Source organism: Aedes aegypti, unplaced genomic scaffold, assembly GCF_002204515.2.
Source record: "Aedes aegypti strain LVP_AGWG unplaced genomic scaffold, AaegL5.0 Primary Assembly AGWG_AaegL5_hic_scaff_1958_PBJ_arrow, whole genome shotgun sequence".
NCBI classification, from domain to species: Eukaryota; Metazoa; Arthropoda; class Insecta; order Diptera; family Culicidae; genus Aedes; species Aedes aegypti.
The window spans coordinates 27178-89693 of record NW_018735442.1 but is presented as its reverse complement, the minus strand read 5'-3'; the positions used below and the strand labels follow the sequence as shown (position 1 = coordinate 89693).

General features: G+C 35.3%; 1 protein-coding gene across 1 annotated transcript; it reads left to right on the top strand.

The window, feature by feature from the left end:
• Nucleotides 1-5031: 5031 nt before the first annotated feature.
• LOC110680880 lies at nucleotides 5032-48524 on the top strand. Its single transcript, XM_021856671.1, has 2 exons — nucleotides 5032-5879; nucleotides 48278-48524. Exons 1-2 carry the CDS (start codon nucleotides 5629-5631, stop codon nucleotides 48489-48491), a joined length of 465 nt encoding a protein of 154 aa, XP_021712363.1. The 5' UTR covers nucleotides 5032-5628; the 3' UTR covers nucleotides 48492-48524.
• The last annotated feature ends 13992 nt before the right edge of the window (nucleotides 48525-62516 follow it).

The window sequence follows — 62516 nt, the reverse complement described above, 5'->3', positions numbered from 1 at the left end:
CCTTACTTGATAGTTTAGTAGAGTATTTCACAGCACTGCAAAAGTTGAAAGTTTCCCAGTTTAAAGCGCATTTCATACATCAACATCTTAAACAACATTTTTGCGAGTAATACCAGCCGGGGCCTTCCTTAGCCGAGTGGTTAGAGTCCGCGGGTACAAAGCAGATATTATAGCAGATATTGAATGCTGGTTGTAGAACAACAAAATGGATTATCGCGTCAACATGGTATTGACAAATTTTCAAAGCAAGGGGACATTCAAATATTACGTCCATTAATTTTAGGTCTATCTAATTCCTTTCTTTGCTCACTATCACACCAAGCCCTTAGTGCATGCACTGTCACACTTTCGTACACCTCCACTCCCCTAAATGATTGACGTAATTTTTTAACGTTCCCCAAAAATTATACTGTTTCTTTAACTTTGTTATAGGAGATTTAAAACATTAAATGTGATTCCCAATCAAATACGGACGTATAAAAAATAAAAGGTTATAACCCAAGCTATGAGTTTCTGTTACATAGTTTTTGTACGATACATCATTTTAATGATTCGTATGTAATCACTCATTTATGTTATAATACAATATTATGCACTTTTGTGGTCATTAGAACCAGATACAGGCACTAAGCTTGATCAAAATACTGAAAATGAAAATTGGTAGTCCACAACGAACATCGACCGGGTAAGTGCCGGCACCAGCACAATTGTGCTGGTCCCACTTTGTCCCTTCGGAAATCTTTGCTATGTGAATCAATTCTCATTCGGTCTTCACCATTTCAAAGAATGACTCTTTCACTCTCGATTCGTACCTGTGCATACCTAACAAAAACGAATAGTTGAAAAGTTGCGATAGATAAAACTTTTTCAATTCTTACGGTGTTTGTTTACATTTTGTTTACCTCGAGCTGGTGTTTTCTAAACACGGTGTAAACAAAAGATTTTGTGCCTAATTACAAGTATCAATGATAATTCATTAATCGAAATCAAAAAAGTTTAGTAAAACAATGATTTATTGGCTAAAAGAATCATTCAATGTCATGGGTGCCGAACAGCACAATTGTGCTGGTTCGTCCCGAAAGGGATATATTAGAAGATAAGAAAAGAGCTAGGTTTTCAGCCAATAATTCTAACATACTAATGACGTTTTCGATTATTCCCGACGGTGCACCACGCGAGTGTAACAGTTGACACCGGAAAATAAAACGGTTTCGGTGCAATAATTTGACAGCGGCTTCAATCAAAACAACAATTTTGTCATTTTGCATGTCAACAGATAGAAGAGCTGTTTATGTTATTCATGATGACACAGGAAACAGGATTCGGACACAGATTCGTTTGGGTTTTTATAGTTTGTTAGCGGTGTTTATATCACTGGCTGCAAACGTTACTATGCCTAAAAGTATGGAACAACATTTTTCTTCCAATGACAAACACTGTGATCATTTTATCTCATTTCGAACACCTTGATTCAAATTCCGAATAATAATAATAAAAATCATCAAATACAGATTTAGAAAATTTGAAACATTCACGTCCTTGATACTTGAATTTTGACTATGCATTTGAATTGTGTGATATTGCCGCCGCTAAATGTGGATTCAAAATGAGCTCCGCAGCTTCTACAAAATTCATACTTCCGCAATGTTTCGAACTCACGATGCAAAATACGGCGATCTTTTATCGTATAACACTTAATATTTTCGAAAAGTGAATCAGCTTTTTTAATAACGAAAAGACAGCATCAATGAAATGCAATCGATTATTGCATTGAAACCCTAATGAAAAATCATCGTCGGTTTCTCGTAAACCGATTGTTTCTTTTTTAAACATATGGAACCAGACATTTAGTAATCATTATATTTTGTTGGCATCCGCGTTTTTCAGTAAAATTTTCTCTTCTGCTGTAATCCAAACATCTGAGTGAAGAGTTCCTTTTTATGACATTAGCTATAAAAGTTCCCCTTACATACTGATAGAACATACTCAGACCAAAGACACATTAAAGACTTCCATGCCCCTTGCAGTTGCCCAAAATTTTATGGCTCATAAGGTAATCTAGAATGCCGTGAAAAGTGTACTGCGATCTGTCAAACTTGGGTACCTTTTGCACTACCGAGGGACCAAATGCAGTACTAGAAGTGGTACCCAATTGAAGCCCGAGTGGGACGGACCTGCTCAGACGTCGTAGTATTCCCAATTATACTTTGGGAAGGTGTTCCGGTATTCGCCATGTTCCAGTTATTCGCCACCCGGATTATATACCGTTTTACGACATACATGATTGCCAATTGTATAGTGCTCGCTAAATTGCTTTAAGGTGATACGGAAACATTCTTAGAACCCGCAAAATTTTCTCAGAAAATAATAGAAAATAAAACATTTTCCTTAAAATGTTTGCTCCTTTGCGCCATGGTGTTCCTGATAAGAAATCAACGTAGGTGGCGAATTCAAGAACTGAAATTAAAATCGTGGCGAATACTGGGGCAAACGGTCCAGTATTCGCCACCCCCATTTTCAATACAAAAACAAAGTTTCTGATTAGTTTTAATATTTTCCCTGCTGAGTATGGATTGAAAGCTTTCGTTTGATGTATTGACAGTAACCAGTATGTATAAACAATGTTTTTCATTAGGGTGGCCAAAACTGGTACACCTCCCCTATATGATCTTTATTTTTTGTAGTTTTGTTCATTTCTGAAAGCTAAGAACATTTCTTCTTTTACTGAATAAAAAGATTCAATTCTAAAATAAATTCATTTCATCCGCGCAGAAATGTCCAAAAATGAAGAATCTTGTTTATTCGTAATCGAAAACAACAAAACCTACCAAAATAATCAAAACAAGAACGACACTGACAGCAAAAAACCATACATGTATTGGTAAAAAAGAGTTCATTACCTGCTACACGCGATTCGATCAGGGTGTAGGATTTTCTACACCGGTGGTGATCAAGTATAAAAAGTGCAGAATAAAAGAACGGTTTGGGTGCAAGTTTTGCTACACCGGTGGGAAAACGGTGCAGGCGGTGCAAATAAAGAAAAACGACATAAGATTCGTTGGACTTTGACCTTTAATTTTGCTGATATTAATTGCTTTGAAGAACAGCCTCTTCCGAAAGGGTAATTTATTATGAAACGGATAGCCATAATACGCGCAAAATTACGATGTGGTTAAGTTTCTGTTTTGGACGCTGCTACCCACTTCCTTCACTCATAATTTCAAAATTTAAGTCTACGGGAATTAGGATCTCCCGAGAGATTTTGTTTTATTTGATCGATTTTCAACGCGAACGGCTGTCAGATCCTCTAGGCTAGTGCACTTGAAAATTCAAAGTTTGGCTTCATTTGATAATCACCTTAAGCACATATCTTTTAATAATATAAAAGTACTTTTTTGCTGAAATTTAAGCTGGGTATTATTTTGATGATAATTAAGGTGAAAGTGCATCGAAGCCAAACCTCGAATTTTCAAGAGCACAAATCTAGGGAACTTGACAACCATTTGAGCTGAAAATTTAATTCATTGATCACCACCAGCGAGTTAGCTCAAACGGTTGTCTAGTTCTTTAGATTTGTGATTTGAAAATTAGAGTTTTGGCTTCGATGCATCTTCACCCTAACAAAAAAAAAAAAAAAATGAAGCTAATCGTAGTTTTCCAAAAGATGTACAGTTTCGTTTTTTTTTAAGTTAACAAACTTAACATTGCACCTGCTAAATATTCATGTCACATGATTCGAAACGTGATGTTTTTAACTGATGTTTATTTATAATTCCTTCAAAAAGTTGTCAATACTTTTATCATGAAATTCAGCTTTCAGGTTTTAGTAAGATCCATTTCTCGATTTGATACCCTGAAAATATCACAAACTGTAATGTTTTATCCAATTCCGAAAACCTACCGAATGACTTTGAAAGTTTCAGTATTGAACTCATGGTGGGTTGCGATAAATACGCTTGACGGCTAGGTAGGTCGTGCATCCAAATACTTCGGGACACTACGCTCCAGATGTTTTATCAAATTTTTCATATTTTTAAGTTTTGCCTAAAAATTTTCAAGACCTACTATGAGTGTTTTTAGCGTAGTGTTTGTTTTGAGAAACGTGTATTTTTTTTGTCTCTTAAAACCTATAACAAATCGGTTTTTGCCCCAAAATGTTTGAATTCATTCATTCATTTTCACAAGTTTTTTGTAGTTAAAAAATAAACACAATCGTTAAAAAGTAAGAAATTCATATTTTTCATTGTAACATAACTTTTTGTATATTTTTTTTCTCAGGGACACTCTGATCCTCATGATTTTTTTTTCTTTTCCTCCTCATTATCCTTAATACAATATACGAATTTAAAAAAGGGTCCATTTGCAAAAATACATTTTTACCGGAATTTCAATTCACTATGAAATCAAAAAGTTTCGATGTGAACTGAGAATGCTGCCAACAGCTTTTAAATGATAGTTTTCAGTTTTTTTTTCTTGAAAATATTAGTTTTTTCTTCCCTATTTTTAAGATATTTGCGGCGACACATGTATTGTTATCTACTGTATCGGAGTTTTGAGTCGCTTATTTATACTAACTAAATACTTATTTGAAATTAATATAATTGATGCTTATGGATAAACCACTGATAGTTAAACATTTTTTAAGGAAACGAATGTCCCCAAATATCATGACAAAGCTATCTATCAGTCATTAAATGAGGTCCGTTGACCTAAAAGAGCCTAAAATATGTAGTTCCGGAAGTCTTCGGTCTGATGCGTTTACGGTTTTTTCATTGACTTCAGATGAAAAAACGAATCAGAATAGAATATCTGAAGACTATCATTTTGATGGAATGATAGGCCCATCAACAGTCTGGGACCTCATTTGTTCGAATAGTGGTAGGTAGCAAATACCAAATCGATTTGTCGGTTACCGCTGTTATCCACAATCGCCCCATTGGATAGATGTGCCCAACGTAATCTAATTTAATTTTTAGTTGCAGAATCACTAATCACTTCCTATTTACTTCTCTTCCCAACACATTATTAGGCATCTCGCAGCATTGGGCGAATGAGGCAGAAACAGTAATCGACTTGCAGTGGAAAATGCGATAGCATCAGAGCGTGTAAGCATATCTCGGAGCACTACTGCTAGTCGGAAGCCGAAAAAAACTCTCCTGGCTTAGAGCATAGGTGCGCTGGCGTTGATCCATGTTATTCGAGACTTGAATAGCTGATATTGCTGAGAGGCGTGTGCCAATGAAGAAAGAAGCAAAAGCCAAATTAGAGTGAAATTGCTCCGAGCAAAACAAACGTTGAAAAACTTCCCGCATTCAATTGGAAATAATGTGATCATTCTGTACCTGACAGGAGGCCTCGTAAATGCTGGCGGAAGACCCCAGAATAATTTGTAGATCATAAATTTGAAGTGATTCAATAGTGAACAAGACAATAAAAGACGTAATTGGTTACGAGAACTGCAAAAAAGCAAGTGATGAACCAAACAAGAGCTGTGAGAGATATTTTTGAGAAATGCTTCATGCTGTATCAAACTAGAAAGTCCATGTTCTGCGCAACGTGAGCCTTTGGAATAGAATAAATTAATTGGAAATTCTGTTGGCTGGGCAAACGGTTGGTGATCAATTCAAGATGGGAAATGCGATAAGCAGTGCAAATGAATCGACGCTGCCTCGTAGGCAAGCACAGTACTATAATGATTGTAACGGAAAACGGTGCTGTTACGAGAATGGGGCAACCAATACGGGCTCTAGGAGCAGCCGTCAAAACCAACAACAGCAACAACAACAGAATCCTGAAAACTCACGAATGCTTTTTCTATTGTACTTAATCCATCGCACCTGGAACGTCGTGGTTGACAGTGTTGATCAAAAAGGCAAAAAGTAAGTATCATTTTTATACCACTGGTATTCCTGAGAATTATTTGCAGTATAGAGCCGACTTTGCCAACCCTTCCATAGGTTTCAAACTGGAAATTTCTTACGACTGTCTTCAATAAGTTTAATAAGGAAAACGGTAACATCCGCTGTTAATTTCAAAGCGTCTAGGTCCAGTTCCCGGCACTTTCAGCATCTTTTCGTAATGGTAGTTCCCTTGACTTCCCTGGGATTCTATGAACCAATTGTCGTGCCAGCTACACGCTATACAAATGCGAAAATGGCAATTGTGGCATAGAAAGCTTTCAGTTCATAACTTTTTGCTATCTTTATTTACAAGATTTTTAGCTTTGGACTAGTTCGTATCGGAACCACCGGCTTTATTTTCCTTCCGAAGTTAGTCGTCACTATAACCATTTTAGGTCATAAGTGACTATATCGGGGATGGGATTCGACTCCAAGTGCTCCACGTGAGAGTTCTAACCACTGACACCAGATCTGTCCCTATCAATTAATAACTGTGGAAATGAACTTATCATATTTAGCTAAGGAGCAGACTCTGTCCCAGTGGGGACGTGATTCCAAGACGAAGAAGAATTATCTCGGAGAAAGTCTACTTTTTGTGACATTGTGACAGTTTGGGTTGGGATGCCTATGCTTAAGATAGGGGAAAATCCATGATTTTTCAACGACTTTTGATCGATTATATCTTCACGAAACAGCATTTTTTGGTTGAATAGTTGTACCGTCAAGCTACCATTCACCGTGCACTTGAGAAAAATCTGGACTTTAAGAAAAAAATGTATGACTTTTTCCAAATAATTTAAAGCGTACTACGATACCACTACGAAGCGTACATTTATACCATAATTCAAGGAAAAATCTAAAACTAGTGATTCATAACAAAAAATCACTCAAAACATATGCTTACAATATAATGTTAAGGTCACCTCGTACCGTTCTATGTCACCATTTACCGTGCACACTAGTGCACCATTCACCGTGCGTATAGTTATCGTCATGATTTATTTTTGTATCTTGAAGAAACGTTATTGGTGGGAACAATTATGTCGCTAGTAGTGTGCGCACTCATTTTTAAGAGTATTCAAATCATTATCTATCTATCTATATAAATAAAATTGGAATGGTGTTTGTATGTCACGAAATGGCTTATGAACGGGTCAACAAGATTGAATAATTCTTTCTCAATTTGTTCGTCAAGGGTTCCGACGTGCTTGTGTGTATGAAAATCGCAGGATATTCTCCGGGAAAGTTGGAAAAACGAGCGCGAACGAAAACAGTTATTCTGTATGGGACGATGAATAGCGTTTCAACAGCCTACTGATGGCAAGACGAATTTTGCCGGGACCACTAGTTTACATTAAATACCATGGAAAGGTTTTAAAAATATTGTTTAAATAATTAATTTTTCATTAAAATCGGTTATAGTGGCGTTTTGGGCTGTATTGTCCAAAACCATTCCATATTACGCTCAAAACTGAATAGGCAAAGTAGTTAAATCTACGACATAACAATTACCCAATCTAAACCCTATTACGCATTAATTTCATGCCTTTTACAATAATGCACGGTAATGGGAACCATACATATTGAGAAGGGTCCATTTACCGTGTATTTGGGTTTCGAAATGGAACACAATAAAAAAATAATTTCATAAAATCTCATTGCTCATACAATTGAAATACATCTAGCTTTGTAGTATCCACAGCAATAAACTTGTTGAAATTATGGAAAATTTGATACTCTAACGTTAAACCGAAAAATGTGAATTTTTTGCGTTTCTACTAGGAGTGTTAAGAAATCTCATTATTAAACAAATTCACATGAATTTTGACTACATAAACTAAGTTTTTCAAAAAGTATTGTGACAAGAAACTACTTCATTTAATCTGTTCTGTATTATTTTGCTAACAAAACAATAATTTGTATAATTTTTATTATATATTCTGTAGGAATCCGTATATGTGCACGGTGAATGGAGGCCGCACGGTGACTGGTGACTTAACGGTACAAACAATGTTGTTAATAGACTATTTTTTTCCGAAATCAGTTTGGTATTTTTTAAACAGTACAGTGTCCGTTCGATTTTGACACGTTTTGTTTTTGGCATGGTTTTGAATCTGGCACGTTTTGATTTTGACAACTTTACCATTCGATTTTGACACGGTTCGATGTTGGCAACAGAACCTGGTGTAGTGGTTAGAACCCACTCCTCTCACACCGAGGGCCTGGGATCGGTGATAGTGACTTATGACGTAAAGTTTATAGTGAAGACTTCTTCGGAAGGGAAGTAAAGTCGTTGGTCCGAGATGAACTAGCATAGGGCTTAAAATCTCGTTATTGAAGAAAAAAAAAGTTCGATTTTGGCAACAAGGAAATTCAAATACCGTTAATCCGGGGTAACATTGAACGGTAGGACCCTTCTCGTTAAAATTCTAATCATCATTCATTGATGCGGAACATTTTCAAAACATAAATGGTGCCTCTCTTTCCTACATGCATGAGATAATAAAAAATTAGGTTTTTGTGAAAATTGCGTTTAGTTCATACCTAAATTTGTCAAACTTTTTCAATCAATGATTTTTATCATTATGCATGGCACTTCTGAAGATTCATGTCTCACATGAGTTCTGCAAGTGGTATGAGCAAGAAAAATGCAATTTTTACTAAAAAATGGCTTTGCCAAATATGATTCCGTTGTGGAATCTTTAATAAGTCTATTCAATTAAGCAACATCCTATAACTACTATGAGGAATGCTGAATTTCCATAGGAAACTGCCTACCTTTAGGCGTATTCTACGGTTTAAAGTGTTTTTGGTTTTTAAAATAACTCAATAAGTAAATGACTTGAAAGGGTTTGGTCTTCATATTTGGCTTCAAAGACTATTGAATTTAAGTAAGTAAAGTAATTTTCAGTACTATTGAACATTGTTTACATGGGTGATCCAATGCTACCCCATATCAGGTAAATAAAAAAAATATTTGAAACATTTATTTAAACATGCTTGATTTGTTTGTAAATAAAAACACAGTATAATAGTAACGAGCGGTGGGTGCCAATACTTGTTTTTAAAATATATAACTTGCAACCTTTAGCATTTTAAAATGAAAAAAAAAAAAATAGGAAATACCCTTAAAAGTGATCAGTGTTACCGGTAATTTCGGGTGAAATTGATCATTTTTCCCCGTTTTTCACGTCAGTTTCCTATGATGTTGTCATTTATTCGTTAATTTTCATAAGGTTTCATTGATAAATATTAGTGCTCTATAAATAAGAAATAAAATCGAGCGATGTGTGATCAATTTCACCCGAATTCACGGTTACCCCGGATTACGGTACGAAAATGTGTATCATGGGTCAGTCACCAATCCTGTTAATCTCAAGGTGTATGTGGGTCGTTTTGAGGCTTATCATGTTGAAAATAGGTAAATTTAATTCGTTGTCAATATTACGATGATGAAAGTTGTTATAAAAACAACCGTTCGCTTTTGGCACGGTTTGATATAGGCAACTTTAATATTTTGGCATGTTTTACTATTGAAATAGTCTGTTGGCTATTGGATTGATCAGACGAGTATTAAATCATATTCTAGTAACTACTGCGTAGCATTCATCTGATTTGATTTGTCCAAAGCTCTTTGGAAATCAATGAAGCTCTTGAGCTGTTACACTGTTCGACAAAATACAATTTTTGGATGGATCAGGGACGCGTCGATATGGGTCTTGAAGTGCAAGAAAAGTGTAAAAAGTAGGCCATTGTCAAATGAGTTGCAGCACCCTTGGATTATTTTTTTGACAAAATGTGAAAACATTGCATTTTAATCACAAAAAGTATATAATGCAAAATAATAATATATTTTTAAATTCAATTATTCTACCATTGAATTTGTCAAATCAATATTTTTTAGTACTGGATGCTTTCAGGGAATATTGGCATCAGTTGTTTATATGAATTTGGAATGTTAGCTATCAATAAACAAATATTTGAGGATGTGCACCATATGAATAATACTTTTTTTTTCTATTTTACGCATCTGCTTCATTATATAATAGTTATTATAGATTTAAAAAGACGCTTGATTCTTTGCTCCACTAGAAAAATCAATTATCAATATAAACCCAGTAACATTTTTCTAGATAATCATACGATAGTTGTTGTGTCTGTTATGTTTATATGGGCTGGTTGGTCTTAAAAACTCTCAGCAGTAATACAAAATTTCTATAGGTAAGTGGGGTAAGTGGTCTTACATGAGCTAGTTGGTTCATCAGGAGAGGTTGGCGAAGTCTGTAAATATGTGATAATATTGGTATTTGCGATTTCTAAATATTTTTATAGGTACTCATCAAGAATAGATTACCTATCGTGAGATCAATTTTTTTATCAGAATATCCGTAGAAAAATTACAGACTCACGTAAAATAGCAAAAATTAATACAGTAATCAACATTTTTACATTTTTTTGCGAAACCATTTGACAGACGCTCAGGCTGGTATGAGCCCTTTTTATTCAGTTTGTGCACAATGCTAATCATTTGTGAAAACTAGTTTAGTGGTAACATGCCTGCTTCTTACTTGTAAGATAAAACAATTTCTGGTAAACCATTTCCGTTTTTTTGATTCTACATTTCACATGTTTTTGGCAATTTTAATCAAACTTTCAGTTTTGAGATTTAGGTGAAATTTCACACAAAAATGCTTTATAATCTAAATGAATAAAATACTTGTTTGTCGATGTCTTCCTGTTTAAAAAAAGAAAACAAACATTATGTGAAGTTTCGCAAAATTGTTTGTCATAAATTTATTATTAAATTGTTCTTTCACTTAATCGAATAGCATTTTACTTGTATAGAGGATTGGGAATAAGGGTTCATAAATGGGCACGTTTGGCCCATTTGGGAAACGAGTTTAAAATTAACCCTAATGATCGAATTCTTTATGTTTCCAATATGCTTACAATAAACTCATTGAACAAGAAACTAACGCTCCATATGAAAGCTAATATATAATATTTTTCAAATTAGTGTCCAAGTGATCCGTGTTTGTACGTTGTCTCTTGGTGATTTTCCTAAATGAGAAGACGTATTTTTTATAATATGAGTAAAATTCATACAAAGATCTGATTTGAATATTTATTGAATTGATTCAGTTCTTCAAGGCTCAAAGATGTATGGCTAAATTATTCAAGGCAAAAAATAGCAATACTTGACGGGTTTAAGAATCTTCTTTGAAAGAGGTATAAACTGACGATAACCTATCCAATCTCCGAAGCGTGTTAGATAAGCAAAAAAATTTTTACTTCACCTGTATAAAAAAGAACCTTTTTGGGCCATACTGCAAGGATTTGTAAGATAAACGGACCACCAATAGACTATAGACATATGATACAGACACAATTTTCTCCGTGGTCGTATACTTTTGGTACAGAGCACAGAATACTTTTCCAAATATGTATGTATATATGTATATAGTGTATACGAAACAAGCATCACTAAATACGCTATAAAAAAAGTTTACGTAATGTGTAAATGATTTCCACTAGAACCATATTGATGTTTCAGATCATTAACATTTATTTAGCATTTTTGGGGACCTTTCCACATTAAGGTGAAGATGAATCGAAGCCAAACCGTAAATTTTCAAGATCACAAATCTGGAGGACCAAATATCCGTTTAAGCTGAAAATTTAATCGATTGATCACTAGCTGGTAACCTATCGATTAAATTTTTAACTCATACGGGTGTTCGGTTCTCCAGATTCGTGCTTTTGAAAATTTAAAGTTTGGCTTCGATTCATCTTCACCTTTAACCCTTTTTTATTGTTGTTAAACAGGAGTGCAATACACACAACGTAAATTTTCATGTTTTACAGCTTAGTTGGATTAGAATTGAAGAATATGCTAGTCGAGCATAATATTGAACCTAAGATAACTAGGATCTAACGAGGCAGATAATCGAAATAGATAATTAATTTTATTCATATGGAGCACATCTCTACAACGTTCTTTATTAATATATAAAACTGATGCTTATATTCTCTTAAATAATTGCACTTTTCCCTGCAGTTATCCTACGGTAAAAAATATTGGTTTGACAAATTCAATGGGTGTATAATTGAATTTGAAAATATAATGATATTTTGCAAAATATATTTTTGTGATTAAAAATGCAAAATTTCCAAATTTTGCCTAAAAATAATCCAAGGGTGCTGCAAATAATTTGAAAACATTATCTTTCTAAACTTTTCTTGCACTTCAAGACCCATACAGACGCGGCTCTGATCCATCCAAAAATTTTATTTTGTCGAACAGTGTTATGTTATTTGCATCCTTTGGGATGCACATAAAAAAAGCTAGCCGAATGACGTTAAATTATGTCGAACTTTATATACGTTAGTGTCTGATTCTGGAAATGTCGATCACAGTTCTATCTTTTTCGTGTCCTTTAACATGTAAAATTTTTAGGGGCCCAGATAGCCGTAGCGGTAAACGCACAGCTATTCAACTTGGCCATGCTGAGGGTCGTGGGTTGGAATCCCGCTGGTCAAGGATCTTTTCGTAAAGGAAATTTTCTCGATTCCCAGGGCAAAGAGTATCTTCGTACCTGCCACACGATGTACACATGTAAAAATGGTCAATCGGCAAAGAAAGCTCTCAGTTAATAACTGTGGAAGTGGTCATAAGAACACTAATCTGAGAAGCAGGCTTTGTCCCGTTTGGGACGTAACGCCAGAAAGAAGAACATGTTAAAGTAAATTTTTTGTTCAATATGTCTTCATGGACACGTTTTTTGTGTTCTTTTTTTAATTTTATATTAGTATCATTCTGAACATAACATTCATTTCTTGTAAATCTAGGTGTTCTGTGTTAGACAACACTATCATCCTTATTTGGTACAACACAATTAAGCTTTTACTAACATTTTGTTAACAACTTATTACATTTCATTTGCCGTAGCAGTGTGAGTATTTGGGCAGTTCAAAATTCAAAAAGTTCGATAGTCCCTCCTCCAAATTTTTCTTTACGTTAATAACGATAAAAATAGTGTTTTGTGAAATTTTCAGCTGTTTAGGTGCAGATTTTAAGGGCGTTCAAAGACGATTTAGGTTTATATGGAAATTACTATGGAGAAATTTAGACAAATTTTCCGAACCCGCTAGTACTGAAATGTATGTACAAACTTATTGATACATAGTAAATACTCAATTTTCAAACGTTAATAGAAGAAGAAATAAATTGTTTTTGGACTAATTTTGTATGGGATTTTTGCAGAAGTTTGTAGGGCTAAATTTGCATATGGAGCTTATTAATACCAAACAAATTCATGGATATCTTTTCTCCCATTCGTTATATTGAAATGCTCTCTTCACCAACTTCTTTTATTGGGCTTTGAACAATGAATTTTCACTTTGCGATGATAAGTTTGAATTTACATTACAGTATTAACGTGTTTGGAACATTTCTCGAAATTTCTCATAGTAATTTCCATTTAAACCTAAACCGTCTTTAGGCCACCTTGAAATTACCATCGAAAAAGCTCAAAATTTTACAGAACACTTGTAAAAAAGTAAGGACGATATGGGAGGAGGGATTATCAAACTTTTTTGAATTTTAAACTGCCCTAGTGAGTATTTGCATTACTTACAACGATTCACAGATAAATACATTATTCATGTAGATTTTTTTTACCAATAAGGCGATATGAGCACTTTTTGTTGGCTGTGAAATTACTTTTAACGATTTAAAAGTTGAATAATTTATCTCAGTTTACATGGAAGTTATTAGTATCTACGAACAGTACGTGCATAAAGTTAAACTATATAAAACATTTTAACAGTCAAACATCTTTCCTTTTTGGAATGATAAAATTAAAAGCGCCTTTTGGTGCAATATAAGCAGATTTTTTCAAAACATCAACTATTTCTTTTTCTAAGAGTTTCGAACGTTTCCGTATAATATGTCTATTACTTTATTACTTTGGCAGCTTTCAGCTGGTATGCTGCTGACGATTATTTTTTTTTGTATTTATGCGGTTTTAAAAGGGTGCTCATCCTACTCCATTAGCCAAACTGCCATAATTGCCACAAGTTACAGAGACATTTACATCTTCTCGCCATTAGATTCGTTTGGTTATTATTTCAACTGAGTTTGAACTCATGAGCTTCTACTTATTTATAAAAAAACGTGGTTACTCAAAATCGACGTTAAAAACACTTCAATGAAAAAATAACGTGAACAAGCAGCATTGAATCAACAATAACGACGTAAAAAAATCCTCGTAAAAAACCGCGCAAGTCAAATTTGAATACTATTGATGAAGTATGTGCTCGTGATAGTTCAAGGATGTAAAGAAATAATTTAAATTCTGTTTACGCTCAGAAAAGTTCAAACATAGATAATGTTTATCCATTGAAAGTTGTAAAATTGAGCACATGCTATTTTTAACAGCATATTTCAGTATACAATACAATAGAATGATTGAATCAGCCAAATACTATTAGAAAAGTAGGTTTACAATCTGCAAATCGAAAAAATGTCTGCTCAAAAACGTAGCCTCTCCAAATTTACTTGTCTCATTATTATTGGCATTAAAGCTTATCAAAAGCATTTATCAAAAGTATTCTTTAAAACATTAATATTCCTTTCGACTTCTGCCTTTAAAGTGAATATTTACAGCCGTGATATAAGGTAGCATTTTTATCCGAGATTTCGCTTTTTTTCTCCTTAAAAGGCTATTCATTCAATTTATGCACTTTCAGCAATGGTTACTTTTCAAACCAGGCTAGACAAATGTTGCCGTCAAATAGAAAAAGTCGACTATGAAACTAAAAGAATCTCGTCATCCTCCTCAATCCTCAACGGCGTCATTACGAACAAATAAGCCTCCTTCGGTATAGTCGAATCTTCGTTCGGGATCTCTGAGCCGACTAAAAAAATGAATCGTGTCTTCGAAAGACAGTCTTTTTTGTAAAAATGAAACAAAATACGTCTCTGGAATCGAAAAAACGATCATTGAAACCACACCTCAACTTTTCAAGAGCACAAGACTTGAGAACCAAACAGCGCTTTACGTTGAAAATTTATCCCATTGCTCACCACCAGCAAGCAAGCAATTTTATTGATTTTCAACGCGAACAGTTGTCAGATTCTCCAGTCTTGTGCACTTGAAAATTCTAAGTTTGGCTTCGTTTTATAATCACCTTAACTCAACGCGCCCTATCAACAGAGCTATTGCAGTATCATGAGGGGGTTTCAATTGCAAATACAAGCAATGCTTGTGATGGCTATCGGCTTCTTCTTGTGAGAGATGGGACCAAATGGAACAAAGGAAAAAATATTCGTTGACGGTTTTGGATCGAAGTTAGTCGTGCATTATTTCGTCAATGCGAGACTTAGTCCTGCCAGACTTATTATACTGGATGACGATGTTTTTTGTGAATCTGCTGATTGCCAGCCCTGTTTTAAACTTAAACAGAAGAGATAGATATTTGTACCTATAGCAATCATAAGAACAATCTGTCCCATGCAATTTACAGTGCTGTTTTGAATAACAGCAGCGTATGTTGATTTTCACAAAATGCTTAACTTTGACATGATATAGTTTTGTTCCGCATCAAGTATTTCAACTGATTTTGTTTTTCACAGAACTACGAATATGTTTTGTAAATTTCAATTTTGTAATTGCAAAGTTTAAAATTTTTGTAAACACATATAACTGTTTTAAATTTCTAATTTGTTCTTCTACAAATATTTTACGAAATTTTTTGGGTTGGACACCTAGGTAATGGTAGTGGTTGAACAAATAGTAAGTGATATAAAATTTAAGAGCTTAATGTCAAGCGGAAGATTCAATCTTTAAAACTGTTATCATTCCGAACCTAGTATGTGATTTTTCGGCTGGGGCTTAGAAAAATTGAAATGTTGTGGTATTAAAATCGAACATATATGTACATCTGTGGATATTTAGATTGCTTGAATGTTGAAAGGGAACAAAACTAGAGCCTAAGTTGAGCATTTTGTATGAAAATCGACAAGCGCTGCAATTACTCAGTACAGCACTGCCACTTTGGAACTCATTCGTAGCATGTTTTTTTGTTTTATTTTTTCGGTCAAACGGCATTCGACCTAATGACATTCGGCCAGATGACCCGGAACCGATGCAGTCACATGTTAGGAGGTCCTTTTAAAACAAGTTAGAAAAAAGGCCTCTACTGCTCAAGCTCTCAACTAAGCGCATGATCTCAACTCGTAAAAATAGATCGTTATGAGTACTAAAACCGTAGACAGCTGTACTATTTCTTAAAACATACGAGATATTCGACTACATCACTGAACAGATGATATCTCATTAGTACTGGGTCTCCTATGATGCCCCCATGTGTCTGAATGAAGACCTGACTGTATTTATATTTATTTTCCCGCCCCAAAGACAACGTCCCGTCAGGATTGTTTTATACTTATGATCTGCTGCCCCATTCCGTTACACCGAAAGCAACCCAGCAAATGGTGATTGCCATTTTCACTTTTATCGACCAAGCATCAGCGATGGCCTTAACCAGGGCCGTTTGAATTTGAAATCATGCATGGATGCAAAATGCTGTTCCGTCCGTTGCTGCTGAAAGAGCACACAATCATTTCTCCTCATTTAAACGGCGTGGAATAGGAGGGAATCCAAACCAGTTGTCGTTGGAAAACGCTTCAAGTTGCAAAACAGGAATTGATCCATGCGTCTGTCGCTTTGCAGAAAACTTATTTTCATTTCCTTTTCTTTGGAAACGAACTAGAAAACGATTGAACTGGTAGCTATACCTTCAAGTAGTGGTTCACCATCGTCGGTTAGGAGGATGGAGATTACTTATCATATGTGACAACATAAAGCAGCTTTCTGTGGTGAGTTTGTGTGAAGAAAAGCAATGCAATAAGGCCTGTTTTCACTTTCTTGGTCGTGTCTTGGCCTGCAATTGGTCATTTATTCATAACTTGTGGAAATTTCCTGGTATATAGGCAACCTAGGAGGAAATTGATGGTTTCCATTATCTAGCACGAGTCATAGCCATCCCATATGTTCAACGGGTGAAGTAACTACATCAGTGGAGGTTAATAACAATAACTAACTTTAGTATGATGCAAACAATTTTTCTTAGGTTGTGCATCAAACTTGTGATCTACAATACAATAAATGCTTTTTTCGTTATATATTTTGGGACATCGCAAGCTCACATAATTTTGCTTTTAATTGAACCTCAAACAAATCCGTTAGACCGTGAGATTTCAAAATAGCATTAAGTTCAATGCTTTGGATAACCGGATTGCATGATCGAGTAAAGATCGCCAAAAGGAAAATAATCGACAAGCTCAAGATGTGCGTGTGGATTGTCCAAGAACATTTCGTGTAAACACGCGATAACATAACCATCTGACGTCAGGGCGAGCTATAGGGTGAAGATAATGAATGGTTATGAACATATAATTAAATTAGTCACAGGTAGTTGTATCAACAATATATCGAAAAAAGTAGGTCAAAGAAAAATTTACTAGGTTGCAGTTGCAAAACTAATCGTTAAGTTGATCAGATCGAATTAGATCAACATTTTTGCTTATAATTTAAGCGTGGTAGCATAATATCGTACAAAGATAGAAGTTGCCTGTGTTGGTAGCAAAGCACATAGCTTTGAGCCAACCCTTCTCCAGTAGAGAAGCTAGGTAGAATACAGGACGCTTCGATGCTTACTGACTTTAAAATGGCTTGCTCAATTTTCACCACCTAATATAATTTCAATGTTGTCGCTCCCTTGCGACGCCTATCCACCTATTCATTTCAATCATTTGAAAAAAAAATCTTCTATAGATTCCCTTTACCTTTGAGTCGCATGATCGCTATAGCCATAACAAAAATAATATAAACAATCACGGTCGATACCTTCTCCTAAAGATAGAAAGGACAAAAAATCTAAAACAAAAGGTTGAATGGACAAAGGACAAAATGTTAAAAATGAAAAGGGAAAAAGTCAATGTCTAAAAAAGAGATTTTTGAATGATGCAAATCATTAAGACCTTTTCACCAGGCTCAAGCGTGAATCAATACTATGCGAATGAGTCGAACTAAGTCTGTTTTCAATCGCTGAAAACTAAAACAATGCGCTTTGAGAGAAATGTATAGAAGTTGAAAATTAACAAATGACCATATGTGTGAACAACACAACCGAAACGAAAAATTGTTGCCTAACTTCCTGGCCTTGAATAGCTAGATGTTGTAGTGTTGGTCACTTCAAACACTAGACAGGCAAAAATTTGACGTCTCGACCTGTTAACTATATTGTTTTCAATATTTCTCTCGTCGCTCGCTTGCGATTCTATCCATCTTTTCGTTTCATTACTTTCGTTACTCTGTTTAACTTTGAGTGTCAGTATCGTGGTCACCGAAAAAAGCCAATAAATTTTCATAATATTAAAGTCATGTGGTGATTGAACCAGATGAAAAAATAAAAAAATGAAAATTGTATGGTGCGAATGGTCGTAGAGCAGCCACATTAATTGAAACATTGAGAAACGTTGTTCCGGCCCCTAGACGACTACGATGTTGACAATATTTTTGTCATTTTTTTTCTGCAATACAGCGGGGATTCTCTGGTTGGAACACGACTGCCTTCCATCTAGCGAATCCGACCCGTTAGATGGAACGACTGACAGCTGGTGAAAATGCTCCACACTAACGCATCTGGAGAGCAAATCGTCACGAAACGCACATATACATACGCCTTTGGATTGCATTTAATCTGAACACTTTTTAATCTGTACTCCGCTAATTTGCACATCGTTCAGATTAAAAATGGTTCAAACGTCATTTAGCTCATGGAACGGAGTGAAGTGAGTTGGAACGCTGTGGAACGAAACGCAGAATCAAAGCAAAACAGCGAAAGCGATAACCAGAAACACGTTTCTAGGGTGACTAGATGTTCAAATTAAAAATGAACTCCGATGGTTTGCATGAGGTACCGTTCAAATTAGCGGGGGTACACTGTATATATGAAGACTTCAATACGACAGTACTCAGACGTCAAAGTCAGTTTGACATTTTCTGGTGACATTTGAGGTGCTTTTTAGTTGGAATATTTTCCAACCAGCGAACATCCAACAATCCCCCAACGAGTGAATACCCACTGTATTTGGAATTTAACAGGGACATGATCAGAATCAAAATCAGCATGAGTTACCAGATGGCTACAAAAATTATTATTATTATCTTTATTATCGAGACTTTCAGCCTGTGGCTGGTTCGTATCCATCATTGTGTGGATACAAAGGTTAATACAGTCGGTTAAAACCAAATCAATCGTAGAAGGGTTGCTAGGATAGGGAAAATAAGAAGGGCTATCAGGGTATTGAATTGAGAAATATTGTGAAGAGCAGTCGTTAAATAACATTCCTAAAATTAAATTCAAATAAAATTGAATTCCCCAATGACAAAGAAATTTGACTTATTGCGAGTCAATTTCCGCAAGTCATTTTAAAGCAAATTAATGGTTACTGCCCAGTGCATTGAAAAGGCAAAAAGGCAGCTTTGAAAGTACTTTTACCAAGCTGCATTTCAACAGAAACACCCAAAGTTTCAAAAACATTGGTTTCAAATGACGAAAAGAGTTTTTTTTATATATGGGGCTGTCCATTAACCACGTGGTCACTTTTTCGGGATTTTTAGATCCCCCCTCTCCCTCGTGGCCATTTGTCCACACAACAATTTTAAAATTCGTATGGAGCGTGGTCATAAGTTCCCATGTCACACTGACATCGAGCATAAGTCTTACTTTTTCTAAAGCTTTAATATTATTTAGATCATTTTTGTTAAAGTATACTAAATAATATTCCTGAGAAAGCCCTTTCCGAAGAATGCCAGGTTGGGTTCACTTTTTCATAATAATTGCTGGACCCCGTGGCAGGTGAGAATCCGGGGTAAGTAGGGCGTTACGTCATAGCTCACTAAGGAAATGTTTTTTATGGGAGTATTCTTCTAGAAAGTAGATGATACAATGACAAGGAATGTATAAAGTACAAAACAAAAAAATATGTTTATTTCCATATGCTCCATGTAACAGTTATCAATTCATCGCCATTTCCAATTGTGACACGTTTCACGCCTTGGGTCACATAAAATAATGAATCAAATTACCATCAGTAAGCTACAATTATAAGTATTGTCATAAGCTGCTAACGATGAACCGGTACTTTATTTTCATTTCATATGAAATTTTCGATGGTCTAACTTACCCCAAAATTTCTTTATACCCGGGGTAAGTGGGACTTATCAAAACAAAATCCAGAATCAAAAATTTTTATTACACGTTTCAAACATTTTCCTAGAGGGTAGCACTAAAAATTCAAACAAATGTTTTTTTTTATCAAAAAAGATCAATCTCAATTTACGGAATTGCTTAGGAGGGAGAAAAAATCTGGACTTCTCCTATATTTTTTATGTCATTTTATTTTTGAAATATATACGAATTCTAAATTGGGCAAAGCCTTAGATTAAATTTGAAATGCATCATGAGAACGATTACTTTTCTATTTTAATTTTACATTATTTGTTATGTCTACCAAAAGTAGTTACGTAAAACAGTTCAAACCCATTAAGTGGTTTTCTGCCACAGAATATATTTATAATTTCTCGATTATTGAAATTATTTTTAGTTATATTTTAGATTTTTTGTAACTTTTTGATTAATAACTTATAAATGATATATTTTGAACACTTTTTATTCCTCTTTACGCTTTTAGTGAGGAATTTTCAGTTAATTTTAAGTGCGATGTGACGTACTATTAAAAAAAAAATATATGTGTCCAACTTGCCCCATTTAGCGAGGAAACTGCGTCTACTGGCTCATTCTAAATCTTTCTTCTGAGGTTTTCACAATTTCTAAATTATTCGATTAATTTCATGCATACACCAGCAAATTTGTTGCCAAAATGTGATTGTGTTGTTGGATTTGAAAAATATTGGCATTTGAAAATTATATTGAACGATGAATTTTAGGCTGACAAAATCGGGAACCTGACAAAATCGGGTCATTTTATGTTTGCTCATGTTTATCAACATTTGACGTGTGAATATTGATTTGAGGGCCACGTTACGAACAAATAAACTTTTAAGGGGGAGGGGGGGGGAGGGTTTAAGTCTTCTAGAATAAGTTTTTAAAAGGACCTATCAATTAAACAATTTTTATGTTTTGGAAGTTTACAACTCAAATAAGGTATATTTTTAGTGCTCGTTTTGGTAAGAAAAAAAAAACAGGTAAAAATTTTAAGTTCGTACGTGAACGCTAAGTGGACCCCCAACGACCCTAAAGGTATCAGGTGTAGATGACCCCCGTGCGCCAAATCGAGATCGCTGCTCTAGTGCATGCAACATGAGTACGAAAAGCCACTAGTAACAAATTGATAATCAGCATAGAATTTTAAGTAAAACAATATTTTATTCTGAGGATATCTTCATAACACTGCACGCTGACATAAAATTCATAATCACAAAGGGGTCATTCAAATAACGCAATAACACAACAGGGGAGGGAGGGGGTCATCTGTACTGTTACTTTCCATACAAAAATAAATAAATTTTCCATACAAAAGCTGTTACGTGGGGGAGGGAAGGGGTCTAAAAATTGGCAAATTTTGTGTTACGTAATATTTCAATCATCCCAAAGAAAACAAACTTTTATGCTGATTATCAACGCGCGCAGGACAATTTGTTACTGGTGGCTTTTCGTACTTATGCTGCGTGCACTAGAGCACATAGCTCGATTTTGCGCACGGGGTCTTCTACGCCTAATACCTTCAGGGCCGTTGGGGGACCACTTAGCGTTCACGTACGAACTTAATATTGTGCTCTGCAAGATAAATCCACGTAATGCGATTATCTGAAAATGTCAATATACCGTCGCAGTGATAATGAAAATCGCCAAATGTTTCAGATTTAGTAAATTTGAAACATTTGCGTCCTTGAAGAATGAAAAAATCCAAGCCTACTTGAATTTTGACCTTGCGATTGAATTGCGCGCATATCTTCTTCGCGTTACCGCCGCCGCTGGATGTGGATTTAAAATGAGCGCCGCAATATTTTTACATGATTTTTTTCTTACCAAAACGAGCACTTTACAATGACGAACTTATAACATTTCGCATTTGCGAAAAATAAGGGACGGCCTAATAGTGAGTCTACATAAGATTATACATAAAGACGAGTTTCACAAAATCGTCAAAGCTCCATATGCCTTTTTTAATGTCTTTTTGACTCATATTTTGAACAGGCTAACAGGCTAACTTTGTACCCGTTAGAACGTAACACCAGAAAGAAGAAGGTGAATAATTAGTAGTCAAATGTATGATTTCCTTACGAAGTCATTTGAATTGATTTTACTGGTATCGAGAAGTCGATACTATCTTTTAAGACAACACAATTGAGCCACAACTGATTCCCATTCCCGCAAAATTCGGCATATTTTAGTGAAATATTTCAACGAAATCTCAATACAAAGTCAAGTATTGAGAATATGAGTATGTTCCGAATTAGAGACAGAACGGTATTTGATCTAACATTTTCTTATGTATGACATTTTTTTTCCAATCTCTAACCGTTCTCTAATCATTGCGTTTTTCAGAGCAACATTTTCCTTTTAAAAGCCCCATTTCGGTGTTCAAATTCATATTAGCCAGCATCCTTTTATAACGTTATACTAAAATTGGAAATTTTTGATTTTTGAGAAAATTAAAAAAAATCTTGATTGAGTCGTAACGCTTGAGCTTACCTTCTCCCTCTTCGAGCGTTACGTAATTTGAGGACGGCGCCTCAATCGTATGAAACTAAATAAAAGCTTAATCTTTATAATATCTAACCTGAGGGCCGTTCAAAAATTATATCACGCTCTTAAAGAGAAGAAAGTAAAAAGTGGCGAACCAAACAAAAATTTTGCAGTCTTCATATAAGAAGTTGAAGGAGGGTTTTGAAAAGCCTTATTTTGCGTGATAAATTGTATGGACGCTTCTTGGTGTCATATATAATCATACGGGTTAAGTTTAAATGTAAACACGATAAAACATGACAAACAATATAATATTCTAAATAGGCTGACAACATCGGATCAAAAAGCTGACAAAATTGGGGGTAGACAAAATCGGGGGCAGACAAATTTGGGGGCTGACAAAATCGGATCAGCACTGTATTTGTTTGAACTAACGTTTTTTTAGGTTCCACTTGCCCCGGAGTACCTTAATTAATTTATTCCATTTTTGATCTCTTCAGGTGACATACAGTCACTTGAGAGACTTTTCAAGACAACTTTGAACAAACTTTCAGTTTTGTTGTCATACGTAAAACAGTGTGCTTCTTCTCTTCAAGATGTTTGAGAAGAAGTTCGTGATCTTTAAGAGAACCAGTAAAACTGGACAGCACTATGGGCGGTTTCCATACAGACTGGCGGCCAAACATATTTTTTCTATCTCATGTCGTATTAATGAGTTTTGTGATACAATTTTGATGTTTCATTTTCAAAAACAAGTTTTCGAGACTATTTTTTGAATAGGACCTATAGCGAATTTATATGGTTTGTTACTAATGATGCATATAAGCCATTTATGCGATTATCGTTGTGCAAATTATCATAAATGTTAGAACTTACATAGTTATTATGATATGAAGGATTTAGCGGTATTCAGTTATTCTCTGAATTATTTTTTAGCTGTTTCAATAGAAAATGGTTAAAAATATTGAAAAAATTCAAAAAGCCCTAAATTAAAAAAGTGCAAATTTGTGCAGCTAAATTCTTTACAGTCGTTTAGTTTACATCTCAAAGTAACCTTGGAAATACATTTTAGCCTGGGACAACTTGGGACAAAAAAGTATGGGATGTGTAAAGTTTCAATATTTCTATATATATTTTTTCAGTGCACTCCCCGCATTCTTCCGACCTAAAGTACGAATTGTTATTTCATTTTATTTTTCAAAGATAGCTTTTTGAATAAGTTTTCGGACAGTGTACCCGAGCAAAGCCGGATATCTGGATGATATCAAATTGATAACAACATTTATTATCGCTGTTATCATTTTGATATTATGTTATCAATGATAACCCAATGATAACAGAATTTGTTATCGTTGTATCCGTGACAGACATTTTGATAACATACATATTTTCTATAACAATTTTATAAAGCGTGTGTTATTAAACAGAGTTGACTTTTCGTCATACAAAATTCTGTAAAATTATCTGGAGCGTAAGTTTAATCCAAAACACTCATCTCTCAAATTTTTATGACTCTCTGATTTATGACCATAAAATTCAAAATTATATAATGAGGTAAATTTAGTTATCAACTTGAACTCAATGATAACATAATTTACTATTACTTTGAATAACAATCAAATTTGAGTTCTCATTTTTGTTATGTTGGCTGTTAATTCAGCCAAGGTGATAACAAAATCAGTTATCAAATGATGATAACCATGTAACAAGATTTGTTATCATTTTGCTATTCATCTTAGCTCGGATATACATATCTGTATAAAATATTACGATTATGCAGTATATTGTATTCAATGTGCACCTTGTGTTTGCACTGAATTCTTCATTTTTCTCAAAACTCTAACTTTGACCTACTGTATCAATTAAAACATAAAAGATCGTGCCCAGATATTCCAGGAATAACTTAATAGAAGTGTTTACAATGGAATTATGCACAAGAAAAACCTATTAGCACAAGTCAAATTTTGATTTGAAAGGAAACCTTGATTCCCCTAATGCAGTTCTAGATCTCCTGCCTAAATCCCCTAAATTCGGTACAACTGACCACGATAGGCGGCACTCTTTATTTCTTCACTTGAATCAAAGAACCTGGGCCAGAGGCTGCTTTCTTAATTCTTTCTGTAACCCAAATTTACCTGTATTCGGACGAGCCGGCGCCGTTATTGCTTAGAACAAGGACTGAGAATTCCTTTACTTACATACACACTGAGGGTGGTGCAACTAATTCTAAGTAGCATCCTTGTGCAAGTATAGTTGCTCTTGTAATAACATAGAACCAACAGTGGGCAGTCAATCACGCTCTTCAATCACATTGATTAACATATTAACAAGAATTTTGATATTCTTAGTTATAGTAAAAACATTGAACGTGCTAAATAAATATTCAATATTAGATCTATAATGGGTCCAAAACTTCAAGGTACTCTAGATTTCTCTAACTTACTGCGAAGATGCTTGAACACCGAGTGTCAGTTCGATGGACATATTTATTTGTAAATTATGTACATTAATATAACAATGCCATATAAGCTTTTATTTAAACTTCAAAGAAATAATGGTAAGTATACAAATCACTGTAACGTCTGATTTTCTCGAAGAAATGAATTCAAATTTACAGAAAAGATGCTTAAATATCATATGTATTAAATGCTCAATACAAAGCTGATGGTTATTTGGCTGGTTTACAAATCAAAAATAATATACCTTTGGGGAATATTCTGAAGCACGTGAAAATGCCTTCCAAAATAGCTCAAAACCTTCAAATCACTATAACTTTCGATTCCCTCGTTATAATATTTTCAAATTCACGCAGAAGATGCTTGAATACTATATCTTTCGAATGGTAGGTGCCAAATTCTTGGACATTTGTTTGCGTTGATAACGGTTTCTGGCACACCGTGATAGCATCACACAACACAATGGACTAGCATGCAACGCCAAATGACACAGTCGTAATGCATTCCATAAAAAATCACCCAGACTGAAGCGGGAATTGAATCCACACTTCTTTGATCGATGCGGCTAGTTACTTACACAACAATGAAGTCCAGATTTTGATTTATAATACCGTCGTTGGGGGTGACAATGGGTCAAAAAAGCATATGTGCAATTTAACTCGAATAAACTTCAGATTTGGCGTGTATGTACTTTGATGGTACATTAACAACAGTTCAAAAAATTAAAGAAAAATATTTATTCACAGCGGCACCAGAAGTGAATGAAAAATGACCCAATTTCACCCCATAGAGGGGGTGACATTGGGTCACTGTAATTGAAATAACTTGTTTTTGAGAATATGATTGCAAAACCATTCATAGCTGAAAAATATTGATGAAATACGATGCAAACAAGAAGAAAAGATATCTAAGATGTTTCACAAGTATGACAAACCCACTTAAAAGAACGATTATACCAAAAAATTGAAGAGCTATGAGAAAAAATATGTAAACCCAACATTTATTGTCAAGTTTACATAAATTTTCTTGTTTTTTTCCTCCAATTGTCTACAAAGTCTCATCCCCATTGCCATAAAGCCTATTTAGTTTCCCCAAAGGTGTACTGAAACAGTGATTATTTCAAACCTTCGCAAATAGTTAAATTTCGGTGCGACATTCCACGATCTATACATTTCAAGTAAATTTTGACGTCATAATCCCGGTATTTCAACGATCCAAATCATTTGTACTTCCGTGAGATGTTTCTATAATATAAAAACACTGATAAATAATTAAATTTAAAAAAAATCCATTTGATAAAATTTTACGATGTTGCTGCGTACGAAACACAGTTGCTGGTTTGAGAAGTTGTCAAAATGCGTTGAATTGTTATTTAATGCACGGCATACTCAAGTAGACTTGTTTGATGTTTCAGAGATGCTGCATTATGAAAGAATAAACACATCTTAATGAAAAAAGAGAACACTCGGCGCCGTAAAATGTCAAAAAAGTGGACTTGCAATTTCATTTACTATCGTTCTTGCTTGACCCATTCTCACCCCCATTTTTGATGTTTTAGACACCGTACCGAAAAAAAAATATTTTTTTGTGGAAAAATCAAATAATTCACGGAAAATACGTGTGAAGTGTGATGAAAAGACTTTCAACCTTCTACTTATATAACGATAGTGGTTAAAGTACATGCGTAATACTTCGCACAGGAGAAATTTAATGTTGTAAATTTTATCTAGTTTCAACATACAAGTTTATTGATATGGTAAACAAAAACTATTAGTTCTAAACATGTATATTGTGATGAACTCCGTGTAATAATATGTTCCCTAACATATGAATTATAAATTTTAGTAATATCACCGTTATTAGCTGAAATATTTCATAAACCATATTTTTCCGTTTTGACCCAATCTCACCCCCTAGACCCATTGTCACCCCCATCGACAGTATATCAACTTATGATAGACGCAAGATTTGGACAGTATTTTTTAAGGTAAAAGAAACGAAACGATATGTTTTATATGTGCGAAACATCTAGATAAACAAAATTGCCAGTTTCAAACGCATTTTCTACATCAATAATGTTGATAACAATTTCACGAGTAATATCAACATGGGTTGGCTACATCAATAGTATGCCATTTCAAAGACTCTGTAGTTCAGAAGCAAATAGTTTGTAAAGGTTTTCAGCTCCAGTTTCTCAACTTCATAAATATTACAGCAAATATTGAACCAGCATGCATTGTAGAACACTTAAATGGATTATCGCGTCAACATGATATTGAAAGATTATCCAAGCAAGGGGATTACGTCCATTGTTTTTAAGTCTATCTAAATCCTCCCTCTGCCTATTACATTACATGCTCTGTCACACTTTCGTACATCTCCACTCCCCTAAATGATTGGCGTATTTTATAAACGTATTCCAATTTTTTTTCTCACACTTTGCTATCGGAGCTTTAAAACATTAAATGTGATTCACAATATATTTCTAATATAAACGTATAAAAATAAAAGGTAATAACTAGAGGTAGATCAATCTCAGAGCTGACCTCCTGCAATACAGTGCAATACTTCAGTAAACATGTTTGACTAATGGACACGATATTATTCAACAAAAGTTATGCCAACGAAACCCGGAACAGGTGAACCAGTTGCGTAATATGGCCCTTGCAAATTGAAACAAATTTAGTTTGGATGATGTTTACTTTAAAAAATCGGTAGGAATAAACCTTTTCAGCATCTAATTGAAATGAAATCCTCGAAAACAAATATTTGGTTTTAAGGAACTAATTAGAATATAAAGTTCTGTATTTTGGTTAACGGCTATACTGCAGAAGGTCAACTAGTCTTATGTTTCTTTATGTCCGTATTTATTATTTTTATGTAGTAAAAGTCAGCTTTGTAAACACATTAATCATCAACATGGGCCATATAATAAATAACCTCTACCAGAGCAAATTTGTTAGCATGTGCATCTCAAACTTAAACGCGCTCGCCGGTCTAACGGAAAAGAAAGTATGTTCGATGAGATGTACAATGTACTTTGCATAAAGCAGCAATATATCAAACTTAGTGACGATTAACAAGGCCTTGCACTAGCAGAGGCAATTGAAACCTTGCACAATGAACTACTGGCTGCTGCGGAGCTTTGGTCGCCAACGAAGGCAGAAAAATAGCTTAGTCCTACCGTTGCAAGCACTCACCCTGACGCCATCGTTGGGTAGTTGCTACTAAAATGTTTTACATGCTCAATGTTCCGAACAAATAGATATCAGCGCAGTTGGGAAAGTTATACGATCCATCGGTATGTTTGCAATCCTTCAAACCGTATCGATTGGATGGATAAAAGAGATGATTGTTGAAGATTCCTAGCAAGGATAACTGCTGCCATAGGATATCGACCCGTTGTGTTGGGTCAATTTCACTCTCACTACATAGCGGCTTTAAAGATCATTTAAAATAATTTTAAGGGAATCGAGCTCGTTTTGAAATTTCAGTCGATGCTGAATGATTAAATGTTTCTGTTTTTTTTTTCAAGGCGGTAGTCGTTTCTGTTTTAAACTAGGGGAGCATCTGTGAATCAGCAAGGTTCCACATCAAGTGAAATAGCTATTTGATCCGCAGCGAACCAAGTTAACGTAACAATTATGGTGCAGTAGCATGGTAATTGAAATCGTGCCTTTGTATGCTGATATATGAGGTGCAAGTTGTTGATGCTCGTTCAGCAACCGGAGGCTAACATTGAAACGAAATGCATCACATACAGTATCGGACATATAAAATGCACCAAAGTCGTTTACCCATACTTTCTTTTCATTATTTTGTGACGAACTACAAATTATCTCAATTTTTTTTGTATCTATTGAAAGAGTTGTGTGTAAACTGATCATTCAAAAGTTACAGATAGCTTGAATGTTGACAAAAAATAAATGCATCAAGACAAAACGTGCACAGGCTCAACAAATCTGCGTCGAATCGACTTAGTGGCTCCAGTGCGTTTGTTTATTAAGTGATAAGGAACAAATGCATTGAAGACATCAAGATAATTCAACGCAAAGATTATCTGCTGGATCTTGATCTTTTTTCCATAATTCAACCTATCTGTAACTTTTGCATTAATAGTTCTCACATAACTCTTTTAATAGTGAGTATAAGCATGAGCATAGATGACCGTGCAATTCGTAGTAGCTATTGCGTGATTGACCAGAACAATCTAGGTTGCACAGATATTTAATGAACGAGGCTTGGGAGCTTACCATACTCACTGTGCACAAATCGAGAGCTCAAATTTTCAATAACGGCGCCGGCCACGTCATTACGGTCATCGGGGAGAGAAGGAATGTTAGTTTGACAACCATCCAGAAACCGAGTATACCTCTGCATCTCCACAGTTGTCATGGCAAGGATATTGGGTTAGTGGGATAAAATTAGGAACTTGAAGTCATCTATGGTGGGTAAAGCGATCCATGGTATATTCATGCCTAATCGAATTCGCGAAACAATTCGATAACAGCATTGTACGACAAACAAGTGTTTGTCGCACGCTCTCACAGGAGCAAGTGAAGCGATCAAAGGATCAAACACTACTTTTCACATAACTCTTTTACTGCCCATAAAAGCATAACATTTTCGAACCAATACCTTTTTTCTTCGCAATATGTATGGATTAATACATACTTTACTATGCATATAGAAATTTACATACTTTGTTTGTGAATGTTGCGTAAAATTATGAGCTTGGTGCAGTCCCATATCGAAAAATAAAGGCGTAACAGTCTCTATATGAACTTTCAACCCAGTTAGCAACTGCAAAACGTAAATTGTGTTCAAGTTTATATTTTTTGCTGATCAGTAAAAGCAAAATGAGTAATCTGTGCGGTGGTGCTTAATGAATAAAGCGTGCAGAAACATACTAGAGAATTATGAAAATTTGTATGAGAAAACAAACTTCAAACTTTGAGCGCTATTTTCTCAATGCTTACTTATTCTATATGGGACAGTTATGCCTTTATGGGCAGTTTAATAGTTATCAAAAATTGAGGTAATTTGTTTGTCAGAGAAAAAAATAAAATTTTTCGGTTGAGAAACGACGAAGATACAGCTAGGTATCTGAAATTGTGAATTTTGTATGGGAAAACAAATTGAAGAATTTTATATGTCCACTACTGTAAGTGATTTTGTTGAAGACTGATGATATATAAATTTGTTTATACATTTGTAACTCTGATTTGAGTTATCCGTCTAATGATGTTACTTGAATTCAGCAAGTTTCCATTATACGTATATTATACGTATTTTTGATCTCCATTGATTACATTTTTATTAGCAATCAATGAAAAATTTCGTAGAACATCCAATCCACAACCTTTATCCAGCAACATGAAGTTATGAAATTTGCAACAAAAAGCATGTCAGCGATTCCCCTATGATGCAAAGTAAACTCGAAGCAAACTTTCATTTTCATTCTGCTTCTCTTTCTGCATAAAAGAAAAAATGGATTGGTTTATCCACATTTTCAAAGCACCTCATGACGGTTGCAAAAACCGTTTTATCACCACCGGTCAGCAATATCTCCACCTTTCGCCTGTTTATGCTTGTAGCTACTGGCGGCTGTGATATAATTGCTATAGCTTGGTTTGCTGTGAAGCTTCTACTAGACGTTATTTATTGCCCTAGTTGTTCCATATACTATTCACAGGAAGAGACATGTTTATTTCTTTGCTGATATTTAATTATAAATCATTATGCTTTTGCTGTTTTGTAAAGAGTACAAGAGTGTAGGTCTTCACATAATGCAATTAAGAATTACCTTACTCAATATATAAATGTTCAATTTCATATCTTTCTTTTATAATCTTTATTAGTCGTTATAATTTTATTGGATATTGGGTCCAATATTTCAACTTTGGATATTCTATGAAATTAATTTGTTCTATACCAGAGTAGTAGCTTCCTTCAGAATTTTATTTCGAATCCTCTGTAGAGCCTTTTTCCTAGTATTACAACAGCTCATTCATATTAGTACAATGTTTTTGATTTTCTATAAATGAAAAGATACATACATTAGGAGTATTTCTAATGGTATAATAAATAGATGCAGACCATGGGGACCTTCCTTAGTCTTGTGGTAAAGTCCACGGCTAAAAAGCAAAGCTATGTTTAAGGTATCTGGATTCGATCCCCGATGGGTCTAGGTTCTTTTTGTAATTGAAATTTCCTTGACTTACCTTGTAGCTTGAAGTATCATTGTAGCTGGCACACGATATAAACACATTTGCGGTCTTAGCTAATTTACGATTTTTACGCAGAAACAATCATTATAGACAACCTCTACAGGGTGTTCGTAAATTATCCGAACAACAAAATATGGGAAAGATGATCTCACATTTTAAAACGATAAAAAATCAATGACCGCGTACCTTTATTAATACATCCATATGTTGACACAAAATAGAATTTCAAATAATTTAGAAATAATTGCTTTTTTCTGAAATAGGCAAATTTTAATTTTTCGGAGACGTTGTTGTAGCGGCCCTCAACGCTAGTCATTTTAGAGATTACAATCTGAAATAGATTATTCCAAATTTTCTATTACTGTTTGAAGTAATCTACTATCCCTTGGCTTCAAGTTAGGCTGGAATTAGAAAATAAATCAGTTCAAATCCTGTGAGTTCTGTGGACTTTTATCTTCCGTCTCTCTCTAAGACCTTTCAACACTTATGTCTTGATTTTACAAAAAATTGAAATCGGAAATGTGTGAAATTTACTGCTAAAGAACATAATAGGTCAATGTATTATACCATGCAACAATACTGAAATTGAGCCATGCCTTCAAAGTTTGTACGGATAATTTGCGGACACCCTGTACACCCCTTTTGCATGATGTATGTATCGTTCAAAAGTTTGGATTCATCTGAGCCGCACGCAAATCATTTTTGTCAATCTCTCTGCTATTTTTTACCGATTTCAATAGTTCATAGCTTTTTCAAATGCAAATAATGTTTTGTACATGATTGGTTTGAGATTTCACAGAATTTTTGTGTTTTAAGTAAGTTCAGGTGAACCCAAACTTTTGCACGATACACCATTTCGAAGGGTGAGCCCAAACTTTTGTACGATGACTTGAATAACTGCTTCATCGATTTTGAATAGTTTTCAGATTTTCCGCCAATACTTCGGAAGTGCTCATCAAAGAATACGAGATTACGAGTCTAATGACACATTGATTGAAAATTTTGGTCGATCCAATGCTGAGGAAATTGGTAATGTTTTTTCAGTGTGTTTTTTTGAAAAATGTCACACATTTAAGTAAAAATGTTGTACACAAAATTCAAGAAAAAAAAATTAGGAAAACACATACGAAGTTAAAAAAACTCATTGCCTTTCGCCATTGAGAGTTTCAATTGAACGTGTGATCCCAGTGATATAAACAAAACACTTTTTTATGTTTTTTATGGGGTGAACCCAAACTTTTGCACGGGAGTGTACTTCAAGAGTTTATATGCGAGACCCGTTCCGGTTGCCTAGCTACCAAAGTAAGTCAATAGAGCGATGATAGTGGCTGATTTGCTTTTAAGGAAGAATAGACTGTCCTGCGCTCCTGGAATCTATCAATGCGAGTGCTCACTCCAGGACGTTGCGTAACAATGCTATGTTGAGGTTGCCATTGCGACGAACTAACTATGGCCAAAACAGTGCTATGGTCGGTCTTCAACGCGTGTTCAATAGGGTTGCTGAAGGGTTTGATTTTCACCTGTCCCATCAAGTAATACGTCGTAATTATGTAGAAATTTTGTCCTGACTCTCTGTGTGAATATTTGTGACTTTCATTTGTTTTATTTTTTGACATTTTGTTGCCTTGTTTTTGTTATAGTTTCAACTTTGTATTTTACTGTATTTTTTAGTTTAAAACATCATTGGGGCTTACTGTCTGTTGGTGTATAAATAAATAAATAAATAAATAAATAAATAAGAGATTCTTCTTAATTTCTAATTATGATATCGTAAAGAATTTTTTTTGAGAAATAACTCCAAATATTTTTTTCTGGGACTCTGAAGGATTTTTTTCAGAGATTCCTAATGGAATACATCTAATAATTTTCTAAAAGTTTTTTAGGGATATCTTAAGAAAATTTTCTTAATATATATTACAGGTTTTCTTTATGGCAAGCCTGTCCAACCTTTTCGGATCATGGGCCAAATCTCAACTACAATATTGTGCGGCTACGCAAATTCATTGAATGCAGAACTCTGATGCAGAATTTTTGATTATTTCATACAAGAGTGTTATTTCTTTTGATGAAATTGAAAATAGATATTTGCTTCCGTGATAATCTTGCCGAAAATTGAGTGAGTATTGTGTGCATGTCATTGCACACATTGCATGACATTGTCAGAACCTCAGAAAGCATTTTAAAGAATTAAAATTTGGCGTAGGATTCTGTGAGAATTGTAATTAGGATTCTATCAGAACACCATCCTAGTTTTATTTTTGAATTCTGTTTTAAAATAGTTTTTTTTCCTTGTCGCAATTTCGTAATAAATCCACTAAGGATTGTGTAAGAATCCTCCCCAGGATAATGTCCAGAACTCATAGATAATCTTGGCTGGATTTCTGTAAATCCTACAGACGATTCAGTGGCAATCTTGCATAACATTTTGAGGGAATCCAGTCTAAATATACCCAGAAATGTATGAGAGAATCCAGTATAGCATTATACAAGGTATTAATCAACTTCTATATCTGCCAAATATGGGACCTGCCTTAGCCGAGTGGTTAGAGTTCGCGGATACAAAGCAAAGCCATGCTGAAGGTGTCTGGGTTCGATTCCCGGTTCTTTGACTTCCCTGGACATAGAGTATAATCGTACCTGCCACACGATATACGAATGCAAAAATGGCAGTGCGCATCGTACCTTCGTGCTGTGCGTACACGAATTCTCTCTGCTCTTGGAAGTTTTCTTAAAAACTACCTAAAGCAATAAAACAGTACTTTTCAGTGCTACACAAACAGTACTTTTCAGTGCTAAAATTAAAAACGGTACTTTTCAGTGCTACTTAAACAGTACTTTTCAGTACTATTTTTTCTACTATTGATCCCTTTACGATCCTTGTTTGGACCCGTGCCTTCGATTTTTCGTTGGACCCGTTGGCGAAAGCTAGCGGTGGTAATCCTTCTTGGACACCGTCTAGGGAAAAAACCTCTCGAAGGTCACGTCTTTCTCGATTATTAACTAAACATGGTATCAACAACTAACAAAAGGAAGGGTGAATCTCTGAATTCACTACTTCCTTCCAAAAAAGTGGGTTTTAAAACTGTCACTACACGTGGCAAGAATGGAAGAAAGGACGCTTCCCCGGAATGCGAAGTTTCTTCCAAGGGTGAAATGAATAATTGTATTGAAATGAGCAATCAGTTCGATGCTCTAGACAAATTTTCCGAACACCAAATCGAAGCAGCCTCTAGCCCAGGCTCTTTGATTCAAGTGAGGAAGCAAAGAGTGCCGCCTATCGTGGTCAGTTGTTCCGAATTTGGGGGATTTAGGCAGGAGATCTTGAACTCCATTAGGGGAATCAAGGTTTCCTTCCAAATCGCAAAGAAAGGAGACTGTCGCGTTTTGCCGGAAACTCTTAAAGATCGCGAACTTCTTCTCAGATATCTTGAAGAGAAGAAGCACAAATTTTTTACTTATGACGACAAAACTGAACGTTTGTTCAAAGTCGTCTTGAAAGGTCTCTCAAGTGACTATAAGTCACCTGAAGAGATCAAAAATGGAATAAATGATTTACTTGGATTTTCACCAGTCCAAGTAATCATTATGAAAAAGAGAACCCAATCTGGCATTGTTCGGAAAGGGCTTTCTCAAGAATATTATTTAGTTCACTTTAACAAAAAAGAACTAAATAATATTAAAGCTTTAGAAAAAGCTAAACTTATGTTCGATGTCCGTGTGACGTGGGAACATTTCCAGAAACCTGGAGGAAATTACCAGAACCCCACTCAGTGCCGTCGGTGCCAAAAGTGGGGTCATGGTACAAAAAATTGTCGCATGGATGCTAAATGCATGATTTGCGGAGGTTCTTCTCACGCTAAGGACGACTGTCCTGTGAAAGAAGATACCAGAAAATTTCAATGCGCCAATTGCAAGGGCCCTCACAAAGCTAACTTTTGGGAATGCATTTCACGCAAAAGAGTCGTTGAGGCTCGTGCCAAGCAGATGAAGGATAATATCCGTTACGATAACGGTCGTTTCCGGAATTTGCCTGGTAGAGTATCGAACAATGCTCATTTTTCAGTTAACGATCGCTTGATCATGAATCATACCCACCAGGAAGATCATAATCATGCTCATTCACAAACAAATTTTAATCCGTCGGGTAGCCGTTCGAATCTTTCAATTTCGAATGTATCTACCCACGGTAAATCCTTTGCCGATATCGTAGCAGGTAATTTGAACTCTTCCCCTGTTCGTTCCATGAGTACCCATTCTACTTGTTTCAAATCAAATGGAAAAAACCCTACCGCCACAGGTAACTCCTACCCCGCTTCTTCGTCTACCGAAAATTCCAATGGGAAATCATCAGATGATATGTCTGCCTCTGATTTTAATTTTCTAACTGAACAATTGAATCTAATGATTGATGCAATGTTCAAAGCCACCACTATGACTGAAGCAGTCCAAGTAGGTGTAAAATTTACAAATAAAATTGTTATTGGATTACGTTTTTCTAATGGATCCAAATAATAATTTAAATATTTTAAATTGGAATGCTCGTTCTCTGAATGGTAAAGAGGACGAGCTGTTTAATTTTCTTACAACTAATAAAGTGCATATAGCAGTTATTACCGAAACTTATTTAAAACCTGGATCCAAATTTAAAAAAGATCCTAACTTTTTTGTTTATCGTAATGATCGACTTGATGGGGCATGTGGGGGAGTTGCAATCATCATTCATAGGCGTATAAAACATCAACTGTTTTCGTCATTTGAAACTAAAGTTTTTGAAACTTTAGGTGTTTCTGTTGAAACACAGTTTGGTAAATATACTTTCATAGCTGCCTATTTGCCCTTTCAATGCTCTGGACAGCAAGTTAATTGGCTTCAAACTGACTTGCGAAAATTGACTCGCAATAAGTCAAAATTTTTTGTCATTGGTGACTTTAATGCCAAACATCGGTCATGGAATAATTCTCAAAGTAATTCCAACGGCAGAATTTTATTTGATGAGTGCTCTTCAGGATATTTCTCAATTCAATACCCTGATAGCCCTACATGTTTTTCCTCTTCTAGAAATCCATCTACGATTGACTTGGTCTTAACCGACTCTAGTCATCTTTGTAGCCAATTAGTTACTCATGCTGATTTTGATTCTGATCATGTCCCTGTTACATTTCAAATATCGCATGAAGCGATTCTCAATCCTATCAGCTCCACTTTCAATTATTTACGAGCCGACTGGAATATATATGAAACGTATGTTGACTCTAATCTTGATGTTAACATTTCTTTAGAAACTAAAATTGATATTGACAATGCTCTTGAAACTTTAACAAATTCCATTGTTGAAGCCAGGAACATTGCAATTCCAAAATGTGAAGTAAAATTTGAATCCGTGATTATAGACGATGATCTTAAACTCTTGATTCGTCTTAAAAACGTGAGGAGAAGGCAATTTCAACGCACTCGTGATCCTGCTATGAAAATTATATGGCAGGATTTGCAGAAAGAAATCAAGAAACGTTTTGCAGATTTAAGAAACAAAAATTTTGAAAATAAAATTTCTCAATTGGACCCCGGCTCTAAGCCCTTTTGGAAATTATCTAAAATCTTGAAAAAACCTCAGAAGCCTATACCGGCATTGAAAGAGGAAAACAAATTATTACTAACTAATTGCGAAAAAGCTCAAAAACTTGCTATGCAGTTTGAAAGTGCTCACAATTTTAATTTAGGACTTACTAGTCCAATTGAAAATGAAGTTACTCAGGAGTTCGAAAATATTCTCAATCAAGAGAACGTTTTCGAAAATGCCTGGGAGACTGATTTGGAAGAAGTGAGAACTATTATTAAAAAATTCAAAAATATGAAAGCTCCTGGCGATGATGGAATTTTCTACATCCTCATCAAGAAACTTCCAGAAAGTAGCTTATCATTTTTAGTTGATATATTTAACAAATGTTTTCAATTAGCATATTTTCCTGACAAATGGAAAAATGCTAAGGTTGTTCCAATTTTAAAACCAGACAAAAATCCTGCAGAAGCTTCTAGCTATCGTCCAATCAGTTTGCTTTCCTCCATCAGTAAACTTTTTGAAAAGGTTATTTTGAACAGAATGATGGCCCACATCAACGAGAATTCAATTTTTGCCAATGAACAGTTCGGATTCCGCCATGGACATTCGACCACTCATCAACTTTTACGTGTAACAAATTTGATCCGTTCCAACAAATCTGAAGGCTACTCTACTGGTCTTGCTCTTCTAGACATAGAAAAAGCATTCGACAGTGTTTGGCATGAAGGTTTGATTGTAAAATTGAAAAATTTTAATTTTCCAACATACATTGTTAGAATAATTCAAAGTTATCTGTCAAATCGTACACTTCAGGTTAATTATCAGAACTCCAGATCTGAAAGACTTCCTGTAAGAGCTGGTGTTCCCCAAGGCAGCATTTTGGGACCAATATTATACAATATTTTCACATCTGACTTACCTGAGTTACCTCAGGGATGTCAAAAATCTTTGTTTGCGGATGACACAGGCCTCTCCGCCAAAGGACGAAGCCTGCGTGTCATCTGTAGTCGATTGCAAAAAAGTTTGGATATTTTTTCTTCATACTTGCAAAAATGGAAGATTTCTCCTAATGCTTCCAAAACTCAACTAATAATATTCCCACATAAACCAAAAGCTCTTTATTTGAAACCTTCAAGTAGACATGTTGTCACGATGAGAGGAGTTCCAATAAATTGGTCAGATGAAGTTAAGTATCTAGGACTCATGCTAGATAAGAATTTAACTTTCAAAAATCACATTGAGGGCATTCAAGCCAAATGTAACAAATATGTAAAATGTCTCTATCCCCTTATAAATAGAAAATCAAAACTTTGTCTTAAGAACAAGCTTTTGATATTCAAACAAATTTTCAGGCCAGCCATGTTGTATGCTGTACCAATATGGACTAGCTGTTGTAATACCAGGAAGAAAGCTCTGCAGAGAATTCAAAATAAAATTTTGAAAATGATTCTGAGGCTTCCTCCCTGGTATAGTACCAATGAGTTACATAGGATATCCAATGTTGAAACATTGGAACAAATGTCAAATAAAATAATCAATAATTTCAGGCAAAAATCGTTACAATCTTCTATTGCCACGATTAATGCGTTATATGATTAGGTTAAGTTAGGTTAAGTATATTAAAAACTTTTTTTTTTCTCTTATAAGCAGGTGAAATCAACTCACCTGTAAAAAATCTGAACTGCTACGGCAAATGAAATGTAATATGTTGTTAACAAAATGTTAATAAAATCTTAGATTTGTTTTACCAAATTAGGATGATAGTGTTGTCTAATAACACAGAACACCTAGATATAAGAAATAATGAATGTAATGTTTGGAATGATACTAATAAAGAAATTAAAAAAAAAAAAAAAAAAAAAAAAAAAAAAAAAAAAAAAAAATGCAAAAATGGCAATTTGGCAAAGAAAGCTCTCAGTAAATAACTGTGGAGGTGCTCATAAGAACACTAAGCTGAGAAGCGGGCTCTGTTCCAGTGAGGACGTTAATGCCAAGAAGAAGAATCTGCCAAATTGTTATTATCATCTTCGTCATGAATAAAATTAATTCTCAGGGTTTTTGGAAGAATCCACCTCATGTGAGATTGAGTTTGGCCTTGAACAATATTTTTTCGAATTTGATATAAATTCAGTATTAGCATTAGCATTAAGCATTTCGCACAAATTCGTAGGTCCTAGACCATTGTATAAGGATTGCCTACTTTCCGTCTGTTACCAAAGTCAGAAATTTGATACTAACCTCTAACTCTTAGACAACATTGACGCATTCTCCAATATTAGAGAGCTGTCCTGGCCACGTCCTTGCGAAAGCTGGGGAATGGGAAATGATGGTTGATTTAACACTTACTTAAGAAATATGAAGAGAACTCTACGACATCTCATAGGTGTTACGGGATGTTGTGAAATGTTGATGGAAAGGGTAGTGCCATAGGATACGATCGTAGACACCAAATATCTTTTTCGAAACTCCTCTGCTATCCGTTGCTCCTCTAATAATGAACAATAGCGGGAGCCGTCACTTGGCACTGCCCATCAAAGTGCACGAACCGCAGACATAAAACTGCGGTTCATAACCTATCCCGAACCGAGCATCCACGAACCTTTCAATTTTTCAATTTTTAATCAACACGCTTAACACAAAGGAGATAAAAAAAACGTGTCGTGCGAAACGAATTCAATTGCTGGAGTCATCAAAGTGCACTTTCATGTAAAACGCTAGCAAATCATCTTCCGAAAAAAAAAACACTTTCATCACAGAACATTTGTACGTGGCATAGCACCATCCGCCGAATATAATTTTCACAAGCCGAATTGAAAAAAAACGCGGAGCGAGGTAAACGTGACACAAAATACAAAACGCAGCAGACCGCACGCACGGCTTCCTGCAATCACCGAATTTAATATAAATTCAGTTTTGTACATTTAATAGCTTATAAAAATTTTTGGAGTGATTTTTTAATGAAACGTCCAATCATCCAAGAAATCAAGCAAATTAAAAAAAATGATATGAAATATCTTTAACTTTTAAAATTTAATAATTTTATATTTTTATAATAAGTTTTGTAATGTTCATACATCAATTTGCTAAAGCAGCAATAAGGCCAGATATAAGAAAATTTTGAAAGCTCAAAATGATGTGGTGGGCCGTACGTTGGGCAGGCCTGCTTTATGGTATACTTTCCAGGATGCTTTCAGAGTTAACACCAATAGCTACCCCACGAATCAAGATTACTCTAAGATCACCGAAATTCCTACAAAGTTTTATATAAGATCTTATCTGTGTTTTTTTATGAAAACTCCCAACAACATTTCTTGGAAACTCCTAGGAGCATCTCTTTAAAACATTGAAAAGATTTCAATAGAAATGTATCCAAAAACTTCTACATAAATTTTCTTAAGAACTTCTGGGAAATTTTTCAGTAGTTTTTCCAGGAAGTACTCCAAGAATTTGAACATGATTTGTTCTAAGTTTATCTCCTATAGAAATTAATATAATCCAAGAATTAATGACTTGGACAATTAATTTGGATTCAGCAGATTTATTTTCTGGTAGTGTTGTGGTAAATAATAACTTCAACTGCGTTTATTTGGCTTTCTCAATCATGGAACAAAATTAAAACGGTATTTTTTTACTTTGACCGACGTTTCGGCTCATTTATTGGGCCTTTTTCAAGGGTTTAGCTTGAAAAAGACCCAATAAAAGAGCCAAATTGTCAGGAAAAGCAAAACATACCGGATTGATTTTTTTCCATGATTGAGAAAGTCAAATAAACGTAGTTCAAATATCAAACATCCCAGTTGAATTCATCAACAGTAAATAATAATTATAAAATAAACCCCGCTGGAAGCATTGAATGAAGTCCTGAAAAAAATCTCTGAATGGTAGGTAATCTTAATAAAATTCTTGAAGCTATCCGAAATTTCCAAATCTATGTATAAAATATAGTTTTAAGAGAAGCTTTCCAAGAAATTCTTAAAATAAGGAAAATTTTTAGATACAATTTTGATTAAATCCCAAAATAATGCTTGAATGAATTCTTTTGTGTGATACCTGGAGTAATTCCTACAATAATTATATTTTTTGGAGTAATTGCCTAATGCTAGAATCTCGAGAGATATACTAGGATTTTTTTTTTTTATTAGTATCATTCCAAACATTACATTTATTTCTTATATCTAGGTGTTCTGTGTTATTAGACAACACTATCATCCTAATTTGGTAAAACAAATTTAAGATTAAATTAACATTTTGTTAACAACATATTACATTTAATTTGCCGTAGCAGTTCAGTTTTTTACAGGTGAGTTGATTTCACCTGCTTATAAGAGAAAAAAAAAAAACGCTTTAAATATACTTAACCTAACTTAACCTAAACATATAACGCATTAATCGTGGCAATAGAAGATTGTAACGATTTTTGCCTGAAATTATTGATTATTTTATTTGACATTTGTTCCAATGTTTCAACATTGGATATTCTATGTAACTCATTGGTACTATACCAGGGAGGAAGCCTCAGAATCATTTTCAAAATTTTATTTTGAATTCTCTGCAGAGCTTTCTTCCTGGTATTACAACAGCTAGTCCATATTGGTACAGCATACAACATGGCTGGCCTGAAAATTTGTTTGAATATCAAAAGCTTGTTCTTAAGACAAAGTTTTGATTTTCTATTAATAAGAGGATAGAGACATTTTACATATTTGTTACATTTGGCTTGAATGCCCTCAATGTGATTTTTGAAAGTTAAATTCTTATCTAGAATGAGCCCTGGATACTTAACTTCATCTGACCAATTTATTGGAACCCCTCTCATCGTGACAACATGTCTACTTGAAGGTTTCAAATAAAGAGCTTTTGGTTTATGTGGGAATATTATTAGTTGAGTTTTGGAAGCATTAGGAGCAATCTTCCATTTTTGCAAGTATGAAGAAAAAATATCCAAACTTTTTTGCAATCGACTACAGATGACACGCAGGCTTCGTCCTTTGGCGGAGAGGCCTGTGTCATCCGCAAACAAGGATTTTTGACATCCCTGAGGTAACTCAGGTAAGTCAGATGTGAAAATATTGTATAATATTGGTCCCAAAATGCTGCCTTGAGGAACACCAGCTCTTACAGGAAGTCTTTCAGACCTGGAGTTCTGATACTTAACCTGAAGTGTACGATTTGACAGATAACTTTGAATTATTCTAACAATGTATGTTGGAAAATTAAAATTTTTCAATTTTACAATCAAACCTTCATGCCAAACACTGTCGAATGCTTTTTCTATGTCTAGAAGAGCAAGACCAGTAGAGTAGCCTTCAGATTTGTTGGAACGGATCAAATTTGTTACACGTAAAAGTTGATGAGTTGTCGAATGTCCATGGCGGAATCCGAACTGTTCATTGGCAAAAATTGAATTTTCGTTGATGTGGGCCATCATTCTGTTCAAAATAACCTTTTCAAAAAGTTTACTGATGGAGGAAAGCAAACTGATTGGACGATAGCTAGAAGCTTCTGCAGGATTTTTATCTGGTTTTAAAATTGGAACAACCTTAGCATTTTTCCATTTGTCAGGAAAATATGCTAATTGAAAACAATTGTTAAATATATCAACTAAAAATGAAAGCTACTTTCAGAAAGTTTCTTGATGAGGATGTAGAAAATTCCATCATCGCCAGGAGCTTTCATGTTTTTGAATTTTTTAATAATAGTTCTCACTTCTTCCAAATCAGTCTCCCAGGCATTTTCGAAAACGTTCTCTTGATTGAGAATATTTTCGAACTCCTGAGAAACTTCATTTTCAATTGGACTAGTAAGTCCTAAATTAAAATTGTGCGCACTTTCAAACTGCATAGCAAGTTTTTGAGCTTTTTCGCAATTAGTTAGTAATAATTTGTTTTCCTCTTTCAATGCCGGTATTGGCTTCTGAGGTTTTTTCAAGATTTTAGATAATTTCCAAAAGGGCTTAGAGCCAGGGTCCAATTGAGAAATTTTATTTTCAAAATTTTTGTTTCTTAATTGAGCAAAACGCTTTTTGATTTCTTTCTGCAAATCCTGCCATATAATTTTCATAGCAGGATCGCGAGTGCGTTCAAATTGCCTTCTCCTCACGTTTTTAAGACGGATCAAGAGTTTAAGATCATCGTCTATAATCACGGATTCAAATTTTACTTCACATTTTGGAATTGCAATGCTCCGGGCTTCAACAATGGAATTTGTTAAAGTTTCAAGAGCATTGTCAATATCAAGTTTAGTTTCTAAAGAAATGTTAACATCAAGATTAGAGTCAACATACGTTTTATATATATATTCCAGTCGGCTCGTAAATAATTGAAAGTGGAGCTGATAGGATTTAGAATCGCTTCTTGGGATATTTGAAATGTAACAGGGACATGATCAGAATCAAAGTCAGCATGAGTAACTAATTGGCTACAAAGATGACAAGACTCGGTTAAGACCAAATCAATCGTAGATGGATTTCTAGAAGAGGAAAAACATGTGGGGCTATCAAGGTATTGAATTGAGAAATATCCTGAAGAGCACTCATCAAATAAAATTCTGCCGTTGGAATTACTTTGAGAATTATTCCATGACCGATGTTTGGCATTAAAGTCACCAATGACAAAAAAATTTGACTTATTGCGAGTCAATTTTCGCAAGTCAGTTTGGAGCAAATTAACTTGCTGTCCAGAGCATTGAAAAGGCAAATAGGCAGCTATGAAAGTATATTTACCAAACTGTGTTTCAACAGAAACACCTAAAGTTTCAAAAACTTTAGTTTCAAATGATGAAAACAGTTGATGTTTTATACGTCTCTGAATGATGATTGCAACTCCCCCACATGCTCCATCAAGTCGATCATTACGATAAACAAAAAAGTTAGGATCTCTTTTGAGTTTAGATCTAGGTTTTAAATACGTTTCGGTAATAACTGCTATATGCACGTTATTAGCCATAAGAAAATTAAACAGCTCGTCCTCTTTACCATTCAGAGAACGAGCATTCCAATTTAAAATATTTAAATTATTATTTGGATCCATTAGAAAAACGTAATCCAATAACAATTTGATTTGTAAATTTTACACCTACTTGGACTGCTTCAGTCATAGTGGTGGCTTTGAACATTGCATCAATCATTAGATTCAATTGTTCGGTTAGAAAATTAAAATCAAAGGCAGACATGTCATGTGATTTCCCATTGGAATTTCCGGTAGACGAAGAAGCGGAGTTACCTGTGGCGGTAGGGTTTTTTCCATTTGATTTGAAACAAGTAGAATGGGTACCCATGGATCGAACAGGGGAGGAGTTCAAATTTCCTGCTACGATATCGGCAAAGGATTTACCGTGTGTAGATACATTCGAAATTGAAAGATTCGAACGGCTACCTGACGGATTAAAATTAGTTTGTGAATGAGCATGATTATGATCTTCCTGATGGGTATGATTCATGATCAAGCGATCGTTAACTGAAAAATGAGCATTGTTCGATACTCTACCAGGCAAATTCCGGAAACGACCGTTATCGTAACGGATATTATCTTTCATCTGCCTGGCACGAGCCTCAATGACCCTTTTGCGTGAAGGACAATTCCAAAAATTGGACTTATGGTTAGCCCCGCAATTACAGCATATGAATTTCGTGGTATCTTCCTTCACTGGACAGACGTCTTTGGCGTGAGAAGAAACTCCGCAAATCATGCATTTAGCATCCATGCGACAATTTTTTGTACCATGACCCCACTTTCGGCACCGACGGCACTGAGTGGGGTTCTGGTAATTTCCTCCAGGTTTCTGGAAATGTTCCCATGTCACACGGACATCAAACAAAAGTTTTGCTTTTTCTAAAGCTTTAATGTTATTTAGTTCTTTCTTGTTAAAGTGAACTAAATAAAATTCTTGAGAAAGCCCTTTCCGAACAATGCCAGATTGGGTTCTCTTTTTCATAATGATTACTTGGACTGGGGAAAATCCAAGTAAATCATTTATTCCATTTTTGATCTCTTCAGGTGATTTATAGTCACTTGAGAGACCTTTCAAGACAACTTTGAACAAACGTTCAGTTTTGTCGTCATAAGTAAAAAATTTGTGCTTCTTCTCTACAAGATGTTTGAGAAGAAGTTCACGATCTTTGAGAGTTTCCGGCAAAACGCGACAGTCTCCTTTCTTTGCGATTTGGAAGGAAACCTTGATTCCCCTAATGGAGTTCAAGATCTCCTGCCTAAATCCCCCAAATTCGGAACAACTGACCACGACAGGCGGCACTCTTTGCTTCCTCACTTGAATCAAAGAGCCTGTGCTAGAGGCTGCTTCGATTTGGTGTTCGGAAAATTTGTCTAGAGCATCGAACTGATTGCTCATTTCGATACAATTATTCATTTCACCCTTGGAAGAAAGTTCGCAATCCGGGGAAACGTCCTTTCTTCCATTCTTGCCACGTGTAGTGACAGTTTTAAAACCCACTTTTTTGGAAGGAAGTTGTGAATTCAGAGATTCACCCTTCCTTTTGTTTGTTGTTGATACCATGTTTAGTTAATAAACGAAAGAAGACGTGACCTTCGAGAGGTTTTTTTCCCAAGACGGTGTCCAAGAAGGATTACCACCGCTAGCTTTCGCCAACGGGTCCAACGAAAAATCGAAGGCACGGGTCCAAACAAGGATCGATCAATTCAAAATTTTGTAGCTTTGTTGTGGTCCCATAATTTTGGTCGTATTTTACCCAAATACACACGTTTTTGGAAAAATAGCTTTTATATGCGAAATTTTGTGGAATTTCAATAAATATAGTTTTTACTTTACAAATTAAGATGACAATTTTAATATTAGAGAGATAATGCAAAATTTGAAACGAAAGTAGCCAATTAGAAAGACTTCCAAGTTATAACTAACAATATTATAGATCTAGAATTTCAAGATGAATAAACCATTTTCATTCGCAAAAAACTGGAATTCACTGTGATTTTCATTAAAAAACATCCATATTTGACTGATTTTGCGAGATTTCTCAAATTTTGCCGCGAAGACTGAATTTCGCGGATTTCATGGCTCACGCGAAATCGCGAGATTGTTCCTAATAATAACCAATCATGTTTAAAAAAGATTTCATGAAGGAATTTTCAAATAAATTTGAATTGTTTTGTCTCAACTTTTGAACATCCCAGTAAACACACGATCGAATATGATGGGATATAAGAGTACAAATGTGGAGGCGATATACGTACAACTTGCATGCAGCCTTATGGGGCATGTACGTATATCGCCTCCACATTTGAACTCTTATATCCCATCATATACGATCGTGTGTTTACTGGGATGGCTCGTATACCTAACAATGATGATTTCAAAGGTAAGAATAGATATCTACTTATAAATGTAGAGGAGTGGAATTAGAGAAAAATTTAATAACCTGGCAAATTTTCTTGAAAACTTGCTATAGAACGTCGAGTGTTTGGAATATGAGTCATGTTCGGAATTTTAGACAAAGGTAGAAGGGTTTCCAAACGTGACATGATGCTAGAAAAAATTCCACTAGTTTGTTATCTCTTTATTTAATGAGTACTCGATGGAAAAATGTGAGTGAAAATATGAACAGATCTTGGAAAATATTGGATTGATTCATTGAAGAATGTGAGGAGAAAAAATAGTGGAAAACAAAGAGGAGTCCCAGAAATCATTGCTGGTGAATATGTGGATTTTTCCCTTATTGGATACCTTGACGGATTCTTCGAAGTATTTATGAACTAATCAATTTAATCTAGGATATTAATAGATGTGATGTTTGTCAGATTAATCGCATGATCCATTGCGAACTGTTGCTAAAACTTTCGAATGATTTATGGTAAGAACTTTGGCAGATGAATATACTGGCCTGTACATTGAAGAAGCAAATAGATAGCTATGGAAGTAATTTAACTATGTAGTGTTGCAATGAACAAATCCCAATTTTTAAATATTGTGGTTTCAAATGACGAAAAAAGTTGACGTTTTATATGCCTTAAATGGTATTGTATGTGCCTATGAATAACTATAGCAACTCCACTACCAATGTTTGCATAATAGACGTAAGCGTCAAAATACATTCTTTCATTGCTTCTCATTCTTAACCTAATAATAAACGGGAGGATACTCTACGCATTTCATTCGACACAGCAAGGCTTTCTAAACTGTTTAAATCTTAGAAAATAAAACTCCAAATATTTTTAAATGCTGAGATATCCGATTTGCTCTTATTTTTTTATTTCCTTATTTGATAGACGATTTTTTCGGTTTCATATCGGCCTTGATATTATTTGGCAACAAATATAACAAATAATACTTTTCATTCCTTCTATCCTTGCTAGTAGTTTTTAGTTTTACGACCTACATTTGAAGACATTTTTATCAGATCTATAACTAGCAATTTTTTTCGAATTATATCTCGAACAGTTTACAGTAAAACCAAATTTTGGTATCGTGATGTTTGTTTTTATAGAAGGGCCAACATGTTCAGTAAAGTGCAGATATTCAGCTAGATCAAGCCTAAGGTGGTGGAATTGAATACTGCTGGTTGAAAATTATTTCTGGTTGGAATTTTTTCTGACGTACGAGTGCTAAAAGTACTTTCATACTTGTCACACTCTAAATGAATGCAAAAGGGATTAGTTGGAATATAATCTAATGTAATCTAATAACTGTAGAAATACTCCTCGAACATTAAGCTGAGAAGCAGGCAGGACAGAAGCAGGAAAAATACCATGTTTGTATATCACCAACTGTTATATGGAGATGTCTTTCAAGGAAGTGTCTATGAAGAATAAAAATTGTATTGAAATGTATTCATTGAGGTAGACGTGAATGATATATTTGGTTTTTCAGGTAGTGGGGCAATTCGCCTAATGTTGAACGGCTAAAAATCTCGCCTATTTTTGAGCAATCCGTGTAAGCCTCATGGCGTGTTCAACAATTAGCGAACATTTTAGCCATTAAACAATTGGCGAATTACTCTGGTACATTCCGGCAAATGGATCTTATGGTACATTTCGCTAAAAAGTTTTCCGGTATATTGCATTCCGGGTAATGGTATAGTTTTTTTTCAGCAATAACTGCAATACTAACGTTATTGATTGTTATAAATTAAAATAGCTCATTTTCTTTACCAATCAGTGTAGACGTTTTGTACATTACCTATTTTAATGTAAAATAGGGATTTATTGCATTTATTTCAATTATTGAGCCGATAATGTTAGTCGAATGCGCAAACTATCAGTAATATCGATTCATTACCCAGATTTGTCTAACGCTAATCGTGAGGGTTCCGATACAGGGAAATCTTTCCAAACAAACTCGTCCATGGATACATGCGCTAAAGCTTTTCTCCCTCTTCTGTAGATCACGTGCCACCACATCGGAAGACTCCGGAGCGCCCCGCAGCAACTACGATGAAGCTTTCGATACCGACCTCAACTTTACCGACCTGGACGATGATTCGAGCTTGTACGGTTCACAGTATTCGTTTTGCAACTGCAGCTACTGCGAGGAGGAAGCCGACCGAAACCACTTCGACAACGCCAGGGGCAATCGGTTTTCGTTTTGTGATAGGTAGGTAAGTCGACAAAGCTCTGTTGTATGATGGCCTATGAAAGCTTATAAGCTTAATATCGTCCCCTTAATGCTACAACTAGATAACTCGAAAATCAAAATTTTGAGATGTGCAACTTTGAAAGTATGACCGTTTTACAAGGTGATGGTTAATCGCAGAGATTATGATTGAAAAATAATCTTTAACTTGTATATTTTGAATCACACGCTTAAGACCTGTGGATATTTTGCAGATCTAATTAAGAAAACTTTTTTGACAAATTCAAGTCAAAAATTTCAAATTTCGAGTTATCTAGTTGTAGCATCAAGGGGACGATATGTTAGTCTTATTTTTCCTGAAAAGCTTTTACCGTTGATTGTCGATCAAAAGCTCTTGATGAGCACATGTGCCTTATTTGAGTGGAAGATTTCTTCAGTGGTTAGGATAAATCGAGATTCTTTTTTATTAGGGCTTACTTGTATTGATTGATTCATCATCGTTGCTCTTTTTAAATTCTCATAGAATAGTCATTCATTTATCGAAACATATTTTTGTGTTACAGGATAAAGGATCTCCAAATCTTTCCTATTAAAGAAAAACTGCAAATTTATTCATTGGTCAAGTTATAAGCGAAAGAGAGAGTCGATGAAGAGAATTCGATTGAGTCAGATGAGCTTTTCTGAAGCAACAGTGTGAATTAATCAATTATTGATTCATATAATGAAGAAAGTACGGATCGATCATAATGAGATATAAGTTCATCTAATAGGTGGTTTATGGACAGCTTCTAATCAAATTTTATTAGCCTATGGTTGTGCCTTAAGGGCAATTGTGAACTCACGTTGATAGCATTCGGGATAATGGTACATTCAGTGATTGGGTGATTGGATAGAATCAATTTTTACACCATAGAATAATGCATCAAACTTAACAGTAATTTACAGTGTGCCGAAATCAAAGTTGCAAATATCTCTAGTTTCGTCACCAAACAATAGATTTCAATGAAATTTTCAGGAAAAATTTGAGTTGTATGAGTTATATTTTTGATGCATGCATTTGCATTTCGATTTCAATGATGCACAGAAGCAAAAACCCAATTTCCTAACATTTTTCTAGTTGAAAAACAAAGTCAAACATTCATCTACAATATCAAACAGTTAAGAACAAAAACAACTATTTCAAAATAAATTTGATTTTCTTCGTGTATTGACCCATTTGTTCATTTCCAGAAACCTTATTTTTGCTTTGAAACTTTTCAACTTCATTGAAACTTACATTAGTTTAGTTTTTAGCATTAGTTGTTTTGGCCAGTTATTCAATTTTTCCTAGATTTAACTTTTCGGATACAAATTTATTTTCGTCTGTCGGGAAGTGTTTGATGCGTTGAATCTGTTGCATGCTTCTTTGAGGGCGAGCGTCGGAATCCGGATCAATTTTGTCCGGTTCGCGTTTTGCTGAAGAAAAAAAAACGAAAACAAAGTGTGCGAGTGAGAAAAGCAACGACGCGTCAGAAGTGTTTAAGCCGTTGAATCTGTTGCATGCTCCTTTGTGGGCGAGCGACGGAATTAGGATCGTGTCCGGATCGCATAGTAACCGCACTATCGGTATCGATCATCCGTGTATATGTTCACGTATTCATTTAAAATTATATCTTTATCGTTTACCAAAACGAATCCTTTCCGTTGCGGTGGTGACCGGAATAACAATCATGAAAATGGTGCGCATTTTTATTTATTTATGTTTATTCAAGTTGTGGGATTGAAATTTTCACCTACCATTCAAAAGGTAAGTGTTTTGGTAGTTTGTAAATACTGAAGTATTATATAGAATGATTCAATTTATCTGCGTTTGATAGACTTATACTTCAAAAAGGCCTTAAGTGTCCGTAATATGAATCAAAACAGTATCTATTTCATAAAATATATCAACTTTTACATATTGGACACTATTATGGTCTTTCGGGAACATGGTCACCGGACATCGGTTTCAGAATATCATGTACATCTTTGGATAGCTCGAAATTCCTGATTTTTTACCCAGAAGGTATTCAGTAGGGGAACCTGGTCCAATTCGGACCCTGTTCTAATTCGGACCATCAAGCATTTCTCAATACTGGCGCTACTGTAAAGATCGTGGGTACCGTTTTTCTGCTCACCGTTTGGCTTAGATCTAACACAATAAATTTGACGCCTTTCAGTTATTACGTTTGATTTTTATATTAGTTTATTGTTTTGAAGTGCTCAGGTGTACTGTCGGTTGGCGTTATTTCCAAGCTTCTATAAGCGACAATAATTATCCAAACTCTCTGTGTTATTTTATAATCGAATCACCCTAGCCTAAGCCATATGGTTTTGATATGTCTATGCACCGTTTGTGCTCAACGAGTTTGAAAATCTCAAAATGTGTGTTGGTCCAATCCGGACCTTTTGATATGGTTCAATACGGACCTCTTGTTTTTCAACGTGTACTCAGTCTATTCTAAGAGCTCCACCCCGTGAAAATCTTCCCGACTCAATCGAAAATCACAGAAGTTGTAATATTGATTAATAGTGCCTTTGTTTCTGTAGCGGTCAAGAAAATGACTTCGCAAAAAATCTAAGAAATGAGGTAGATTACCAAAAACTAAAGGAATCAATAAATCAGCAGCTTGAAAAGCATCTTCATCAATACCACAGCCAAGCTTTATCCAAAATAGTTTGGCAATACGCTAGAAAAAACGTTTACGAGTAGTATATAAGAACAATACAGTCAAATATCCCTTATCCGATTTACTGTGTTTTTGTTCACAAGCTCGAAGGAAAACGCAGTCCCTTCAATATAGTGTACTTCAATCCATAAATATAAGTAGGTACTTCTCAAACTTGAATTTCCGAGACTTCGAGTCTGTTTGTTGTCTGTTTCAGTTTCCCATACAAGTTTACCTTTTCAACCCGATATTTCATAGCAAAGTTTCAATGTGTGGAAAATTTTACAATATTCAACTTCAAAATTACTTTTTCGAATGTATTTTGTCAAAATAAATAAAAAAAAGCTCTAAAACTTGAAAATATGTGTACTTCATCTCGATAGCTCCCATACACGATAGTCTGTTCAAAATCGAGTCAGGAATAGTTGACCGTACCCAATTTTGAACAAGTTTCCGACATATTTTTTAATGAAATTCATATTTCACTTGAGCTTGTTCTGACTCGAATTAGTTTGAAATTTCTCATACATTGAGTTCATTTTTTATGCTTGCGCTTGCAGAAAAAGTTCAATAAGCTTTGATACCAAACAAATCAGAGTAATATTTTGTTACTAACATTGCAAATAACGATGAAATATAGGGTGGTCCGAATTAGAACATGGGGGGTCCGAATTGGAACAGGGTTGGTCCAATTCGGACCTTTCGGAGAAGTTGGTTCAAACATGTCTAGCCATGTCCTGGTAGGAGCTATCATAAAACTCTCTGAGAGAAAAATGTGCGCGCTGAATTGCGCTTTCTCGAAAACATAAAACTTTTCATGCCATTCATCGTGCTGAAAAGATATGGCCAAAAAACTGTTACTAGGTCCGAATTGGACCATGTTCCCCTATCATGTAATGAATTATGCAGTGGTTCTGACCAATTTTTCTCACTCGGTGACATGTTCCGATTGGGCTCCAAATGGATAATTTTGGAACCTCTTTTGTTGTTGTCGTATGATGGCTTGAATTCCATGATTTTACAAACAAAATTGATATCATCTCATATCCTTGTTCTTTTTACGTGACGTTACTCCGGCTAGCGTAGCACACTAGGATTCCAATGAGCTAAGATGGCTGGAAACTAGTTAGCACCTGGGAGGAAGAAACCGATACTAAATTTCTGTACGTCGTAGTGAGCCGATATTCTGCTGTCATGAAATGCCACTGTGAACCGGGTTCTTAAACAATGGACATACATAATGAAAGCGCGTAGGGTAAGTGTTCCCTTAGTTGTGGGTGTTCATATAGTTACGGTAGTGCCGTTTTTACTGATTTTATTAAATTAGCCACAGAACCGACACTGCTAATCGACGTATTGGCTTGTTGATATACGGAATAGTTGAAAAGAGCGTTCAAATTGCTTTAAAACTGATGAAATATTACTAAAACTGCGAAAACTTTTCTCACTTGTACCAGTAGTTGCGGTAAAGTGTTCCTCTAGTGGAGGATCCCATAAGAAAACAATGAATATCGCAACTATAGGAACATAAATTAAAAATATACCGCAACTAAAGAAACAGCGTACCAATAGTGGAGGTATTATTTTTCACTGACATGCCGTGGATTACTGCGATGAAATCATTTTTCTCATTAAGTCAATGGTCGTTACTTCCCGTTACAACATTAACATGTACATTAGTGTGGGACAAAATTTAGATTCTCGCTCCAGTCCACTTTTTGGATTGCATTTAGGTCCCATAACAACTCTGCAAAATTTCAGCTCGATCGGAGAAACTATATTTTAGCGCCAGCCATTCAAAGTTTGTATTGGATTTACTATGGGAAAACTTACTTTTACAAAGAAAAATCGCCAGAGGTCACCCATTGTCCTCTATAAAAATTCTGAACACAGACCTCGATAGGTATTTTTACGATGAACAATATTGCCGAAGACCGTGAAACAATCCGACACTTGTGAAAAAAGTTATTCAATAAAAACCTGTTGGCAAGACGACGTTGATTAACACGTAAAGGAATAACAATAATAACAAAATCAGGCAAAATTTCCGAATAGTCTATGCTTAATAACTTTTTCACAAGCATCGGATTGCTTTGCGGTCTTCGGCAATGTTGTTCATCGTAGAAATAGCTATCGAGATCTGTGTTCAGAATTTTTATAGAGGACAATGGACGATCTCTGGCGATTTTTCTTTGTAAAAGTGAGTTTTCCCATAGTAAATCCCATACAAACTTTGAACGGCTGGCGCTAAAATATAGTTTCTCCGATCGAGCTGAAATTTGGCACAGTTGTTATGGGACCTAAATGCAATCCAAAAAGTGAACTGGAGCGAGAATCTAATTTTTTCATATAACCGTGTCCCAGGCTAATGTACATTAATTGCGATTCTTGAATTTAGGCGGTTAAACGAAGTTCAATCGTGCTTAGTACCTCCACGTTTGGTACATCTACCCTAATTGATTTAAAAATAATGTTGAAAAGTACAAACATCGAATGAGAATCAATTCGTGGACATTGAAAAGTGGTGTCACGAGAGTACATTTATTCTGATTGAATATAAAGTAATCAACCCATATACACCCAGCGTCCTGAAAATAGGACAGAAGCCCGAACGCCCAACGTCCTATAAATAGGACAGTACTTGTAGTGCAAATATCTTAAAAATAAAAATTTTAGGAGAAACCTGACAGAAAAAATGCCATTTGGACATGGCCTCGGAAAACCTGGATCATCTCCGGTGTCTGGTGACCAATATGCATGACCAATCAAATTCCTGAAACTATTCCAAATTTGCCGTCGACTGCTTCCAGTTGCATCCAATTTCATACATTTTTCATAAACTTCCTTTTCTCGATCAGCCTAGATAGCCGTGTAGTGTCGGTAGCGGTTGTTTCAATTGGCTAAGAATTAACACCACGGACTACCTGTTCCGGTGGTAAAAGTCCACCTAACAGGTGGCCCCTAATTCATGCGCCTTTAAGCTTACCGTGTCTAAGAATGAATGGTTAGGGGGGTCTAAATAAAACCTAACCGCAAACGGAGCCTGTGGAGTACCAAAGCGCCCTCTACAGTATTATGCCCTTCCTGTGCTACCCAGAGCAATGGTGCAGGTGACCTTGTGTTTCTCTGAGATACTCGGCTGCCCTTCTTCAGTCTCAAGCCTGAGGCTAAATAAGGGTGGGATTATTAATACGTGTAGTCTGTGCTTTTCGCCTTTGGTGACTTTTAAGAGACACCGATATGATGTTTTCACTGCTGGTCTTTTTCGTTCTGAGATTGCAAAAAGCTTAATCCTGCCTAGTTTGGGCAGTGGCTACGGTTAGGATAGCTTCGTCAGATCAATCTTCAGCATAAAATATCAGCAACGATTAATCTTTGTAGACTAATGCAAATGGTACAGTTCAAATGGCGCAAAAACCTTACTTTTGTGAACTTTTTTCTAGGTAACCTTGTGGAGCCAGTTTTTATAACTTTCATAAACATGAAATGGCAAACTCGCGTGCCATACTTTTGTGCATGCGTGCTCGTAAATAGCGCTGACGTTGCTACACTCATTTCTGAGTTAACAACCAGAGATGTATGTGCTGTCACAATTGATGTTTCTGTTAGTGACCTCAATAGGAAATTAGTCTTTCGTTTTGTGGTGTATTTACCACATGATTAACCATCCCCAATGGATGATTTCAAACGAGTTGTCGTTCACTGCCTATGAAAAGGCCTTCTGCTGATTTGTGGGTAGTAATGCTGATACTCATCACATCATCTGGAGCAGCTCAGATATCAATTTGAGAGGCTCCAGTCTGATGAGCCATTCAAGTAGTTCAAACCTTGGATTACTTATTTTAGGGAATCGCCCAACCTTCATGGTATCTGCTTGAGAAGTGTTAGACATAATGCTCTGCTTGAACAGAATCAGTCACGAGTTGACGAATTGGCATGTATCAGATGATGAATCATTATCTGATAATCGCTACATCTCTATATGAACATATGAAAGTAAATTTGCAGACTTTGCATTTGTTATACTCCACAAACTGGGAATTGGTTGTGACCAAATTCTATGAATTCTCTCTAGCTTAGGCCAACTCAAGGTTATCGCTTGTTATCGCACGTCGAACTCAATTTGAGGAACTGAATTCAGTGAACTCTGTAAAACTTATATGGGTCCTTGCTATTCTTCCATTGCTGGGAATGAATTGGCTAATGAATTAGCTCGCAATGGAGCCTCGCATGACTTCATTGGCTCTCAGGCAGCTATTCCAATTTCGAAGTGCTGGGTGAAGCTTCAGATAAACTCTTGGGCGGCAACTCAGCACCAGCAATATTGGAATAATTTTGAGTCATGTCGTCAAACAAAATTGTACATTACTGAGCCATCTCAAAGGTGGCTAAGTATTTAACAAATCTGTCAAAGCAGAATTGCAGTCTCTTGGTAACAACCTTGACTGGCCACTGCCGACTCAACTATCACATGGTAAATATTCAGTGTGTTGATACATTTGTGTGTGATAGTTGTGATTCTGATTATGGAACTTCTTATCACCTGATATGTAACTATCCAATCTTCGCGTAATTGCGATTTCAATTACTTGGTTAACACTTATTAAGTGAAACTGATTCCAGAAACCTGAATCTTCAAGACATTCTGTTATCCTTAACCCACTGTGGTAATGAGCTATAGGCTCTAGCATAAACATGCGTTTGCAGTGTCCTTTTTAGGGCGCTGTTCAAACCCATTGTGGTATGGAGCTACATGCTCTCAATTCGCTTATGCGATCTTCCCTCTTCAAGGGACCCCACTCCTATTTCCTCCCATCTTTCCCTTCCCTTTCCTCTCCCTTCGGGTAGATGATGAAATAGGCTCAAATATGGCGATGGCACAAATCTCCCAAATGGCGGGGAACGTGCCTCTGGAGCCGGCCTTCTGATACCTGAATATGCATGGCTAATCAAATTCCTGAAACTATTCCAAATTTGCTGTCGACTGCTTCCAGTTGCATCCAATTTCATACATTTTTCATAAAGTTATAAGCATTTGAATTTAAGCAAAATTTTGCCTATCCCCTGTAGATTGGTTTGAATTGCACGATAAAATTCTAATTGAATCTATATTTTCAACTTGCCTGTAATCTCCATACATAATCTTTCGTTTCTGCTATATGACAGGATACAATACTTTTCTAAAGCATCAAAAAATATCTCTTGAGCATCAGAAGTATCATGAATTTAATAAGTCGTTTATTTTCCTTCTCACCAATGGATCGCATCACCGATCAAAGGTGGATCCAAGTTACTTTTCCTCCGTCTTTAATAAACACCCTTCCCATAACGATTGTGGATATGCAGAGGTTTTCTCGGTCTCTAGAAGCAACAATCATTACTCATTAACATTCCTTTTCCACATCCTCATTGACTATAAGAACGTGGCTGTTGCTGTTATTGATCAATAATATGATTTCTGCTAAAATGTGCACTTCGAGAATCAGCGGAAAGTCCCATCTCTTATTCAATTCGCCCGAAGCGAAATTTGTACCAGTTACGATCAATCACGGAGTAGCAACTATTGACATGTACAGTCAGTTTGTGCTATGCTTTGTTTTGATCAAAATATGTACATGGATTTGATATCAAGGTAGTTTACAACATTGATCCTGTGTACATGTTGTAATTTATAGTTGATCTCAGAGCAATGACCCTTCCGATCATCCGGCAAGGGTTCAAAAATAGTTTAAACATTTTGACATTCTTCTAAATGCTACTAGGCACGTGTAACAATTTCATCTTATTCACACCATAACAGCCACACGCCATCAACCTTTAATCATAAATCTATCGCATTGGTAAGAGGCTGTCGAATGACTAACGTGATAACAATCACATAGTCTGTGCTGAGATCTTGCATGTCTTTTCCAGGTGGTAAACTCTTTTTGTATCGCAGGGCATGAATGGAAAAGTAATTAGTCTTAGTTCACATGTCAGAAGGAGGGAACGAATTCCAATTAAAAGGGTTCGGAAAATGTTTTTGTTTCATTTATTATTCATATCTGGTGTTTGGTGGTAGGTTTTGTTGTGGTGTTTCAATCAAAGTAGCAAAAGATAAACTTATCGCTTTGTGAGTTGAAGATATCATTTAACTTCCCACAAAATATGTCTATGTGGGAGTAAGCAACTAATCGATTCGTTTATTTTGACTTCCGAGTGTTGTGTTTTTTACATTTAGGTAATTTTTGACTGTTAAATAGTTTATCAGTAAAAGGTTGATGACTTCTTCTTTCAACACGCGTAACTAGAAAATTGTTGAAAACTATGACGAAATCATGATTTTTATAACTTTTGATTTGCATTATTTACAAATAAACATCCAGAAGCTGATTTATTTATATGAAAATGAAAGATTTTTTTTATGAAAAGCATGAAAGCAAATTTTCTCAGGAATAAAAAAAAATAACTGGAAACAGTTTTCCACAAAATTTTCCACCGTTGAGAAAATTCGGAAAGAAAAGCCGGAAAAACTATGTTCCAATTAGTGGAAAACTTTCAGAAATATATTTTTGAGAAGGTAATGTCATAAGCTTTAATCGCTGAAATTTTTGAAATGTACTTTTTTTTTCGTTTTTGAGTTATGGCCAATTTTGTGGAAAATTACCATATAAGCCTTTTCTTTGAGAACACATATTTCAATCGAAGCATCGGAAAAACAAAGATTTTTATCAAAGCAATTGCAAATTTTCTAAAACATGTGAAAAAAAAGATATGAGATTGGTTTGAATGAAGTATAGGTCGGAATGGATGATATTTTTCATAAAAAATTACACCGCTAAGAAAAACTGAAAAAAATTTTGTAGGCGACCCTGAATTTTTCTCAATTTTTTTAATTCATATATTGATGAGCCCTGCCTGTGGAAAAAGTTTCATGAAAATCTGAGACCTTTCGGCCCAAACTCGTACGGAAATAAAAAAAATCCCCATGTACAAACTTTCCCGCTCCCTTATAAATGACGGATTGCATTGAAATTGTCACCTTAGCTTCTGGGGTGCAAATGGACATACCTGAATAGTATTACTTAAGGTGATTACAGAACGAAACCCCACCTCAAATTTTCAAGAGCACACGACTTGAGAGTCAAACAGTGCTCCGCATTGAAAATTTATCCCCTTGGTCACCACCAGCAAGCAAGCAATTTAATTGATTTTCAACACGAATTGTTGACAGATTCTCCAGTTGTGCACTTGAAAATTCAAAGTTTGGTGTTTTACACCATCATCACCTTATGATAATTGAAGTTTGATCATTATGGGGCATCCTCATATATCTACATTGGTTTCAAATTTTAATTTCCAACGACAATTTTCTTCTGGAATAAATGAATACTATCATTTAACTTGATATCAATTACACCATAAAAAAACTACTACTTCCGGGATAATCAAATAGAAGCTATTAAAAACTAACTTTCCATGCATTCACTGTTGAAACGGTACGACTTTCCACATGCTGGTGGTTGTCGAATACGGTGATTAGGGTGGATCAAAAAATAATTGTTACTACTAATCGCTGCACATGAATTTTCACATGCAAGGTAAGGTAGGGCAAACGTTCGAGTGGAACGAAAGTTCTTTTTTTCACGATTTCTTGCTTAAATCAAATCAAATATTATAAGTTTTGCGGTCGTTGCAATACTATTCAAGTCACCTCAAAAACCAAAGAAATCGATTGAGATTTGAGAAAGTTATAGCTTAAAAGCCATATAATACCTATGAGTTTAGCTTAATATGCCTGAAAGTGTGAAAAAAGTAATCAAAATTTTACATATGGCCATAGTTTTGAAAGAAACAGTTATTTTTGTGTTTTTGATCCTGATGGAGGCAAATTTTTGACCAGAAGTTTTTGTTTCTTTGTTCAGATGTGCTATTGCGACCATTAATTAGATCTATTGTGGCATTACCCGTAACTTTAGTGTATAGGGTAACGGTCGTATTTTGGACCCCCTAAGGAAGTGATTTTAGTTTTTTTGTCCCAATTAATTAATTGCACAGCGTAACCAAGTCAAAGAACATGCTAAAATGTAGAGAAAATCTTCCCCTACGAGGTAAAAATGCCCCTACGATCATTTAGGATCCAAAAAATGTCGAAAATAATTGAATTGTGAAGCACTGTTTTTCATTATTTAGGACACACCAATACATTTTGGACCCTCAAAGTATATATTTTGGACCCCGGCATTTTTTATCGTTTGGCGACAAAGTCCACGACACTGGTTGTATAATATGCTTGCCCATAGTCTAATCAATCAATTGACAATGGAAAACCGAAGAAATCTAACGCTTTTAGTGCAGAAATTTGAAAAACGTTTTTGTTTACATTTGAAAATTTTCTGACGGCTTCAATTTCTATGTGTAACGTGTTATAACGGTTGTATGAATGAACCGATTAAATTAAATTAATTTCAGACAAAATAAACACATTTTCTATGTACAAACGGTTGATGCAAGTGCCGAATAGCCCTATCTTTCCAAATGGTATGCGAATTGAGTTGGTCTTTCGATTTAAACTGGGAAATTTGCAGGAAAATGGCCCAGGGGGTCCAAAATACATAGGGGTCCAAAATATATTGGTTACCCTAGTGCATGTCGCTTTACTCCATTGATAGGTTAAGATGCATCAGTTTTTGTACAGCTATTGTTTTGATTCCTCAGAGATTTGTAAAAATCGAATGTGATGGAAAGGTCCCGCTATCAACACCGTTCATAGAGACTTACATCTCAGCGAAGGCACGTCCCTTAGCAAACATAATCGATTTAATTTCTAAGGAACCAAATTGTTACTACTGATATTTGGTCATGCAACGGAACTCTGATCCCATCAATGTTCGCTCTTAGTTTAGTCCCAGAAAAGTACTAGAAAAAAGAGGCTTTGTTCTAACAGCAAAACCGAATCAAGCTAGAAAATTTGTTCAGTAATCAAGATTCACGTGAGTCCTTGAATTACCACGTGAGTCCTTGATATCCTGGCTTCAAGTATAGTCCCGGGACTGACCAGCTCCGAGCCTAATCTCATATTACCCAAAAAACAAGATGAGACTAGGGTTGGTAGATCTTACCCCGTAACGCACCACGAAAAGGTGATCTACCCGCGTTACGGGTAAACCAAAAATTAGTTAGTTTTATATGCAAACGTAATTTTACGGCTAGTAAAAGGTATTTTTGTCATAAAAACATTGATGTTTTGTGGATGTGATCTTTTTGTCCACCCTAATTCGAATTCTTGCCACACCGATGGGTCACAAGTTCGAATGAATATATATTTTGACATAAGTTTGTTCTGCAAAAGTGTAACCAAGAAGAGTCGATTGTGTGGTAATTGTTCCCATACATATAACTGATATTTTATTTTTTTTTGAAAATATTGATTACTCCACTAAGGTCGAACTTTTGTCCAACCCTACTCTTATTGGCAAACAAAATACCAATGAACTCAAAACTTCATTTTCTCATAGTAATTGCCATCGTCTTATAAATTGAGACCAAATGTGCTTGGTTCTGACTAAAACCGTATGGGCGATGAACAGTACCACCCTAATGGTGATGGCATCTTCGCGCCACCTTCACGTTTTTAATTATCTCGGATCGTCTCGCTCGAGATCTGAATCGACCGCGTGCCGGGGTGTGGTGTCCGGAGCCAAGAACACAACAAAAAAACTTACTTTCTCAGTTGGTTGGCCAGATACAGTTATGTTGGCTTCTTTGGTCCAATGTGTTCAGATTCGGTTCCCATTCGGAGGAAACGCTTCGTTCTACCTGAGTTTGGGGGCTCAAGCAACACGGTCATGAAAAATCACTTTATATTACGGATACCGCGTGAAGCTTACCCGCATGGTCTGATTTATTGTTTCCGTCAAGGGAGTGTGTTCTTTTACAGCGGTCTTTGACGAAGGGCAAGGGCACAAGAGCTAAAAATCGAGAAACTACCGACACTTCCATTTATTGTATTATTTTGTTTTTTACTCTGTCGATATTCGACATGCTTGTTAGGTTGATGAACTTTTGTTGAAAATTATGTTATGTATATAATAGTAGGACGGCAGCTCGGACTCTTGGATGACATTATCAATAGGGGTCAAATAACCATAGCGTAGCTATTCCAGACCGTGCTAAGAAGCGCGGGTTCGAATCCCACACAAATCCCACACACGAGGAACTTTCCGCAAACTAAATTTTCTTGAGCTCTTTTGTCATACACACTTAAAAAATATTTGCGAGCTCGGCATTTCAAATTGTTGAATTATCTCGGCATCTAGACTATTTGCTGATAAATCAGCTAAAAACTTATCGTAACCGAATTTCGGCAATCTATAAAACTGAATTCTCGGTTCATTTGATTTTTCATCCGTTACTCGGCCACTCAGCGTACCGAACACCACCTTATAACCGAATGCAGCTATCGAAAATGCCGACTTATTGGCTTATCAATAAATTTATTGAGATTCTCAGTATTTTGTTTTACCGCCATATTGTTTTGCCTTATAAACGAAAACATTCATCGGTCTTATGTTTACCATTGGAAAGTGTAAAAATACTGTGATTTTGATGCGAAATAATGTAAAATTATGGAAACGGGATTATAGAGGCTTGCTATAAATAAACCGTAAATTTTGTATAGATAAATATTTATTTTGCGTTTATTTTAGTACTCAATAACTATAACTTAATTTTTTGTCGCATTCGGAACAGGCAATTCAAATGGGTATCAAAGTGCAGTTGCATCACTTTATGTCTATGAAATGACATATTAACAAACTACATCATTGAATACTTCTTTATGAATTACCGGAGACGAACACTGTTATCAAAACATTAAATTATGTTAAATAAATACAGCACAGTTTTGATTTTTTTTTTGCTGATATTTCAGTTTTGAGTATAACGTCAGTTTATATCAGTAGTTGAACACCTCAACGCAAACCGAGTTAATCAGTTTCAACTAGTAAACCAAGATCAATGCTGAGCGATCGGATGTGCGGATCTCGGTTTCAGAAAGCCGAGATTCGACATTTAATTCAAAGTGTGTAGTGTGTCTTTGTGCTTGTCACACGATAATAACTGCAAAATATCGATAAATAGCGAAGAAAGCTAATAATGACTTTAGAAATGTTCAGAGGCAGTGTTGAGAATGGCAATTGCAAATAGGAGGAGATCTCCCAGTACCGGACATTTAAGTCAATGAATTCATAATTTCGGGTGAAAATCCTTTTGAAAATATAAATACAAATTTTGACATTCAATTTTGATGATGCTTCGCGCACACCCCAATATCTTTTAGGTAAAAGCTATTTAAGTCAATTTTGATTAGATGTATGTTCCGC

What these genes read in the sequence shown, in the direction of transcription:
- LOC110680880 (XM_021856671.1), top strand. Translation starts at nt 5,629, where the DNA reads ATGGGAAATGCGATAAGCAGTGCAAATGAATCGACGCTGCCTCGTAGG. An exon ending in GTTGATCAAAAAGGCAAAAA is followed by an intron (nt 5,880 to 48,277) that starts GTAAGTATCATT and finishes CCTCTTCTGTAG; the next exon opens with ATCACGTGCCACCACATCGG.